We start from the raw sequence: 72,089 nt of genomic DNA, 5'->3' as shown, positions 1-72,089 counted from the left end.
AAGTCAATTAATGAAAAAAAGAAAGAAAGAAAACATATTTGGAACATAAAGATAATTCATGTGACATCCTAAAATTTCTACCCGAAATTTTGTAAGTGTTACATCTAAATAATTATATATATATATATATATATATATTCTTGGTAGAAGTATGTACATTGGGGGAAAGATACGCGGGTTAGACTAATTAACAAAGAGTAACCCATAACCGAGCGGTTATAGAGTAATTCGCAATTAATTAGTCTAAAAATTATCGTTTTGCGAGCAACTTAAAATTTAACAAAACCAACCTCTGAACCACGCTCAGGGTCTCATTCTGAGCGTTTTGATATATATATTGCCTACTTTCGAAAACAGGCCCTGACGGGTGCAGAGAAACACGAGGAACTGGAACCAGAGAGGCGGCATGCAAACCGAGGCAGGATTTCAGCATCCAAAAGGTCAAATTTTTTTTCTCCTTTGTGGCTGAGTATGAAGTCAAATCAAAGGAAAAAGGTGGGCCCTCTTGCTCCACTTAAAAGAGGACATGTGACAATTTCTTTTAGAAAAGAAAATGAAAAAGAAAAGAAAATCTTTTTTTTAAAAAAAACAGCCCAAATCTTCTCTCTCTTCATTCAGAAAATTTCAGAAGCTTTTCCTCTCTTCCACGTTTCTTTTTCTCTTCTTCTTCTCCACCATTGAAGCTCCAAAATTCCTCTCCATTTCTACCCCAAATTGCAAGGAGAAGCCATTTTCAGAGTCTTGGTGCACACCTCTACTTCGTGGGGCTTCAAATTTCAGGTATGGGTGGACTTCTTCTCACATGAAATTTGTGGGTGTTGGGTTTTTGGAAGCTATGATGGGTAGTTCTACTAGGTTATTGCCTTAGAGTAGTTGTTTGTGAAGGAATTTGTTGAAATCATGCTAAACTTGACATGTTTGATGTGAGCAAAATTACCCATGCTGATTTAGGGTTTTATGATGATGCTTTGTGATATATGTATGCTGAAAATGTTGATAGAAAATTGGTAGAGATGATGGGGAGAGTTAACTTAGGGTTAAATGTGAGAATGGTAGTGTTGTGAGTGGAAAAGTGTGGGATTTTGAGGGTTAGAAAAGCCAAATTTGGGGTTAGTGGAAATTGGAGTCTAAAGTGAATTGATTCTAGTTTAGAATGTCAATTAGGACTTGTAGGAAAGCTTGGGCAGAGCAAATGAGAAAAATGAGTGACAAATGTGAAAGAAAAGAGCCATTTCTAGGGTAAATTGGGTGTTAAGAGGTCAAATTTTGAATAGGTGGAGTTTTCACCTTAAAATCAGTTTGAGCAAGTCTAAATCAATGTTATAGACTTGATTGAGATGAGAGTTTACCCCAAAATTACCCAATTCTCATTTTCACCTTTCAAACCTTGAGAATTTACTAAATTGGTGGGTTTTGGATACCTATATTTTGATTTGCCTTGGTCCGAAGTTTGTTTTTGTTTTAAATATGATTTACACATGATTTAGGACTTGTAGGATCCAATTTTAGTAAAATTGGATGTGGGCAAGTTGGATTTCGAAATCTGCCATATTAAGCAGAAAAATGTTGTTAAATTGTGTAGCAGATTTTTACCAAATGTGCAGAAAAATGGTTGTGCACTGCTAGTCACGGGAAGGGTAGTACATCTAGTGTTCCAGGCATTTTCTAGTAGATCCCAACGGTCAAAATGTAGATTTATGTACTAGGAACCTCCAGTAAAATTTTCAAGGCGATCCAATGGTTAACGAATCGGAACGAAGAGAATGTTACTAGGGTATGTGAGTAGGGAAAACTTTGGAATTTGAATGAGTTTTGGGCAGAGTTTTCTACCTCTACTCTGTTTTCTTGGTTTAGGGTAGTTTCATGATAAATGAAATCGAATTGTTTGGATATTGTGGAAGCTTGGAGGGGTTGATGGGGACCCGGTGCTGAGAGGAACGAGGATAAGGGCTACATAGGAGTGCGTGAGCTCAATTTAAAGGTGGGCAACTGGGGATGGTGTGTTTATGTTTGACTTGTGGAAGTGGGAGAGTTGATTTGCACCATCGCCCGATCGCCACCTAGTACCACATATGACGGGTGCCCCATAATCCAATAAGCTTGATGTGAGAAAGCGTGGAAGAGTCAGTCTTCCTACTTTTGTTTGTTGACCACAAAGTGGTACCTGGAGATAAGTCGCGGGGGTCAGGAGACCTTGGGGACGTTAGGTGGGGTAATATTGCCCAAAACCAAGCTTGACTAATCTAGACCCAACCCGGGCATAGTCAGTCAGTGAGAACCTGTGACGTACCTAAACAGGCGAGCTCCTGGCAGTCAACCAATAAAAGAACAAAGTCCACAAAGCAAGGAGGCTTGTGTGGCGGCTGGCCAGCTATGTATCTTGGGTGGTATCTGGAAATTAGCCTCTGGTAATCGATTACCATTCGTGGGTAATCGATTACAGGGGTTAAAAATGGAGACAGGATGTTAAATGGCTTCTGGTAATCGATTATCACTTGTGTGTAATCAATTACACAGGGTGATAGGGCACTGGTAATCGATTACCAGTTGGGTGTAATCGATTACACAATGTTACCTGCTACTGGTAATCGATTACCATTTATGTGTAATCGATTACACATTGTAATTTTTAGTTTCCAATGTGCAAATGTTGTGTAATTCATTTTTGGGCACTGGTAATCGATTACATACTTTGGTAATCGATTACCAGAGAGGAAATCCCTTGAAAAATACATTTTGACTATGCGTAGCCGTTATGGGACGCATTGTATTGTTACCTGTGTAGTTAGATTTCTTGTGAAAGAGTCTACCCTCTTTCTTTCATCTTTTGTAGATCGCGATGGCAGCCCTATTGATCCATGATCGTGTTGTGATGGAGTGCCTAGAGGGTGTTTGGGAGACCCTCGAAGGCAATGAGAGGTGTCGATTCCGTGGTACAATTCGACTCACTGCCACTTCATTAGTGCATCCGGAGGAACCCGCACGCACACTTCAGCAGCCTGTGGAGTGGATACTACCTACACCTACTCCATATCGACTAGTTGAGCCGGTTCAAGTGATAGAGGTGTCATCCTCTAAAGAGGATCTTGAAGAGGACCCAGAGGAGTTACCTCCTGAACCTGCTGTGGATGCCCTTGACTTCTCAGAGGATGATGAGGACCCACTCCCTGATGTTGATTCTCTAGAGGATGTTATGTCAGCATCTGAGGCAGACTCTATAGAGGAGAGCGGTCCTGGAGGGACAGCGAATAGTGATGACTCTTCATCATAGCAGACGACTCCTTAGACTAGGCATACATACTTTTGTGGGTGGGTGTATCTAGTTCAGACTGCTAGGTTTACTCTTTTGATTTTGGGTGGGTAGACCTATTGTATAGAAATTTTGATGGTTGTATATATTGTGGCTGAAGCCACCACAGTTGTTACCTTTGCTCTGGATGTCACTATGTTATTTTGCAAATTCCCATATTTTGGACAATTTTAGATGATAAATATAATTATGTTTAATCTTGTTATTTGAAAAGGAAGTGTTAACAAACTTTATTTGAAAAGAGTTTACCGACCACATCTTATTATTTTTTTACGTGACGACCTAAATGATGGCTGGTATTTTTTTTTTGAAAGAGCAAAATAGTTTAGAGGTTATGAGTGATCAGAAAGAAATGAATCCGAATAGAGTTGTGAACTGGCCATTCAGGACTCTATAGTGATAATTTTCCTTCTGAATTTAATTACCGTGAAATGAATAACAGTGCAAAAAAAAAGAGAGAGAGAAAAAGAAAAAAAAATTCCCATGGTTTCTGCTATTTAATTCATTACTATTAAACCAGTCATTATTTAGGGACGCCATAATTCTCAATCCACAACCTCATGCCAACTCTTGACAATAATACATATGCACTAACCTTGAAATTTTTTTGGGAAGAAAAGACAATTTACAATCCAAAATCTCATGCAACTCTTCTCAATAATAAATATGCATTTTCCAAGAAAATAGATCTAGTACATAAATCCCCAAGTCTCATGCAACTCTCCACAATCCAAAATAAAAACAAAAACATCATTGGAACACAAGGATGATTCATTAAGGCCACAACTTTAACTTTCCCTTCAATGACAAGCACCTCATCAATTAAAGCAAAAAAACAAAAAAAGTCCAAACACTTGAATTAAAGATGTCACAACCTTTTAATGTTATTTTAGACCAAATCTAGATACATTGGAGCTAAACATTGAAGTTGTTAATTGAATGAAGTAGTAACCAAGTATGTGATTCTTCATTTTCTGATTTATTTTCTTTGTTATACATGTGATCATATTCCAAATATTTGCTTAAATGCATGCTTAGGCTTGATCAAACTAGCTTTTAGGAATTGAATTGCGTTGAAAAAAATTGATTCTAGATTTGAATTGGAATTGTGTGAGAACTTAATTTTAGGAATGAAATCAATTTTTTCATTGAAGAGATTCATTGTTCATGTTCTGAAATCTTGGTTAAGTTACCTAAGGAATTAGGAATTTAGCTTAGGAATAAAAGATTAATCACCTAAGGAATTAGGATTAATCAATTGAGCTGAATCTTGGTTGCATTGAACTAGGAAAATGATTAGAAATTGACTTCCATATGTTGAATGCTATGGAATTCAAGTCAGCAATGCATTTTTTCTTTGATTTCCATTTTTGCTCCAATTTTTTTTCAAAATCCACCAATTGGTCTTTTCTCGCTATAGCATACTCGGGTCTTGCTAACAAAATTCTCTTTTGAAAACTGAAAAACATTGTCTCACTCACTAAAAAAAATTGACAACACACTGCAGTGAATGTTTTAGATTACATTTTTTGCTCAATTCATAAATATTACACCAAGTCTTTGTGAATACAATACATAATACTTATTTTTTCTTTACTACTAGATTAGGTACACTTTCCTAGATCATGAGCCAACATGAAGGTGAGTCAGGTGATGTGTCAACCTCATCCGAGTGGGAAATGTGATTGGTTGAGAAGTGAACTTGAAGTTGGTGATATGAGTTAGGAGTCTGAAGTAACCGAAAAACATGTACTGAGAACAAAAGACCACACATAATTGGAGTCGAGTTTCTAAGGGGGGTGTCGAGCCTGCAACGAAGGCTTCAAAGGGTGCTTTTGGGTGCTGTTTGGAATCAGCATCGAGGAAAGGTTTGTAAACAGTCACGATTCAAAAGGAAGGAGAAGCCTTTAGGTTTAGGGTTAACAAGAATCAATTTTCTTGATTATTTACAAATTTTAAATTAATAATAATTAGTGGTTTATATCCTAGCTATTGATTTATTTAAATGACATCTAAAGTTTTAAAACAACTGGTCCATTGTGTGGTTGCATTTAAATGGTTTTAGAAAATTTTAAAATACCAAAAATTGTAATTTAATTATTTAAATAAATACAATGAATTTTAAAAACCACCAAAAAAATTTAAAACTTTTCACATATGCGTCAACACTTTATAGAGCCAACCTAATGGCAAGGACCAAATATAAAATAAAATAAAAAATCCAAGGACGAAAAGACAAGAAGAATCTTACTAGGGACCCAAAAAAAAATTTGAGTATATTTCAAGAACCAATTAGAGACTTAAACCTTTTTAAAAAGTTAAATTAATTTTACAAGGTTATAATTAATCATTATCATGCAATTATGTATTACATAATAGTTTGATATTTAAGGTCACCTTATTTACTTTAGCCCATTTGTTTTGAGGTAAAATTATGTTTCTAACAAAATAAATCCAAAAAAATAAATTCAATTTTATATTAATTTTATGTTGATTATAAGTAGAGTTACAATATAGAATATTAATATAATAATTATGCTCATATTTTTATCTATTTTCCTTCATTGAATTTTCTTCTTATTTCTCTTTATATTTCCAATTATATATCACTCATCATATGTCATTTTCTCTCTTTTCTTTTACTTTTATTCTCTTTCCATCACTCTTTTTTGTCATTCTACATAAACTCCAAAATGAGATGTACCTTCATAACTACTTAAATTAATTATAAGTAAATATATTTGTATTTTATTTTTCCATTGGTTTTGCACACTCAATTTTGCATGATTCTTTGAAGATTGTTTAAGTGCATCCATTATGTGGATACCATTAAGGCATTGTGTGTTTTTAATTTAAATGTTCAGCCACTTATAGCAAAAAAAAAAACTTTTTAATTATGAATTCCCTTGCATTAACCTTTGACCCAAAAACAATAAATGAGTTTGTACTTGAATCCTTGAGCCTAAAAAGGAAAAAAAATGTCTACCTTACTTTAGGGAATAGAAAATCATATCATATGGTTTGAGGCAAATTTGTTCCAAATTTAGGGGAGTTTGTTTTGTAATGCTCAAGGGATTGTTGTAAAACAAAAGCATACACATTTGGGAAAGCTACAATGTTTAAAAAATAGTAGAAAATCAATCAAATTCAAAAACAATTTCAAGTTGTTGTTGCTATTTTAAATTTGTGAATAAAATGTTGGGAAACAGTGTTTGGAATTGTTTGTCTCATGAATTGAAAAGGAAATTAGTTAGTGTTCTCCTAGACCCTTAGGTGCTTTGATTTCAAGGATATAAAAAAACAATTTTCCTTTGTAGCCTAGCCAAATTACAACTTTAATAAAGTCCTTAGTGATCCATGTTGTGTGTGTGCAATTGCAATGAATGAGATGGTATGCAAAGTTCGGATTGTGTAATTCCAATTTGGATTGATTGAATATCATGTGCTGCTGAAACACTTGTGTACTTAAGTAAAATACTAGCCTTGTGAGAAATGAATTGTATTTTTTATCTTTTCATTGCCAATTGCCATTCTTGTTGATCCCTTGAACTCTTGAGTTCATTTCTTTTATGATTCTATATATCAAAATCACCATAACAAGTGTGATATTGAGATCGTGTGAACTTGTTTTGTTTTGGTGAACATGCTTATGTTTTGGGAATTGTAATTGATCCTAGTCCTTAGTCTTGTCGTTAATCTAACTTATTTTAGTTTATTTTACTTTTTCTTGAGGACAAGCAAAGCTTTAAGTTTGAGGGAGTCTGATAACGGTTGTGCATTCCTATATTTGCAATCTATTTCACAACAATTATCTCACTTTTCCTTGAATCGTAGCTAAGTTTGCCATTGTTTAAGTTAGGAAATATATATAATTAGTTAGATATTTTCATACAGTTAAAATTTAGAAAATTTATTAGCTTTTACATGTTTTTACAGTAATTTAGTCATTTTAGTGCACCTGGAAAGAAATTGAGGGTTTGGAAGTGAAAATTGATCACTCAATGAGTTTGCCAAGTAGCTTAACTAGGAAGCCATATTAGAAGAAGACACGTGGTAGCTGGTGGCTAAGCGAGAAGTCTATCTCTCTTAGCAGATTTCTCTTGAAGAAGCCATGTCAATAACATCAAGGCTCGTTGAGTGACGCAGCCTCTTTGGAAGAAGAAAAAAAGTGATCCCATGAAAAATTCACTTAGTGTGCTTTAATGAGGAAACAACAAAACAAAGATACTGCATGGAATTTGGATCCACTCATCATTGGAGACATTCAATATCAATCTAGGGTTGCGTGTGTAGCGGTTCGAGACTCAAGAACTTACTCTCTTTTACTTCCTTCACCAATCTTCCATTTTTTTTAACTTTCCCTTGTATGTTTTGGTAGCTTCTCATGACAATGAGGAGTTAATCTCTTTGAAGTTGAGGGTTTTGTGTACTAGCAAATCTCATGTAACTATGTCTACTATCTATTTAATGATTATTCAATAATAATGTTATTTCTCTGCTTTTAATGTTTGTTCTTGGCTTGATCACCCAAACACTTATTTGTATGTTTCATTGTCATTAGAAAATGCTTTAAAACTGAGATTTGAGAATACTATATAATGAATGTCTCATTTGGGGATAAAGTAATGTTTATTATTCTCTTGGCAATCCTTTCTCTTAAATAATTCATTTAACTTAACTTGCTTAGGAGTTAGGAGTAGAGTTAAGTGATTTAGCCTCTTTTACTTGAGAAATCAAGGTTAGAAGACTTGAGTGGATCGAGATATTGTTATGGTTCTCATTAAATAGAAAAAAATCATTTTTTATTGAGATGTTTGCCAAGTACCACTAAAAACCCTAACTAGTTTGTTTAATTGTTGTTTCCAATTACTGCACATCAACTGTTTGATATATTGTCTTTGTGAAATGTACCTTATTTTTAGTAGTTTAATTTTAGAGCTGAACTTCAATTTATTGCAACCTTATCTCAAAAGAAGAAATTACCATTGCTTAGTTGTTGAGTTTACACAAAAAAGCTTAGTACAAACAAGTCCTTGAGGAGACTGTCTTTCTACTTACTATTGAAAATACTACACTAATTGGTACATTTGTCAATGATGTAATAAGTTTTCTGGCTTCGTTGTCAGGGACTTGTTTCTCGTATTAGGCAACTTATGCTAATTTCATATTCTATGCAATGATTCATTATTCTTCAATTCTTTGCTTTTAAATTCTGTTTTTGTATTACTCTTGAGTACTTTGCTAACATGTTCTTTAGTTGCTTTGTTCCATGTATGTGAGGTAGAGTTTCTTAAGAAGATCTAGTCCCTTTGGATCACGAGATTCGAAGAACTTGTAGAAGAAACAATGCCTTAAGGAAGAAGCAAAAGCAAAAAGAGAATAGGGCTAAGAAAAGAACTCGACAAGCTTCATCTTCTTCACCACACAACCACAACCACAACCTACACCTCCACCACACTTGCCATTACTCTTACCTCTTCCTATCTTTGAGCCTGAAATGGCGGAAGAAGAACATCCTAGAAGGACACTTGGAGACTATATTGCACATGTTGTGCAAAGGCACTTCATATTGGAATGTGTTATTTTGGCTATTAAAGGTTGTAGTGTCAATCTATAATTAGGATTGCTCCCTTCAATTGGTCTTAGCACATCTCTCAATTTCATGTAAAAAAAGTTAATGGACCGGATTGGGTAATGCTCACCACTACTTACTAATATATTCACACAAAAAAACCACTACTTATTAATATTTGAAAGTGTTTAACTATACATTTTCATTCAATATTGTTACTTTTAGGTACACTAATTAGATTAAGTAAAAAAAAATACACTAATTAGAAATATTTATTATCATTGATTTATACATTAATTATCATCCATATATTTTTTGTATAAAATAATTAGAAAGTAAAGCTTTATTCAACTTTTTTTTATGCAAAAGCTTTATTCACCTTTAACTTGATAAAAATATCTTATAAATTTAATTTATTTCAAATTAATGTCAAATAAATACTCTCGTTTTTACTTTACGTATTATAAATCCTATAGTTTATGAAAAGTTGAATTCGAATGGAATTTGAATTTGGTCACTTTTCCCGTTTTCCATCCATGGAATATTTTATATGACATGATATGGACATTTGACGAATAATAATATCTCTACTGATTATGAAACTACTTATACATTCATAAATATATATTAAATAAAAAACACACGAGTTGAAAATCTTTTTAGCATTCCATTGATTTGATCAAATTTATTTTATAGTTTCCTATTTATTGAAGGCATACGTTAACGACTGATCCACATCCAATCGGGTTAGATTTAGAACCGTGGATTGCACAGGTCTCTGTTGTTATTTTAACAATATTAATATTAATTATTTTCATTTTATAAATTTTAAAAACATAATTTTAATTAAAAAAAATTATCTACTTATTCATTTTTAAAATATTTACTTAACATTAATTTTATTATAGAAATTTGCTAAGATAAAAATTGATCATTTTTTTTCTTTTAATATTTTAAATATTAACTTAATATCACAAAAAAAACATAAAAATCAAATTGATTGATGTGAACTACATATCTACAAAACAAAAATAATAATTTTGTAAAAAAAGTTAAATTGCTTAAATTTAAATTCTTAACATTTTATACAAACTGCATTTCCTTAAATGATAATAATAATAAGATTAAATTACTCAATTGATCCCTATAGTTTCATGATTCTTACTTTTTTAATCCATATAGTTTGAGAGTGGTCTTTTATTATTATTATTATTATTATTATTATTATTATTATTATTATTATTATTATTATTATTATTATTATCATTATTAAGCCTCAGATACCAGCCTAAAGACTGTGTATGATTAGTCCATTCAAGATTCAAGTGTGTGTTTCGAATATTTTAAGTTCTAAATAGTGTTATTAAACTAATTGTTCGGATGGATTAGGAACAAAACTTATAACCAGTTCCAATTTTTTATTTTTGGTGTACTAACCAGTTCGAGTTAATTCTTAGAATCATATGCTATTGATTTGATGTTGATGTCATCAAACTAGGTTAAAACACCTCTATGTAATAACTTTTTTCTTTTTCTTAAATCAATATACTCTATGTAATAATAACTTTCTATCGTGCTCTTGGACGGATAGATCCAGAAATCCGTGCGAAATAACTTTACTTAATTTTACTTAATAATGTACATGAGAAATTTTAAGAAAAGGGGATTAGTACCCGTGCCTTCTCCCCTCTAAAGTCCTGTGTGTGACGGATGGATGTTCGTGCTTGCATGAGATTTTCATTCATATGACTCTAAGCTTAATTCTTTTTTCAAGTATTGGATCCGTTTTCTAGTTGGGTTCAAGAATATTCAAACAATAATTTATTTTCTTTTTTTCTTAGTTTCTATTAAAAAAAATATTGGATAGAAACTAAGAAAATAAACAAATTTATTTGAAAGTAAATTAATATTAATTTATGAATAAAACTAAAAAAAATGAATCAAATAACCCTCCAAAATTCTTCTACCGACCTATTGCCAATAAACTTTCCGGCCTCATACGAGAACGGAAAACTAGATAATTTTCTGCATCGGTGGATGAAAAATAGTTAACATAATAATTTTTTGTTGATGATGTTCCCAGAAAAAAGATACTTCCCCTAATTTTTTGCAATATTTTTTTGGTATATATATAGATTATATTTTTAATATTATTTTTTATTTAATAAGATTTAATTTTGTAGATAATAGTATTTAGCATAATGACATTTTTCTTATTTTAAATAATTTTTTTATTTTTTTTCTTTATAGACTTTAAAGTAGAGATAATTGCTTTCTTTTTAACTTATATAAGATAAAAATTTCAAGTGTAATTGTTCAAGTAATATTTTATTTTTATAATTAGTTATTGTTATTTTAAAAGTTAAAAATAGTTTCATTTGCAATAAAATAACTTTATTTTTTAGAAATCAAATAAATTGATTAGTCTTTCATTTATACTGATTTAGATTTAATTGATTTGAAAATTAAAATTTATTTATTAACTTTCGTCAACAAAGAAAATTTATTATAAACTTGATTTGAAAATTCTAGTGTAAATTTAATTATAAATAAGTGTAGGCTTGAATATCTTTTTTATCTTTGCAATTTAGTATTTTTTTTTCATTTTCGTTCTTAAAGCATTTTACATTACATTTTTTTTGCTATTCGAAGCATTTTTTTTACTATTCAAAGCTGTTTAAGAATAAAACAAACACATTTTACAATGATTAAAAAAAATCACAAGAACAAAAATGAAAAAATACTAAATTGTAAGGACGAAAAATATATGTAAATCTATTTTTTATGGTATGAAAAATTCAAAAAGATATATTATATATATATTGTTATTGTAATTAATGTTTTATAATATATAGATTAATAATATTTCGTATAAATTTATATATGTATACATTCCCCCCGGGAGGGGGGCTGGCTCAGTCCCTGGTTGCTAGCTTTTTCCTGTTTTACTCTCTCGTGTATAAAGCAAGCGGTATTAAAGTAGGCAAGGATCAAATTAACATGGCACCTAATAGCGTACAAAATTTAGACCACTACACTGTATGGATTTGTTGATATATATTTGGGGGAAAAAAAGTGTACAAGTCTAGATCATAAAATTCAATTAATAACTCACTAATTCAGGTTGTAACCCATTGACATAGTATTCTATAAAGTCAATCATTGGTCTGAGTTTTATAACATTGTTTCTAACACTCTGTTAATCATTTAAGTTGTTTATTCCTTAATAGATAAGTAATTAATTTGTCTCCTAGGGATAGGGGAAGATACCTTAGTGTGATTGAGTTAAGGCTAACAATACTACAAAGACGATATTTCACGTTGAAAATCTATATTGGTTGTATAACAATATCAATAAAAAAAGACAGTGTGGTGACATATTTTAAATTATAATGAAGTATATTACATCGATTTTTTATTTATTTAAATCAATCATTATATTGATGAAAATTTTATTTGATCTGTTGGGACCAGTGTTGTCAAATGGCGGTCATGGCGATGCCATAGTGGAATGGCGTGGCGGTTTTTTGAAAAAATACCACCGAATAGCGGTGGCGTGACGGGTTGCGAATGATGGCGCCATGGCGGTTATGGCGGCATGGCGGAAATAGCATTTTTTATTTGTTTTTTTTCCGCGGTAGGAGTTGGGCTGACCTGACCCAACCCTACCCGATAAGTTAATCAAAAGCGCAGTCGTCCCCTCACACGTAGGTTGAATCAGAATTCAGAAACACAGCCCTTCTTCAATTAAAAGCGCAACCCCTGCACCCAGCCACGACCCCCCGCACGCAGAACGCAGCCAGCAGCAACGACCCCACGGCGGTGACGAGCACCGGCCACGACCCGTATGAAGGCAGTGAACATCACGGCGTTTACGAAGTGGTGCGTGCTAGCTTTAATTTTTTTTTTAATTTTGTTTTTTCTGTTTGGCCGCAACTTTTATTTTTCCTTTTGCTATTTGACACTCTATTTTTACTTTTGACAGTCCCATTTTTATTTTTTTTCTATTTGACACCACAATTTTTTTTCTGTTTAGTCCTCTTTTAATTGGCTGAACCATGATTCGATGCTGCTACTGCAAGTGCAACGAGGAAAAATAAGACAGACCCAGGCTGGAAATATTGTCATCCACTGGTGGAAGGAGAAACAAACATAATTGTTTGTAATTTCGTGGAAAAATCACAAAGGGAGGAATAACCAGAGCCAAACAAACCTGATTGGGAAGTTGGGTAACATTGCAGCTTGCAAGAAAACTCCATCAAATGTAGTCGAAGAGTTGAAGGAATATATGACTACCAAACAAAAGTGGGACCACTTACAGTACTTCTGGCAGTGGTAATATGGCAAATATAAGAGATTTTGAATTTGGTGAACCAATTGGATGTGATGGAAGTGAAGATGATGAGTTTGCGGACTCTTGTAAAGCTACTGCAAGTGCAAAGACAAAGTGTGGGACTAAAAAGGAACCAATGGACAAATTTTGTAAGAATCCAGAAAATACAATCAATCGGAGAAAAATGGAGATGTTGAGGCAAATGAACATAAGAGAATCAATGGATAAGAATGAAGTATTGAAGGTGCATCAACATATTTCTCGCTTTTGGTACCAAGCGGTTTGTCATTCAACCTCATTAAATTGAAAAGCTTTGAGAATATGGTTGCAGCCATTGGTCAATATGAGCCACATTTTCCCATTCCTAGCTATCATGACATCAGAGTTCCACTCCTGAAGAAGGAAGTTGAATATACTGAAAATTTGATAAAAGGCCACAGGGAGCAATGGGTTAAGAATGGTTGTACTATTATGTCTGATGCATGGACTGATCGGAAACAAAGATGCATCATTAATTTTTTTATTAACTCTCAAGTTGGTACCATGTTTTTGAAGTCTGTTGATGGCTCTGATTTTGTAAAGACGGGTGAAAAGATTTTTGAGTTGCTTGATGCCACTTGGAAGGAAGTTGGAGAAGAGAATGTTGTTCAAGTTGTAACCGATAATGGGAGCAACTATGTTTTAGCGGGTAAGTTGTTGGAGGAGAAAAGGAAACATACTTATTGGACTCCTTGTGCAGCTCATTGTATTGATTTGATGCTTGAAGATATTGGGAAACTTCCCTTGATAAGGAAGACAATTAGAAGGGCAATTAATCTAGTTGGGTTTATCTATGCCTATTCTAGTACCTTAAGTTTGTTGAGAAATTTTACAAACAAGAGGGAATTGGTGAGACATGCTATTACTAGATTTGCCACTTCTTATCTAACCTTAGAAAGGCTCCACAAAGAGAAAGCCAATATTAGAAAGATGTTTACTTCTGATGAATGGACTTTGAACAAGCTATCTAAGGAGCTTAAGGGAAAAGAAGCTGCAAAGGTAGTGCTCATGCCTTTTTTTTTGGAATAGTGTGGTTTACACTCTTAAAGTCATGGCTCCACTTGTGAAAGTGCTTCATCTTGTGGATGGTGAAAGAAAACTAGCCATGGGCTATATTTATGCAGCAATGGACAAGGCAAAAGAAACAATTATCAAGTCTTTCAACAACAATGAAAACAAGTACAAAGATGTGTTTGCAATCATTGATAAAAGATGGAATTGTCAGCTTCATAGACCATTGCATGCAGCTGCCCACTTATTAAATCTAGAGTTCTTTTATGACAACACTGACTTGGAGTTCGATTTTGCGGTCACCAATGGTTTGTTTCAGTGCATTAAGAAGTTTGATTTAGAGGTCACCAACTTGGGACAGACTAGAATGCTGACCTAGCTAGGAGGGCTTAATGGAATTTTAATCACGGAATTCAATCTAGCTTTTATGGGCTAATTTCATATATACTTGCCATGATACTCTGCAAGCTCCAGCTCCATGTCACTTGCTTGTCTTGTACCATCTCCAGCAAAAACTCCAGCACCATATGGAGATCCTCCTCTTGTGGACTCAAAATTGAACATTCTAGCACCAAAGCTATAACCAATAGGAACATAAAGTATACCAACTGTGGGGAACGTTCTGCTATAAGGTGATGTCCTTTGGGCTCAAGAACGTCGGGGTAGCCTATCAACGGGCTATGGTGGCTTTGTTCCACAACATGATGCACCGAGAAATCAAAGTCTACATAGACAACATGATTGCCAAGTCCATAACTGAGGAAGAACACCTCGTCAACTTGCGAGGTTGTTCGAGAGGCTTAGGAGGCATCAATTGAGGTTAAACCCCGCTAAGTGCACCTTCGGGGTCAAGTCAGGAAAGCTGTTGGGTTTCATCGTATGTCAAAAGGAGTGCATGCTGGGGCAGCATGATTAGTCGGGAAAAAGAGAGCGAGTCGTCTACTACTTAAGTAAGAAGTTCATGGCCTGTGAGATGAACTACTCCCTGCTAGAAAGGACATGTTGCGCTTTGGTATGGGCGTCCCACCGACTAAGACAGTACATGCTGAGCCATACCACCTGGCTGGTATCCAAGATGGACTCGATCAAGTACATATTTGAGAAGCCCGCTCTCACGGGCGGATCGCTCGGTGGTAGGTTTTGCTATCCGAGTTCGACATAGTCTACGTAACCCAAAAAGCGATAAAGGGAAGCGCCTTGGCGGACTATTTGGCTCAGCATCCTCTCTATGATTATCAACCCATGCATCCTGAGTTCCCAGATGAGGACATCATGGCCTAATATGAAGAGAAGCTAGAAAAGGACTGGGACAAGTGGATCGTGTGGTTCGATGGAACATCTAACGTTCTGGGCCATGGTGTTGGGGCGGAATCGGTCTCGTCGAAAAATCAATGCATACCTTTCACAGCCAGACTTGGTTTCGACTGCACCAATAACATGGCTGAATACGAAGCATGTGCCCTGGGTGTCCAGGCAGCAATTGACTTCAACGTCAAACTGCTCAAGGTGTACGGAGACTCGACACTGGTGATTCACCAGCTAAGAGGAGAGTGGGAAACTAGGGATCACAAGCTAATACCCTACCAGACCTACATCAAGGAGCTGGCTGAGTTCTTTGATGAGATCTCTTTCCATCACGTTCGTCAAGAGGAAAACCAGATGGTGGATGCACTCGCCACTTTAGCGTCCATGTTCCAGCTGACACCGCACGGAGACCTACCATACATTGAGTTCAGGTGTCGTGGCAGGCCCGCATATTGTTGTTTGGTAGAGGAGGAATGGGACGGTAAACCTTGGTATTTTGACATCAAGCGATACGTTGAAAGCAAAGAGTACCCACCGGAAGCTTCCGACAACGACAAAAGGACGTTAAGGAGGTTGGTGGCCGGTTTCTTTTAAAGTGGGGGTATACTATACAAGAGAAACCATGACATAGTGTTGCTCCGATGCGTGAACACTAAGGAAGCTGGACGCATGCTGGAGGAGGTCCATGAGGGCTCTTTCGGTACGCATGCTAACGGGAAGGCCATGGCTAGGAAGATCCTGAGGGCGGGCTATTATTGGCTCACCATGGAAAGCGATTGTTGCCTCCATGTAAGGAAGTGTCACAAATGCCAGACGTTTGCAAACAATGTCAACGCTCCGCCCTTGCCATTGAATGTATTGGCCGCACCGTGGCCCTTTTCCATGTGGGGGATAGATGTGATCTGAGCCATAGAGCCCAAGGCTGCGAACGGACATCGTTTCATCTTGGTGGCGATTGACTACTTCACCAAATGGGTCGAAGCTGCCTCATACGCTAGTGTCACAAGGAGTGTGGTGGTTAGGTTCATCAAGAGGGAGATAATTTACAGGTATGGTTTGCCAAGGAAGATTATCACAGACAACGACACCAATTTGAATAATAAAATGATGGGGGAAATGTGCGAGGAATTTAAGATCCAACACCACAATTCCACACCCTACAGGCCCAAGATGAACGGAGCAGTGTAGGCAGCCAACAAGAATATCAAGAAGATTATTCAGAAGATGACCGTGTCATACAAGGACTCGCACAAGATGCTCCCTTTCGCACTACATGGTTACCGAACTACGAAGGGCCCTTCGTGGTAAAAAAGGCTTTCTCCAGAGGGGCCCTTTTGCTCACTAACATGGATGACGAGGAGCTACCTTCACTCGTAAATGCCAATGTCGTCAAGCGATACTACACTTGAGACTTGGGGCAATTAGGAGAGTCGTTGCATGTTTAATTTTTTGTTGGTTTCCCCCACGGATTCCTGTCCTCTGTAAATTGTCGTCGCGATCATTTAAAGAGCGCGAGATTGATGATTCGTTGTTTCAACCCTGCTAAAGAATTATGGCGTTTGAAACTGCTCATGCATATGCATGCACATGCATTTTGTACCTTATGAATCGACAGACAGGGACATGATCATTTCGAGAGGTGGTCAATACAGCGTCAAATCCAAGACAGGGATAAACCAAGGTAAGTGGTAGCGTGGCCATATTTTCACTGCATAAATGTCATTTCTTGCTTTCAGATGCTCAGGGACGGGTACGAGCAGGCACTAGGCTGATGGTCATCAGATCATCATCCCGCGACTGGCTTCGCATGTTGAGGAGGCCCTGTTAAGAGACAACCTAGTATCCTTTAAAGCTTCTGTCTTTTTATATGCCTAACTTATCCTATGGACTCCGAGCGAACAAGCACGGACCCATAGGTGAATGCGTGATTTTCTTGTTTGAAAAAAAAAGGATGCACAGGGTTAGCTCGCCTGGGCGAGCACCCCCTGCACGAGAAAGATTAAAAGGAGAGGGAAAGGGTGAGTTTTTCACCCAAAACGTCTTCCTCTCATCCAAAAAACGTATGCTCACTGGATCCCTTGGATTTCCAGCCTTAGGTCACCATTTCTCAACGTTTTTTGATTCCATTTTGCACTTTTATTCATCCCCAACAAGAGATGGCACCGAAGAAGCTCTCCACAAAGAGGTCCAGGAGGAACGCCCATGGGGAAAGCTCCAGCGCCTCCATGGAGTTCGACAGTCACCGGTTCTGGAGTGCCGAGCACCAGCAGCGTTTTGAGGCCATCAAGGGATAGTCATTCCATAGGGAGAGGCGCGTCCAGCTCATAGAGGATGAGTACTCAGACTTCCTGGAGGAGATAGCATGCAGGCATTGGACACCTCTAGTGACTCCAATGGCCAAGTTCGACCCTGAGATAGTCCTAGAGTTCTACGCTAATGCCTGGCCCACGGAGGAGGGAGTTTGAGATATGCGCTCTTGGGTAAGGGGTCAGTGGATTTCCTTCGGCACAGATGCCCTCAGCTAGTTCCTGGGTCACCCACTGATCTTGGAGGAGGACCATCGGTGTGAATTCAGCTAGAGGAGGGACCAGACTTCTGGCTTTGACGAGGAGGTCATCGCCCAGCTATTGTGCATATCGGGGCAAGACTTTGCCCGGACTGCTGCGGGGAGGCGGGTGTGGATTATGTGCACCAGCATGACTACTCTGACACAGATAAGGATGACGCTACTACTCAGCAACATCCTGCCCAACGACCATAATTTTTACCTCCCTCTGCCTAAGTGCCAGATGGTGTACACCATCCTGACAAGGATGACTGTTCACATGGCCCAGATAATTGCTTACGCCATTTATTTATTTGCAGGGACGGCGCCCACTAGGCACCCTTTGGACCCGGAGAGGTCCAATAGGGCCCTGGGATTTTCGGCCTTGATCACGGGCCTTTGCCAGTTCTACGGGGTACTTGTCATCCCCAGCAAGGTAATCCAGCCGCCGATCACTCGACTTTTCATCGAGAAACATTGCACCCCTAGGCAAGCGAAGGGTGACACACAACAGGCTGCGGATGCACCACCACCTCAGCAGCCCGATCCGGTTATCCCACTGAGTGTGGAGCAGTATCTACGACATATGGTTTGCCAGCAGACGGCCAACCACCACGTGCAGGTGCAATTGCATGAGTGCTTCTACCAATTCAGCCTCATCCAGTAGGGGCAGGGCTCCCCTCCTTTTGTATGCCCTACCCCAGAGCAATTCAGGGCTAAGGTCACGTGGCCTGGAGATTGGCCCACTGAGGAGGGAACCGGACCCGCAGGATCCCCGGGTGAAGCGGAGGAAGCCCACATGGATGAGGATATGGCCGACCTGCTTGGTTACCTAGGAGAGGGCGGAGCTACACGGCCAAGGTCGTCGCACTTATGATTCTATGTCGTCTAACATCACTGCTTTCAGTTATTGTTTTTGTTTCCATTACTGCTTTCAGTTATTGTTTTTTTTTCCATTGTGATTTAACACTACTGCTTTCAGTTATTGTGTTTACTCCCACCGTGGTCTGGCATTACGTCTCTCAATTTGTTTTGCATTGTTTTTTTATTACGACTTATCATTGCATTTTCTTTGTTTATTTTGACGTAGGTGGGCCTTGCGTACCCTCGTTCGCACGACTTTTTAGAAAAGAAAAAAAAACATATGTGATCGTAGATATCACCTTTGTCAAAAAGAAAAACAAAATAAAAATAAATTGGTTAACTAAAATGCCAACATGCTTTGGAAAAGAAATAACTTTTGGCTTTTCTTCGATAGAAAAGATTTACTGATCGTGACACAAAGGCTTTGTTAAAAAAAAATGTGTGTACGCACCTAAAGGGTGAATGCTGTGAAAATTTTCCCGAACGCCCAAGATAGACTCGGAAAAATGTATGAATTGATAAATGAGCATATTTTGGAAACACTGGGTTAACTTAAATAGGAAAAATGATGAATCATGATCCCTAGTGTCATGTGACCACAAAAACTTGATGCTTGAGTGTCCACATAGGTGCATGCGTGACCAGTTTTGCATAAAATTTCTGAATCATCATCGTTGCGCGCGTGTCATGGAAATAATGTGGGACATCCCTTTACCCCTGGACTGCTGACCAAACCAACACCCTGACATATATCATGTCCAGTCATTCTACAAGCTCTGAGCCAAAAATACCAACTCACCATAAACATTGACCCAGGGTGAGAATGTCCATCTTTGCCCTCAGAAGAAAAGAAAAAGAAAAGAAAAGAAAAAAAAGAAGTTCCTGATCAAAGATCGGAAGAAGAGGAAAAGAAGAAAATTCCCAATCAAAGATTGGAAGAAAGCAAAAAAAAGAAGAAAGAAAAATTCTCGATCAAAGATCAGAAGAAAACAAAAGAAATATACAGAAAAGTCTTTGGACTAGACAATATCTGAACAATACAAATTGTCACAAGCATACAAGAAAAGAAAGGAAACCACAGCTTGAAGTGGTCCTTTCCCTTTGATCGCCAACCAAAATCCTGTGCACTAACGACTTTCTCGCCCCGCACTAAACAAAAACAGAAAAGGGAAAAGGCCTAAACACTCAGAGTCGAATTTCCCACCAAAACAACATTCCCGAAAAAGTCCTATTGATCCATGATCACGTGTGTAATATTTAATTTGATAGGAAATGATTTGCATAATCAAGTCATGACGTATCTATGGTTCGGAATTAGGATAAAACACTTACCTGTGTGAGATTTATACACTTTGAGTGATTTTTCTTGTTTTTTGTTGGACCCAGTGTTTCCTCTAAATGGTCACTTAGAAGAAAATTTTATCAGCATACCCTCCTTCCCCCCGGTAGACACACTTATTTTTCTCCAAAAACTATATGTTGCTCTGATAAATTGGAGGTTTTGTTTCTTTGCTAAAGCATGTTCGCATTTTAGCGAAAGAACTCCGAGACTATTTTAGTCTCACACAAAGTCGAGAACTACGTTGGTCTGAGTTCCTCATCATAAATTGAGGATATGTAGGAGACGCCCTATACGGTAACCCGTACACACTCATTTGCTATCCGTAAGACTCAAAGCTCGATAGCATGCAGTGACAAACGTCGTCATCTCCACCTTCCCTGGAGATGTCAGCGTCTTCCGGCCGAGACTGTGAAAAAGTATCATTTTGCTATACGTAAGACTCAAAGCCCGATAGCATGCAGTGACTAACGTCGTCATCTGCATCTTCCTTGAAGATGTCAGCGTCTTTCGGCCGAGACTGCGGAAAAGTCTCATTTGCTATCCGTAAGACTGAAAGCCTGATAGCATGCAATGACTAACGTCGTCATCTGCACCTTCCTCAGAGATGTCAGCGTCTTCCGGCCGAGACTGCGAAAAAGTCTCATTTGCTATCCGTAAGACTCAAAGTCCGATAGCATGCAGTGACTACCGTCGTCATCTGCACCTTCCCCGAAGATGTCAGTGTCTTTCAGCCGAGACTGCGAAAAAGTCTCATTTACTATCCATAAGACTCCAAGCCCGATAGCATGCAGTGACTAACGTCGTCATCTGCACCTTCCCCGAAGATGTCAGCGACTTCCGGCCGAGACTGCGAAAAAGTCTAATTTGCTATCCGTAAGATTCAAAGCTCGATAGAATGCAGTGACTAACATCATCATCTGCACCTTTCCCGAAGATGTCAGCATCTTCCGGTCGAAACTGCGAAAAAGTCTCATTTGCTATTCGTAAGACTCAAAGCCCGATAGCATGCAGTGACTAACGTCGTCATCTGCACCTTCCCCGGAGATTTCAGTGTCTTCCAGCCGAGACTGCGAAATAGTCTCATTTGCTATCCGTAAGACTCAAAGCCCGGTAGCATGCAGTGACTAACGTCGTCATCTGCACCTTCCCGGAGATGTCAGCGTCTTCCGGCCGAGACTGCGAAAAAGTCTCATTTGTTATTCGTAAGACTCACAGCCTGATAGCATTCTGTGACTAACATCGTCATCTGCACCTTTTCCGGAGATGTCAGCGTCTTCCGGTTGAGAATGCGAAAAAGTCTCAGTTTGCCATCCGTCAGACTCAAGGGTCCGGTAGCACGTGGATATACCTCATGGTTATCCGCACCTTTATCATCGAGAGACAAACAAGTCCGATGACATCAGAATGATGATGGTCGGCCATTTCTAATAATTTCAAAGATTTTTGCAGGTTTTCCCAAATTTTTTCCTTTACCATCCAGAGACGTCAAAGTCCGATGACGCGTTTCGCTGGTTGGGCTATTGATTGCTCGAGTGAGGATCCGCTCGAACGAAATTAGTGTCTTATCTTTATAAGTAAAGAGGGGCAACTATCATACCCTAATTTCATCCGGGAACCATTGTTTGTCGCCATGCGACCTTCGTTTGACCACCTCAAAATGTTTAACACCCATTGTTGTAGAATCCGTAAACTTCTGAGATGTTTCGGGAAGAAACCAGTCAAAAATACGTAAACGGGAGTGTATTTAGCAAAGTGGAGTGTGTGTAAATAAACTGTTACACTATAATTTCATTTGAGGACCATTGTTGATTGCTTCGGAAGGCTTAACACTCATCGCGGTGGAATCCGTAAAGTTTCGTGAGATTTTGGAAAGAAAACAGTCAAAAACATAAAAATAGGGGGTGAACTTATCAAGATAGGGTGTAAATAGAAATTCGAATCTAGGCCCTTCCGGAATATTTTGGAAGTTGGGTTGCTTAAAGAGGAAGCAACTGGGTGGCAAGCTCCTCCACGTTTTGTTGAAAAATGGTTTTTGGGGCTTCCGTGGCTTCCGTAAAATTTCTGAAAATCTTGGGTAAGCATATTTCACTTAATATTGGTGAAAGGGAAGAGAAAAAAAGATGAAAATCAAATCCAAAAAACTTCCGTAAGGCTTCCGTAACTTTTCCGTAGAGTACGAAAAGGGGGTGAACTTAGTAATTGGGTTGCGCTTAGAAATTTTTCTCAAGAAGCCTCTGGGCAGCAAGCACCTCCCTTTTTCCCTATAAATAGGGGAGGGGGGCTGTTTCAAAAATATTCATGAACCCTAGGCTATGCATTTAAGCTATTTTGGTAAAAAAAACACATTTCCGTGAAGAAGAATCGAGTCAAAGTGCTTCCGTAACGCTTCCGAGACGTTTCCGTGAGTAAATCTGTGAAGATTTTCCTACGTTCTTTATCGTTCTTCGTCTGTTCTTCGTTCTTCAACCAGTAAGTGTTCGAATCCGAGACTTTCAATTCATTTTTTGTTTTGTTTGCATTCATCTTCATCTCGTTCACTTTCGATTTTCTTTTCTTCCATTTTTAACGTGCTTTAACCGTTTATTTAAGTCGTTATCTCGCCTAATAAATGATAAAATGAATGTCAACCGATCATTTGTGTTGTAATGTCGTTTAATCATTGTTAAAGCAAAATCTAACCGATCGTTCACGCTATAACCTCGGTTAAACAAAAAGAAAAAGCAAAATAATAATAAAATAATCAAAATATCTTGAAAAAATAATAATAAAATAATCAAAATATCTTTGAATAAAATAATCAAAAAAATCAATTGGATGTTTTTCTTTGGAAGTTTCCTTGAATGAATTGACTAATAACCAAAGTGAAACTAAGGTTAAAATCAACTCACACATCAAGCTTTCTCCGTAAAAGTCACTTAAAACCGTTTTAAGGTCCAACGCCTTAAACGGTCCTCTTTGCTTTTATCGGTTAACATGGACCGTTCAGAAGCATAAAATCAACCCATAACTTTACCGCTTGTGCAAGAACTACATAGATCTGATTTCATCATCGCAATTGAGGATGCGTAGGAGCAATAGCCCCGTTTTTGTTGACCACCCCAAGAGATCGTTAATGATCCAACACCTTAACGTTTCTCTCCTTTCAAAAACAAGAGATTGTTAATGGTCTAATGTCTTAACGTTTCTAAAATAAGAGATCATTAATGGTCCAACACCTTAACGTTTCTGTCCTTTCAAAAGAATCAAAAGATCGTTTAATGGTCCAATGCCTTAAACGATTTTTTGTGCAGTTAAAATCGATCTTGCGGAAAAAGATCAAAACAACTTAACCAACGTTTAGTTCTAAAATAAATTCAAATTGAGCTTCAAAAAAAAATTCAAATTGAGCTTCAAACATAACTGAATTGACTTTCAGCTTGAAATTGGTTAATGAGCTTGAATTGAATTGACTTTCAGCTCTAAACCAAATTGGTTCATGAGCTTGATTTGAATTGACTTTCAGCTTGAAAAAAAATAAATTCAAATTGAGCTTCAAACATAACTGATTCTTATCCAGTCAAATTGAGATAAACAAGTTCAACATGATATGACTCATTTCTCAGTGGTGCAAACTGCAACGGGAGTATATAGTCAATTGTACCAAAATATAATTGACATATAGTAAAAAAGATAAAAGTTAGGAACAAATTATTTTCAATACATTTTCTTTTAGTGGTTGACATTCATTGGAAATCACAAAATTTGTTGGGTCCCACATCATATGTAATAATTTTCTCTCTCTTGAATTTGTAGTTTTCAATAAATTCCAACTAATTACAGATGGTGTGTTAGAAGGAGTATGCTAAAAACTATTTCATAGCCCTCCTTTGGTAATAAATTAACTATCATTTTCCTTAATTAATTATTAAACCAAATTATTCTTCAAATAACAGATAAGACTGACACTGTAAAAGAAAACTACCTGGAAAAAAACTCAGTACAGATATACATTTCTGTACCCAGAATGGTTTATATAGAAAATCATTTGCACATACCATATAAGGCATTCAATTGAGATTCACTTAATCTTGAAACCATTTTAATGCAGTCAAAATACAGGTCAGAAAGTCCACAGAGGCGCGCTTGGCTCACTATATCAGACTCTAGTTCGCCAAACCAAACCTTTTCCTATAAATTGAGCCTAACATCTCCTCTATGTTGCACATCAATATTCATAATTCATATCATATAAGATAGCAAAGCCTATAACCCATGGAGTCAAACAACATGCCAGACTTGAACGGTGTCGCTAAGAAGACTAAAGGTCGACAAAAGATCGAAATGAAGAAGATGAGAAACGAGTATTTTCAAGAAAGCCAGTGAGCTTGCAACCCTTTGTGGCGTGCATGTCGCTGTGATTATGTTCTCATCCGGTAATCGAGTATTTTCGTTTGGAAGTCCCAGTGTTGATTCTGTTGTCCAACGCTATAAGACACAGGGCCCACCTCCCCTCCTTACCTTGGACCTCAACAAGGTGCACTCCACTGTGGACGAAGTTGATCTCCACACACACCTCCACTGCTTGTCCAACCAAATTGCTATTGAGAAGAAGCGCACAAAGGATTTAAATCATTTAGCGAAGGCTGCAGAGGATCAATTCTGGTGGGCTAGGCCTATTGAAAGCATGACCGATTCCCAACTTGACAAGTATAAGAAGATGTTAGAGGAGTTTAAGAGACAACTCAAAGAAAAACGTGGGAACCTCAACTGATGATGCCCTATTTAAAGTTTTAGTCAATGTTTTTTAATTTAATATGTTTTAGAATAAGCACTAGCTTAATCAAATTAATGTTTGGGGTGTGGTTAGGATTGATTATCCAGGACTTATGTTTTCGTTATGTTGAATAGTCTTCATCATGTGTCGGTAAACTATGTTTCCTTTATGTTGTTTCTTTGCATTGTTAGTGGAGTTTGTAATTGTGATGTAGTTTCTACATGATGTAGTGTTTGAATGAAAGGGCATCTTAAATACATAAAAATCCAATTCTATTAGAAATTCCAACCTTTTGAACTTTGGTTGGGGATTTTCATTTTCTCATCTTCAACTAAGGTAGGTCGAGTTTGGAGGTAGGCTTAAAATAGAACAGCACAAATAGTTAAATCTCCATTCCATTTCGTAGGGTGTCAAAGAATTATTTAATGTATTTTAAATAGATAAGTAAAATATTTAATGTATTTTAAGTAATTAAAATATATTTTTAATTATACTTTTAGTCTCCTAAATTTCAATTATGCCAATTGGATCCCCTACGTATCACAAATGTGTGATTTTAGTCCCTTAGATTTCAATTGTGACAATTGAGTGCCTTAGGTGTCTCTATTGTGCGATTTTAGTACCTTAAAATTTATAATTGCACTATTAGAACTATCATTTTTCAGGGAAAAAATCACATTATTGTGATACCTTGGGGACTAAAATCCCACAATTACAATACTTAAATGAAATTTATACAATTGTGTACATGAGGACCCAATTGACACAATTGATATATAGGGGACTAAAGTCACACATTTGTGATAGGTGAGGGATCCAACTAGCTCAATTGAAACTTTAGGTATTTCAATTCTCAATTGTGATACCTTAAGGACCAAAAGTATCATTAAGCCAAAATGGAATTCATAAAATGCATGCAATCAATATTTTAAATTTTTTTATATTTTGTGTTTAGTCCCAACCATTTGGTTGGCTCTGTTAAGTGTTCATATGTCCATTAAATTTTTAAACAACAATTTGTGGTGGGTTTTAAAATCATCAATATTCATTTAGAATTTCAAATTAAAATTTGTAGCAGCTTAAAAACCGTCAAATCAATTAAAGAAAAAAAGGAAGAAAGAAAACATATTTGGAACATAAAGACAATTCACAATCCACAACCTCATGCCAACTCTTGACAATAATACATATGCACTAACCTTGAACAAATTTTTGGAAGAAAAGACAATTTACAATCCAAAATCTCATGCACCTCTTCTCAATAATACATATGCATTTTCCAAGAAAATAGATCTAGTACATAAATCCCCAACTCTCATGCAACTCTTCACAATCCAAAATAAAAACAAAAACATCATTGGAACACAAGGATGATTCATTAAGGCCACAACTTTAACTTTCCCTTCAATGACAAGCACCTCATCAATTAAAGCAAAAAAAAAAAAAAAAAGTCCTAACACTTGAATTAAAGATGTCACAACCTTGACCATTTTTTCATAACTACCCAATGCTACCCAAAACTCAAAGGTAATTGAAGATGACCCTTTTATTATCCTTCCACAATGTTGTGTGCGGGTGAGGTGATAATTGTTTCTCACACTTTGTTTTTGTGAGCAATTAGCCTAACTTTTTTAGGATTTTTGTTAATATATTGTTGCTATTGTGAATAAACTATTATAAAAAATCATTTCAGAAATTTAAAAAGAGAGCTTTTATTGTTTTGTTTTAAATTTTGATGTTACAAAGATATTTTTTAGTTTAAAGGATTGATAAGTTGCAGACTTAAGCTGACCATAGCTAGATGACCCTTCACCACAGCAAAAGAGGACCAGTTATCAAGTGAATGAATGTGAAGACTTGCCACAATGAATATGAATGTTGAAGACTAAGATATTGAGCAAGCACTCGCCACAATGAGTACAACTCTCACCATAGCGAAAGTTGGTCATAGAGCAAGAAGATTCAAGTGAAGTATCATTTGCAAAAGATGAAGCCTCGTTGTAGCAAGAAGTGTCCTCACTACAATGAAAGTCTAATGTGACAAAAAAAATATATAGATTTGGCTCTAACTAAAATAACTTGTAACATCATATTTGGCACCTTTTGTCATTTTTTCGATTCAGACTTATAGATTAACATTTTTTCCTCTCTCTCTCTCTCTCTCTCTATTGTAACTTTTGATTTTAATGTTATTTTAGACCAAATCAAGATCCATTGGAGCTAAACATTGAAGTTGTTAATTGAATGAAGTAGTAACCAAGTATGTGATTCTTCATTTTCTGATTTATTTTCTTTGTTATACATGTGATCATATTCCAAATATTTGCTTAAATGCATGCTTAGGCTTGATCAAACTAGCTTTTAGGAATTGAATTGTGTTGAAAAAAATTTATTCTAGATTTGAATTGGAATTGTGTGAGAGCTTAATTTTAGGAATGAAACCAATTTTTGCATTGAAGAGATTCGTTGTTCATGTTCTGAGTTCTTGGTTAAGTTACCTAAGGAATTAGGAATTTAGCTTAGGAATAAAAGATTAATCACCTAAGGAATTAGGATTAATCAATTGAGCTGAATCTTGGTTGCATTGAACTAGGAAAATGATTAGAAATTGACTTCCATATGTTGAATGCTATGGAATTAGAGTCAGCAATGCCTTTTTTCTTTGATTTCCATTTTTGCTCCAAATTTTTTTCAAAATCCACCAATTGTTCTTTTCTCGCTATAGCAAACTCGGGTCTTGCTACAACAAAATTCTCTTTTGAAAACTGGAAAACATTGTCTCATTCACTAAAACAAATTGACAACACACTGCAGTGAATGTTTTAGATTACATTTTTTGCTCAATTCCTAAATATTACACCAAGTCTTTGTGAATACAATACATAATACTTATTGTTTCTTTACAACTAGATTAGGTACACTTTCCTAAATCATGAGCCAACATGAAGGTGAGTCAGGTGATGTGTCAACCTCAACCGAGTGGGAAATGTGATTGGTTGCGAAGTGAACTTGAAGTTGGTGATATGAGTTAGGGGTCTCAAGAAACCCAAAAACATGTACTGAGAACAAAAGACCACACATATTAGGAGTCGAGTTTCTAGGGGGAGTGTCAAGCCTGCAACGAAAGCTTCAAAGGGTGCTTTTGGGTGCTGTTTGGAATCAGCATTGAGGAAAGGTTTGTAAGCAGTCACGATTCAAAAGGAAGGAGAAGCCTTTAGGTTTAGGGTTAACAAGAATCAATTTTCTTGATTATTTACAAATTTTAAATTAATAATAATTAGTGGTTTATATCCTAGCTATTGATTTATTTAAATGACATCTAAAGTTTTAAAACAACTGGTCCATGGTGTGGTTGCATTTAAATGGTTTTAGAAAATTTTAAAATACCAAAAATTGTAATTTAATTATTTAAATAAATACAACCAATTTTAAAAACCACCAAAAAATTTTAAAAATTTTCACATATGCGTCAACACTTAATAGAGCCAACCTAATGGCAAGGACCAAATATAAAATAAAAAAATCCAAGGATGAAAAGACAAGAAAAATCTTACTAGGGACCCAAAAAAAAATTTGAGTATATTTCAAGAACCAATTAGAGACTTAAACCTTTTTAAAAAGTTAAATTAATTTTACAAGGTTATACTTAATCATTATCATGCAATTATCTATTACATAATAGTTTGATATTTAAGGTCACCTTATTTTCTTTAGCCCATTTGTTTTGAGATAAAATTATGTTTCTAACAAAATAAATCCAAAAAAATAAATTCAATTTTATAATAATTTTATGTTGATTATAAGTAGAGTTACAATATAGAATATTAATATAATAATTATGCTCATATTTTTATCTATTTTCTTTCATTGAATTTTCTTCTTATTTCTCTTTATATTTCCAATTATATATCACTCATCATGTCATTTTCTCTCTTTTCTTTTACTTTTTTTTTTTCTTTCCATCACTCTTTTTTGTCATTCTACATAAACTCCAAAATGAGATGTACCTTCATAACTACTTAAATTAATTGTAAGTAAAATATATTTGTATTTTATTTTTCCATTGGTTTTGCACACTCGATTTTGCATGATTCTTTGAAGATTGTTTAAGTGCATCCATTATGTGGATATGATTAAGGCATTGTGTGTTTATAATTTAAATCTGCAGCCACTTATAGCAAAAAAAAAACTTTTTAATTATGAATTCCCTTGCATTAACCTTTGACCCAAAAACAATAAATGAGTTTGTACTTGAATCCTTGAGCCTAAAAAGGAAAAAAATGTCTACCCTACTTTAGGGAATAGAAAATAATATCATATGGTTTGAGGCAAATTTGTTCCAAATTTAGGGGAGTTTGTTTTGTAATGCTCAAGGGATTGTTGTAAAACAAAAGCATACACATTTGGGAAAGCTACAATGTTTAAAAAAGTAGAAAATCAATCAAATTCAAAAACAATTTCAAGTTGTTGTTGCTATTTTAAATTTGTGAATAAAATGTTGGGAAACAGTGTTTGGAATTGTTTGTCTCATGAATTGAAAAGGAAATTAGTTAGTGTTCTCCTAGACCCTTAGGTGCTTTGATTTCTAGGATATAAAAAAACAATTTTCCTTTGTAGCCTAGCCAAATTACAACTTTAATAAAGTCCTTAGTGATCCATGTCGTGTGTGTGCAATTGCTTTGAATGAGATGGTATGCAAAGTTGGGATTGTGTAATTCCAATTGGGATTGATTGAATATCAGGTGCAGCTGAAACACTTCTGTACTTAAGTAAAATACTAGCCTTGTGAGAAATGAATTGTATTTTTTATCTTTTCATTGCCAATTGCCATTCTTGTTGATCCCTTGAACTCTTGAGTTCATTTCTTTTATGATTCTATATATCAAAATCACCATAACAAGTGTGATTTTGAGATCGTGTGAACTTGTTTTGTTTTGGTGAACATGCTTATGTTTTGGGAATTGTAATTGATCCTAGTCCTTAGTCTTGTCGTTAATCTAACTTATTTTAGTTTATTTTACTTTTTCTTGAGCACAAGCAAAGCTTTAAGTTTGAGGGAGTTTGATAACGGTTGTGCATTCCTATATTTGCAATATATTTCACAACAATTATCTCACTTTTCCTTGAATCGTAGCTAAGTTTGCCCTTGTTTAAGTTAGGGAATATATATAATTAGTTAGATATTTTCATACAGTTAAAATTTAGAAAATTTATTAGCTTTTACATGTTTTTACAGTAATTTAGTCATTTTAGTGCACCTGGAAAGAAATTGACGGTTTTGAAGTAAAAATTGATCACTCAATGAGTTTGCCAAGTAGCTTAACTAGGAAGCCATATTAGAAGAAGACACGTGGTAGCTGGTGGCTAAGCGAGAAGTCTATCTCTCTTAGCAGATTTCTCTTGAAGAAGCCATGTCAACAACATCAAGGCTCGTTGAGTGACGCAGCCTCTTTGGAAGAAGAAAAAAAGTGATCCCATGAAAAATTCACTTAGTGTGCTTTAATGAGGAAACAACAAAACAAAGATACTGCATGGAATTTGGATCCACTCATCATTGGAGACAATCAATATCAATCTAGGGTTGCATGTGTAGCGGTTAGAGACTCAAGAACTTACTCTCTTTTACTTCCTTCACCAATCTTCCATTTTTTTTAACTTTCCCTTGTATGTTTTGGTAGCTTCTCATGACAATGAGGAGTTAATCTCTTTGAAGTTGAGGATTTTGTGTACTAGCAAATCTCATGTAACTATGTCTACTATCTATTTAATGATTATTCAATAATAATGTTATTTCTCTGCTTTTAATGTTTGTTCTTGGCTTGATCACCCAAACACTTATTTGTATGTTTCATTGTCATTAGAAAATGCTTTAAAACTGAGATTTGAGAATACTATATAATGAATGTCTCATTTGGGGATAAAGTAATGTTTATTATTCTCTTGGCAATCCTTTCTCTTAAATAATTCATTTAACTTAACTTGCTTAGGAGTTAGGAGTAGAGTTAAGTGATTTAGCCTCTTTTACTTGAGAAATCAAGGTTAGAAGACTTGTGTGGATCGAGATATTGTTATTGCCAGCTACCACTAAAAACCCTAACTAGTTTGTTTAATTGTTGTTTCCAATTACTGCACATCAACTGTTTGATATATTGTCTTTGTGAAATGTACCTTATTTTTAGTAGTTTAATTTTAGAGCTGAACTTCAATTTATTGCAACCTTATCTCAAAAGAAGAAATTACCATTGCTTAGTTGTTGAGTTTACACAAAAAATCTTAGTACAAATAAGTCCTTGAGGAGACCGTCTTTCTACTTACTATTGAAAATACTACACTAATTGGTACATTTGTCAATGATGTAATAAGTTTTCTGGCTTCGTTGTCGGGGACTTGTTTCTCGTATTAGGCAACTTATGCTAATTTCATATTCTATGCAATGATTCATTATTCTTCAATTCTTTGCTTTTAAATTCTGTTTTTGTATTACTCTTGAGTTCTTTGCTAACATGTTCTTTAGTTGCTTTGTTCCATGTATATGAGGTAGAGTTTCTTAAGAAGATCTAGTCCCTTTGGACCAAGAGATTCGAAGAACTTGTAGAAGAAGCAATGCCTTAAGAAAGAAGCAAAAGCAAAAAGAGAATAGGGCTAAGAAAAGAACTCGACAAGCTTCATCTTCTTCACCACACAACCAAAACCACAACCTACACATCCACCACACTTGCCATTACTCTTACCTCTTCCTATCTTTGAGGAGCCTGAAATGGCGGAAGAAGAACATCCTAGAAGGACACTTGGAGACTATATTGCACATGCAGTGCAAAGGCACTTCATATTGGAATGTGTTATTTTGGCTATTAAAGGTTGTAGTTTCAATCTATAATTAGGATTGCTCCCTTCAATTGGTCTTAGCACATCTCTCAATTTCATGTAAAAAAAGCTAATGGACCGGATTGGGTAATGCTCACCACTACTTACTAATATATTCACACAAAAAAACCACTAATTATTAATATTTGAAAATGTTTAACTATACATTTTCATTCAATATTGTTACTTTTAGGTACACTAATTAGATTCAGTAAAAAAAAATACACTAGTTACAAATATTTATTATCATTGATCTATACATTAATTATCATCCATATATTTTTTGTATAAAATAATTAGAAAGTAAATCTTTATTCAACTTTTTTTATGCAAAAGCTTTCTTCACCTTTAACTTAATAAAAATATCTTATAAATTTAATTTATTTCAAATTAATGTCAAATAAATACTGTTGTTTTTACTTTACGTATTATAAATCCTATAGTTTATGAAAAGTTGAATTCGAATGGAATTTGAATTTGGTCACTTTTCCCGTTTTCCATCCATGGAATATTTTATATGACATGATATGGACATTTGATGAATAATAATATCGCTACTAATTATGAAGATATTTCACGTTATTTCACGTTGAAAATCTATATTGGTTGTATAACAATATCAATAAAAAAAGACGGTGTGGTGACATATTTTAAATTATAATGAAGTATATTGATGAAAATTTTATTTGATCTGTTGGGACCAGTGTTGTCAAATGCCAGTCATGGCGGTGCCATAGCGGAAAGGCGTGGCGGTTTTTTGAAAAAATGCCACCGAATAGCGATGGTGTGACGGGTTGCGAATGACGGCGCCATGGCGGTCATGGCGGTTATGGCAGCATGGCGCAAATAGCATTTTTTTTTTGTTTTTTTTTCTGCTATAGGAGTTGGGCAGACCCGACCCAACCCTACCCGGTAAGTTAATCAAAAGCGTTGTCGTCCCCTCCCACGCAAGTTGAATTAGAATTCAGAACGCAGCCCTCCTCCAACTAAAAGTGCAACCCCTGCACCCAGCCGCGACCCCCCGTACGCAGAACGCAGCCAGCAGCAACGACCCCACGGCGGTGACGAGCACCGTCTTTTTCCTTTTGCTATTTGACACTCTTTTTACTTTTGACAGTCCCATTTTTATTTTTTTTTCTATTTGACACCACAATTTTTTTTGTTTAGTCCTCTTTTAATTGGCTGAACCATCATCCGATGCTGCTACTGCAAGTGCAACGAGGAAAAATAAGACAGACCCAGGCTGGAAATATTGTCATCCACTGGTGGAAGGAGAAACAAACATAATTGTTTGTAATTTCTGTGGAAAAATCACAAAGGGAGGAATAACCATAGCCAAACAACACCTGATTGGGAAGTCGGGTAACATTCCAGCTTGCAAGAAAACTCCACCAAATGTAGTCGAAGAGTTGAAGGAATATATGACTACCAAACAAAAGTGGGACCACTATACAATACTTCTGGCAGGGATAATATGGCAAATATAAGAGATTTTGAATTTGGTGAACCAATTGGATGTGATGGAAGTGAAGATTATGAGTTTACGGACTCTTGTAATGCTACTGCAAGAGCAAAGACAAAGTGTGGGACTAAAAAAGGACCAATGGAAAAAATTTGTAAGAATCCAGAAAATGCAATCAATCAGAGAAAAATGGAGAGGCAAATGAACATAAGAGAGTCAATGGATAAGAATGAAGTATTGAAGGTGCATCAACATATTTCTCGCTTTTGGTACCAAGCGGTTTGTCATTCAACCTCATTAAATTGAACAGCTTTGAGAATATGGTTGCAGCCATTGGTCAATATGAGCGACATTTGCCTATTCCTAGCTATCATGACATCAGAGTTCCACTCCTGAAGAAGGAAGTTGAATATACTGAAAATTTGATAAAAGGCCACAGGGAGCAATGGGTCAGGTATGGTTGTACTATTATGTCTGATGCATGGACTGATCGGAAACAAAGATGCATCATTAATTTTTTTATAAACTCTCAAGTTGGTACCATGTTTTGGAAGTCTGTTGATGGCTCTGATTTTGTAAAGACGGGTGAAAAGATTTTTGAGTTGCTTGATGCCACTCTGGAGGAAGTTGGAGAAGAGAATGTTGTTCAAGTTGTAACCGATAATGGGAGCAACTATGTTTTAGCGGGTAAGTTGTTGGAGGAGAAAAGGAAACATATTTATTGGACTCCTTGTGCAGCTCATTGTATTGATTTGATGCTTGAAGATATTGGGAAGATTCCCTTGATAAGGAAGACAATTAGAAGGGCAATTAATCTAGTTGGGTTTATCTATGCCTATTCTAGTACCTTAAGTTTGTTGAGAAATTTTACAAACAAGAGGGAATTGGTGAGACATGCTATTACTAGATTTGCCACTTCTTATCTAACCTTAGAAAGGCTCCACAAAGCGAAAGCCAATATTAGAAAGATGTTTACTTCTGATGAATGGACCTTGAACAAGCTATCTAAGGAGTTTAAGGGAAAAGAAGCTGCAAAGGTAGTGCTCATGCCTTTTTTTTGGAATAGTGTGGTTTACACTCTTAAAGTCATGGCTCCACTTGTGAAAGTGCTTCATCTTGTTGATGGTGAAACGAAACTAGCCATGGGATATATTTATGCAGCAATGGACAAGGCAAAAGAAACAATTATCAAGTCTTTCAACAACAATGAAAGCAAGTACAATGATGTGTTTGCAATCATTGATAAAAGATGGAATTGTCAGCTTCATAGACCATTGCATGCAGCTGCCCACTTCTCAAATCTAGAGTTCTTTTATGACAACACTGACTTGGAGTTTGATTTTGAGGTCACCAATGGTTTGTTTGAGTGCATTAAGAAGTTTGATTTAGAGGTCACCAACTTGGGACAGACTAGAATGCTGACCTAGCTAGGAGGGCTTAATGGAATTTTAATCACAAAATTCAATCTAGCTTTTATGGGCTAATTTCATATATACTTGCCATGATACTCTGCAAGCTCCAGCTCCATTTCACTTGCTTGTCTTGTACCATCTCCAGCAAAAACTCCAGCACCATATGGAGATCCTCCTCTTGTGGACTCCAAATTGAACATTCTAGCACCAAAGCTATAACCAATAGGAACATAAAGCATACCAAAACTATAACCAATAGGAACATAAAGCATACCATGGTGGACAAACTATGTGATTGTTGTCCAACTACAACAGTTGTCATTCAAACAATGTTAATTGGTTGAAGCTTATGTCAGAGATTCATGACACTTACTATTTTTTTCCCGCATTCTATGCACCAAAAGAAGCAAGCTTGTCAGCATAAGCATTGCCTTCACGGTAGATATGTAAAATTCTAAAACTAAACTTTTTAGTTGGATCTATACAATTCACCTAGCGGTTGTAAAGAGTCCAGGGGGCTGAAAAAGGATGATTATATAATGCACAATATTGAGAATATTGTTGTATGATTGTGTTAATCCTAATTGTATTGAGAATATTGCTACATGATTGTGTTGATCTTAATTGATTATATTTGTATTAATTCTGATTGTATGTATTAATTCTTATTGTATTTTAATTTTATTTTGTATCTTGATCTCTTGATTATTGGGATCACTTATTTTTAGGATAGATAGTTGTATCAGATATGTCTGGAAAAGCTATAAGAGAAATCTTAGTTAGGTGGTTGGATGACCTTGTATATATATCTATCGATTGTTTCTAATAGAGGTAGAACAACAAGGAGGAGGTGAAGCAAAAGCTAAGGAGAATGAAACCCGAGACGTCGCTGAAGATCAAGGACGAGGTGAAAAAGCAATTCCACGTCGATTTCTTGGCGGTGGCTCGATACCCCGAGTGAGTGGCCAACATTGTGTCGATCCCTTAGAAAGATGGGATGGTATGAATGTGTGTGGACAATCGGGACCTGAATCGAGCCAGTCCCAAAGATAATTTTCCTCTGCCACACATCGATGTCCTCATAGACAACACAGCCAATTTCGCTTTGTTTTCCATCATGGAGGGTTTCTCAGGCTACAATCAAATAAAGATGGCACCAGAAGATATGGAAAAAACCACGTTTGTTACCCTGTGGGGAACGTTCTGCTATAAGGTGGTGTCTTTTGGGCTCAAGAACGCCAGGGCAGCCTATCAACAGGCTATGGTGGCTTTGTTCCACAACATGATACACTGAGAAATCAAAGTTTACGTAGACGACATGATTGCCAAGTCCATAACTGAGGAAGAACACCTCATCAACTTGCGAAGGTTGTTCGAGAGGCTTAGGAGGCATCAATTGAGGTTAAACCTCGCTAAGTACACCTTCGGGGTCAAGTCGGGAAAGCTGTTGGGTTTCATCGTATGTCAGAAGGGGTGCATGTGGGGCAACATGATTAGTCGGGAAAAAGAGAGCGAGTCGTCTACTACTTGAGTAAGAAGTTCATGGCCTGTGAGATGAACTACTCCCTGCTGGAAAGGACATGTTGAGCTTTGGTATGGGCGTCCCACCGACTAAGATAGTACATGCTGAGCCATACCACCTGGCTGGTATCCAAGATGGACCCGATCAAGTACATATTTGAGAAGCCCGCTCTCACGGGGCGGATCGCTCGGTGGCAGGTTTTGCTATCCGAGTTCGACATAGTCTACGTAACCCAAAAAGCGATAAAGGGAAGCGCCTCGGCGGACTATTTAGCTCAGCATCCTCTCAATGATTATCAACCCATGCATCTTGAGTTCCCAAATGAGGACATCATGGCCTTATTTGAAGAGAAGCTAGAAAAGGACAGGGACAAGTGGATCGTGTGGTTCGATGGAGCATCTAACGTTCTGGGCCATGGTGTTGGGGCGGAATTGGTCTCGTCGGACAATCAATGCATACCTTTCACAGCCAGACTTGGTTTCGACTGCACCAATAACATGGCTGAATACGAAGCATGTGCCCTGGGTGTCCAGGCAGTAATTGACTTCAACGTCAAACTGCTCAAGGTGTACGGAGACTCGACACTGGTGATTCACCAGCTAAGAGGAGAGTGGGAAACTAGGGATCACAAGCTAATACCCTACAGACCTACATCAAGGAGCTGGCTGAGTTCTTTGATGAGATCTCTTTCCATCACGTTCCTCGAGAGGAAAACCAGATGGTGGATGCACTCGCCACTTTAGCGTCCATGTTCCAGCTGACACCGCACGGAGACCTACCATACATTGAGTTTAGGTGTCATGGCAGGCCCGCATATTGTTGTTTGGTAGAGGAGGAGTGGGACGGTAAACCTTGGTATTTTGACATCAAGCGATACGTTGAAAGCAAAGAGTACCCACCGGAAGCTTCCGACAATGATAAGAGGACGTTAAGGAGGTTGGTGGGGCCGGTTTCTTTTAAAGCGGGGGCATAATATACAAGAGAAACCATGACATGGTGTTGCTCCGATGCATGAACACTAAGGAAGCTGGACGCATGCTGGAGGAGGTCCATGAGGGCTCTTTCAGTACGCACGCTAACGGGAACACGATGGCTAGGAAGATCCTGAGGGCGGGCTATTATTGGCTCACCATGGAAAGCGAATGTTGCCTCCATGTAAGGAAGTGTCACCAATGCCAGACGTTTGCAAACAATGTCAACGCTCCGCCCTTGCCATTGAATGTATTGGCCGCACCGTGGCCCTTTTCCATGTGGGGGATAGATGTGATCTGAGCCATAGAGCCCAAGGCTGCGAACGGACATCATTTCATCTTGGTGGCGATCGATTACTTAACCAAGTGGGTCGAAGCTGCCTCATACGCTAGTGTCACAAGGAGTGTGGTGGTTAGGTTCATCAAGAAGGAGATAATCTGCAGGTATGGTTTGCCAAGGAAGATTATCACAGACAACGACACCAATTTGAATAATAAAATGATGCGGGAAATGTGCGAGGAATTTAAGATCCAACACCACAATTCCACACCCTACAGCCCCAAGATGAACGGAGCAGTGTAGGCAGCCAACAAGAATATCAAGAAGATTATTCAGAAGATGACCGTGTCATACAAGGACTGGCACAAGATGCTCCCTTTCGCGCTACATGGTTATCGAACTACGAAGGGCCCTTTGTGGTAAAAAAGGCTTTCTCTGGAGGGGCCCTTGTGCTCACTAACATGGATGACGAGGAACTACCTTCACCCGTAAATGCCAATGTCATCAAGCGATACTACACTTGAGACTTGGGGCAATTAGGAGAGTCGTTGCATGTTCAATTTTTTGTTGGTTTCCCCCAGGGATACCTGTCCTCTGTAAATTGTCATCGCGATCATTTAAAGAGCGCGAGATTGATGATTCGTTGTTTCAACCCTGGTTTTGTGCCTTTAAGGATGCATATTCTTTTTAAATGATCCGAGCCTTTTCGCTCGACCTATAGGGATGCTCTAAGTGCTTATTTAAAACTGAACCCAATGGGTTTTTGCTAAAGAATTATTGCATTTGAAACTGCCCATGCATACGCATGCACATGCATTTTGTACCTTATGAATCGACAGACAGGGACTTGATCATTTCGAGAGGTGGTCAATACAGCGTCAAATCCTAGACAGGGATGAACCAAGGTAAGTGGTAGCGTGGCCATATTTTCACTGCATAAATGCCATTTCCGGCTTTCAGATGCTCAGGGACGGGTACGAGCAGGCACTAGGCTGATGGTCAGTAGATCATCATCCTGTGACTGGCTTCGCATGTTGAGGAGGCCCTGTTAAGAGACAACCTAGTATCCTTTAAAGCTTCTGTCTTTTTATATGCCTAACTTATCCTATGGACTCCGAGCAAACGAGCACGGACCCATTGGTGAACGCATGATTTTCTTGTTTGAAAAAAAAAGGATGCACAGGGTTAGCTTGCCTGGGCGAGGTTAGCTCGCCTGGGCGAGCACCCCCTGCACGAGAAAGGTTAAAAGGAGAGGGAAAGGGTAAGTTTTTCACCCAAAACTTCTTCCTCTCATCCAAAAAACGTATGCTCACTGGATCCCTTGGATTTCCAGCCTTAAGTCACCATTTCTCAACGTTTTTTGATTCCATTTTGCGTTGTTATTCATCCCCAACAAGAGATGGCTCCGAAGAAGCTCTCCACAAAGAGGTACAGGAGGGACGCCCATGGGGAAAGCTCCAGCGCCTCTACGGAGTTCAACAGTCACCGGAGATAGCACGTAGAGGATGAGTACTCAGACTTCTAGGAGGAGATAACACGTAGGCATTTGACACCTCTAGTGACTCCCATGGCCAAGTTCGACCCTGAGATAGTCCTAGAGTTCTGCGCTAATGACTAGCCCATAGAGGAGGGAGTTCGAGATATGCGCTCGTGGGTAAGGGGTCAGTGGATTCCCTTTGGCACAGATGCCCTCAGCCAGTTCCTAGGCCACCCACTGATCTTGGAGGAGAACCAACGGTGCGAATTCAGCCAGAGGAGGGACCAGGCCTCCGGCTTTGACGAGGAGGCGATCGCCCAGCTGTTGTGCAAGACTTTGCCCAGACCGCTGCGGGGAGGCGGGTGTGGATTATGCGCACCAGCATGACTACTCTGACTCAGATATGGATGACGCTGCTACTCAGCAACATCCTGCCCAGCGACCATAATTTTGACCTCCCTCTGCCTAAGTGCCAGATGGTGTACACCATCTTGACACGGATGACTGTTCGCGTGGCCCAGATAATTGCTAACGCCATTTATTTGTTTGCAGGGGCGGCGCCCACTAGGCACCCTTTGGACCCGGAGAGGTCCAACAGGGCCCTGGGATTTTCGGCCTTGATCACTAGGCACCCTTTCAGTTATTGTTTTTGTTTCCATTATGATCTAACACTACTGCTTTCAGTTATTGTGTTTGCTCCCACCGTGGTCCGGCATTACGTCTCTCAATTTGTTTTGTCATTGTTTTTTTTATTGCGACTTATCATTGCATTTTCTTCGTTTATTTTGACGTAGGTGGGCCATGCGTACCCTCGTTCGCACGACTTTTCAGAAAAGAAAAAAAAACATATGTGATCATAGATATCAACTTTGTCAAAAAGAAAAATAAAATAAAAATAAATTAGTTAACTAAAAAGCCAACATGCTTTGGAAAAGAAATAACTTCTGGCTTTTCTTTGAAAGAAAAGATTTATTGATCGTGACATAAAGGCTTTGTTAAAAAAAATGTGTGTACGCACCTAAAGGGTGAATGCTGTGAAAATTTTCCCGAACGCCCAAGATAGACTCGGAAAAATGTATGAATTGATACAAGAGCATATTTTGGAAATATTGGGTTGACTTAAATAGGAAAAATGATGAATCCTGAGCCCTAGTGTCGCGTGACCACAAAAACTTGATGCTTGAGTGTCCACATAGGTGCATGCGTGACCAGTTTTGCATAAAATTTCTGAATCATCATCGTTGCGCACGTGTCATGGAAATAATGTGGGACATCCCTTTACCCCTAGACTGCTGACCAAACCAACACCCTGACATATATCATGTCCAGTCGTTCTACAAGCTCTGAGCCAAAAATACCAACTCACCATAAACATTGACCCAGGGTGAGAATGTCCATCTTTGCCCTCGGAAGAAAAGAAAAAAAAAAGAAGTTCCTGATCAAAGATCGGAAGAAGAGGAAAACTTAAAAATTAAAAATTATTTCAAATATTTTACTACTCCAATAAGGACCTGCGCGGCTAAGATAGCACTCAACAGTTTACAGTGGTCGACTTCTCTATGAACTTATGGCTTACTCCTTACAAGGATCTCACTCAAAAACTTAAACTTACTTGAGTCATCTCCAACAAGCATTTAGGTTAATCCAATGAGTCCTAAAATAACCTTTTGGTTCGACTAATAGTTAAGAGCATTTCATCTTAATCTTAGGTTTCCTCTCATTTCTAAACAACTTCTGCCCAAGAAGGATTTGTAGTTATCTTTCACCTAGACGTAGCATACTCTAAGGGTCATCTTCATCTAACTAAAATGCATAACAAAACTCTTAGCTCGGAACATGATGCCCAAGGGTCTATAACCACCTTATAATGCACATCATAATTCAACTTAACTGGAAACATACTAAACATTAATCATCAAAACCACAACAAGAGCTAACTCAGGGTAAGAGATCCTATCACGCATTCCACGAACACACATGGACATCAATCATATTATGACATGACCAGGTACACATAGAGGTCACAATAGGTACTAAGGTATTTCTTAAAGCATCCACAAACGTTTTCCATATTAAGGTAAAAAGAACTAATATTTATCTTGCTAATCATACAACTATCATCAATAATCTTTTAGGTTACCTACCTTACGCAAGAACACTCACTCTTGAATCCTTCTATGCTTAACAATTAATGTCTTACTAACTACCTTACTTTCTTCTTAAGGTTCCACATTAAACCTCTTAACTATACTTCATAAGTTTTCCAACTACACTATGTTCTCCAACAACTCTACACTAGATATTTCCCACGAACTACGGTTACAAGTTTCTATGGGTACTACACTTATAAGATTCTCAATCTTGCACTTAGGTGGTAACTAAGCATATCCTCAAGGAACACAGGTACACGTCTTACTAAGTTTGACTTTCGTCTATAGGTAACAATGATCATGTCTACTCAAGTATTTCCTCTCAAAACATCTTAACGTGATTGTCAAAGGTGAAGTCTCTCTTTATTCGAATTAGAAGTAACAACAAGAAAGATTATCAAGCAGTTTAACTAGACATGATTGGAAGATGAGCAGCCAATAATAAGAAGAACACTCGATTGATTAGGAGACAATAATTTTAAATCAAGAAGGATCACTCATCTAGAATCAACAGTAGATACTCCAAATGAATTCTAGAAACGAAAACATAATCACAGTGTACGCACATATGGAGACATCAACTATCACTTGATTGTGATAGAAATATCAATAATCCAATTGTTTGATGTAGGCTCATAACACAAACATTGAATTATACTCAAGCTTGCAAGTGAAATCGAATTACTTGACTTAAGTACGCAACACAAAGAATAGTTTACATTAGAATCAGAAGGTATGGTCAAAAGAGTATTCTATATGAAATATATCTCGATACGAGTCCTCGAACTATAGAGTATCAACATTGCTAAGAACAAGAAATCATGAACAACCATACTATCTATGCAATTAAGGCAAAACACCATACTACTAACATACCCAGAATTATAAGGTTCTTATAATAAGTATACATCGTACATATAAGAAGTAAGAATTTAATAGTTAATAAGGATGTATTAAAGAATCACAAACTTCAACTACTACATTCATGACTACACACAAAGTAAAGTGAGTTAAGTAGTCATGCGTTTACACATCAAGAAAGACATACTCATCCAAGACATATATATGGTTCAAAAGGTTTTCACAACACTAATCCACACATCAAGATAGAAATAAGTTTATTAACAACATAAACGCAAGAAGATAAGGGCTCATTAAAGGATTATCCATCAGTATCAAGGCTTCTTGCATCACCTAACGGCTTGCCATAATGTCGAACTGCACTTCACAAATTATAGACATGGCCAGTCTCATAACTCATGACTCAACAGTGGATTTATGGTATAGCAAACATTAAGGATGCAAGGCACATACAACTATATTTTTTTTTCAATCTCATTCGATCATGCAAAGGAAAATAAATTAATAATTCAAGCATGTTCATCAAAACTAGTCATAAGTAACCATACAGAGTGCACACCAGAATATGGTAAGCACATAACACACTGGCCGAAAGGTTCGACCTGCTCTGATACCACTAAATGTGACACCCTCTACCCCACACATATATGTACTAATAATAAAAGAAATAATTAAAAAAAATAAAACTTAATTCAAGTTTTTAAAACATATTTAAATACAAGCCTTTCAAGAGGGTAGCAGGCTCACATTCACCTTTCTAACATCATCATAAAACTTTTCTAAATAAATAATAAATTCACTTCGGCTCAAACAAGACCGTCTATAAAACCCTATACCCCAATACCACATCCTATCAGAGCATTGTGTCCCGACGTCCTTCAGCACATGGTTCCTTAAAGCAATTCACCTAGTCATCTGCTCCCTCGAACACAAAGTTCAAGATCATCACAGGATCCAAACACAAGCAACACATGGGGAGTGAGTTATCACATTCCTAACTAATAGAGAAACAAGACAACTAGATATACATATCATATAAACCAAATAAAACTTAGTTACACGTAATTCACGTAATTCCACCACTTTGTCATTCAAAGTTCACTTTTCAATCATCAATCACATTACACAAGAATCACACGCTCTGATCAAGACATAATAACACATCAATTTCATAATAAACAATTAGCACGCGCATGAAACAGTTATGCTAAGACTCAAGCCTATATGCAATGTGATACCATGTCAGTGAAAAACCACCCTGGGGCGCTTAGGAGTACATAACAAGACACACCAAACAATGGGTTTGTCAGGTCACTCTCACTAAGTAAGATCATAGGGAGACCAGTCAGGGTCACGATGTTTTGCGAGAATGCTCCAACCATATGGGATCAGCATAGGCTTAAAGGAGCACTCAAACTCGGTGACCCCCAAGGCCTACACTCCGAAGAGTCCGTCAGGACCTCTCCCTCCTAATTCAGGTCCAACCCCTAAAATCATTTTAGCACACAGACACTGCTCGTGAATTATACAATACCCATGACCTCACACTCGTGTGTTAAACACGTACAACATATTGTGCTACAATTTAACACTGGTTCCTAAATAGGAAACTTACACTTTCTCTTTAACACTGCGCATTTACACTTTTCTCAAGATAACACTGGTCGGGTTATTGTACAATTCACAGCTTAAAACACAAATAATGTCACATCAAGAGTTAATCACATACTTATTCACAACCAAAACTCATTCACAATTTCACATCTCATAATGTCATAATCCACCATCACATGTTTTCACGTATCTCACAATTCAACACATGTTCTACTTTACACTTTTACTCAATCTCAATAACAATATTATAATCTCAAGGAAACCTATTATTCCATAATTCATCACATATTTCATTTATAAACACTGCTCATGAATTATACAATACCACGACCTCACACTCATGTTTCAAACATGTTTAACACAATTGCACTACAATTTAACACTGGTTCCTAACTAGGAACCTACACTTTCTCTTTAACACTGCGCATAAACACTGGTCGGGTTATTGTATAATTCATAGCTCACGATATAATTAATGTAACATCAAGTGTTAACACATCCACTTATTCACAATCGAATATCATGTCCACACTTTAACATCTCATAACATCACATCAACCATCTCATAACACTCCCAATGATATTCATAAGGTACAATATACACATGTTCATGAAATTTAACCATAATATTCTCAAACTCCAACACTTAATAATTTTTGGAATCATACTATAACACTCTACAATATTATTTACATAAATTATTAATATAAATAACTACCTCTATATCTATAAACTAGCATACATCATATTGAATCACAAATTTCAAAGTAAGCTTTCAATGCACAAATTCTAAATAATTATATGAACACTTTGGTCAGTTTCAATTATGATATTAATTTTTTAAAATTATCTATAAAAACCTAAACAGCAAGAAAAAGAGAAAATACAAAATCAATATCTCTCTCTAAATTTCTCCTTACTTTATTTCATCAATTCATATTAATTAGAAAAAGTACTCGATTTATAGGGTTCAGGCTCAACACAATAGCATATCAATTTCACAAAGATTGGTCTGTCAAACATATATAATTCACTGTAGTAATTATAAGGATAAAATAAAAATTGCAAAAACACCCCAAAACCCATTCCAATTGATATCTCTAAGGATCCCTACACATGTTCTCACTAATTCCCAATTGTGAATAACTCATCCCTTACCTCTGAGCGGACTCACATGTCTTCAGCCAGCGATAGTAACATCTCTAGCGGTTCCCTGAGATTCCTTCAGTTATTCCCCCTGACTGCTCCGATAGAATTCCCAAACGTTAGAGAGACGGAGAAGAGATTGAAACCTCCACTTGTACTGTCTTCATGCGATTCCTTTTTCTCCCACCACAAATATTATCTCGAAAATCCCAACGGTGGAAGTTTACGCAATTGAATTTCAAACAACATATCCAAATTTCATGAAACTCCAACGGTTAACGAAACCGGGATTGTCGTTTTATCGAGACAGTTTTGGGTTTCTGCGGGAAATTAAAATGCTACAATGCGAAGGGTTTTCCTTTAATCTCAGATATGGTTTTGAAATTCCCAACGGTGAGAATGTTCGAATTTGGGTTTCAAACGTGGTACTCAAATTTCACGACGATCCAGCGGTGAACAAGTCCGAGATCGTCATTTTTCTGAGATAGGTTTGGTGGGCTGCGGAAAAAAGAAAGGATTTTGAGAGGAGGAGGGGAAAAACGAAAATGAGGTCAAAAAGAGGCACCTGACTTAACATAACTACTATACCTAGGGTATTCAGCTTATTATTTGCTATATATTTATTTATTTATTTATTTTATAAAAACAAACTCTATTTTATTTTCTATCAAACAAATAAATGAAATACCCTTTTTATTTTCTCTCAAATCATTCTAATTAATAATTATATCTCCTTATTTATTTATTTATAAAATCTCATCATTTTTCTAAAACTCTATTTATTTATAAATAACAATCATTTTTAATCTAGATTACAAAAATTGGGATGTTACACCATCCAGAGACGTCCAAGTCCGATGACGCGTTTCGCTGGTTGGGCTATTGATTGCTCGAGTGAGGATCCGCTCGAACGAAATTAGTGTCTTATCTTTACTTCCCTTTTATCTCCGATAAAAGATAAGTAAAAAGGGGCAACTATCATACCCAAATTTTGTCCGGAATCCATTGTTTGTCGGCATGCGACCTTCGTTTGACCACCTCAAAATGTTTAACACCCATCGTTGTAGAATCCATAAAGTTCTGAGATGTTTCGGGAAGAAATCAGTCAAAAACACGAAAACGGGAGTGTATTTTGCAAAGTGGAGTGTGTGTAAATAAACTGTTACACTATAATTTCATCCGAGGACCATTGTTGATTGTTTCGAAAGGCTTAACACTCATCGCGGTGGAATCCAAAATGTTTCGTGAGATTTTGAAAAGAAAACAGCCAAAAACATAAAAATAGGGGGTGAACTTATCAAGATAGGGTGTAAATAGAAATTTGAATCTAGGCCCTTTCGAAATATTTTGGAAGTTGGGTTGCTTAAGGAAGAAGCAAATGGACGGCAAACTCCTCCACGTTTTGTTGAAAAATGGTTTTTGGGGCTTCCTTGGCTTCCGTAATACTTTCGTAAAATTTCTGAAAATCTTGGGTAAGCATATTTCCCTTAATATTGGTGAAAGAGAAGAGAAAAAAAGATGAAAATCAAATCTTAAAAACTTCCGTAAGGCTTCCATAACTTTTCCGTAAAGTACAAAAGGGGGTGAACTTAGTAATAGGGGTGTGCTTAGAAATTTTCCTCAAGAAGCCTCTAGGCGGCAAGCACCTCCCTTTTTCCCCATAAATAGGGGAGGGGGGCTGTTTAAAAAATATTCATGACCCCTAGGCTATGCATTTAAGCTATTTTGGGTAAAAAAAACATGTTTCCGTGAAGAAGAATCAAGTCGAAGTGCTTCTGTAACGCTTCCGAGATGTTTCCGTGAGTAAATCTGTGAAGATTTTCCTGCGTTCTTCACCGTTCTTCGTCCGTTCTTCGTTCTTCAACCGGTAAGTGTTCGAATCCGAGACTTTCAATTCATTTCTTGTTGTTTGCTTTCATCTTCATCTCGTTCACTTTCGATTTTCTTTTCTTCCGTTTTTAACATACTTTAACCGTTATCTCACCTAATAAATGATAAAATGAATTTCAACTGATCATTTGTGTTGTAATGTAGTTTACTCACTGTTAAAGTAAAATCTAACTGATCATTCACGTTGTAACCTCGGTTAAACAAAAAAAATAATAAAATAATCAAAATATCTTGAAAAAATAATAATAAAATAATCAAAATATCTTTGAATAAAATAATCAAAAAAATCAATCGGATGTTTTTTTTTTGGAAGTTTCCTTGAATGAATTGACTAATAACCAAAGTGAAACTAAGGTTAAAATCAACTCACACATCAAGCTTTGTCCGTAAAAGTCACTTAAAATCATTTTAAGGTCCAACGCCTTAAACGGTCCTCTTTGCTTTTATCGGTTAACATGAATCGTTCAAAAACATAAAATCAACCCATAACTTTACCGCTTTTGCAAGAACTACGTAGATCTGATTTCCTCATCGCAATTGAGGATACGTAGGAGCAAAAACCCCGCTTTTGTCGATCACCCCAAGAGATCATTAATGATCCAACGCCTTAACATTTCTCTCCTTTCAAAAACAAGAGATCGTTAATGGTCCAACGTCTTAACGTTTCTAAAATAAGAGATTGTTAATGGTCCAACACCTTAATGTTTCTATCCTTTCAAAAGATCGTTTAATGGTCCAATGCCTTAAACGATTTTTTGTGTGGTTAAAATCGATCTTGCGGAAAAAGATCAAAACAAATTAACCAATGTTTAGTTCTAAAATAACTACGTAGGTCTGATTTCCTCATCGCAATTGAGAATACGTAGGAGCGAGGGAAACACCCTTGTCGACCACAAAAAGATAAAAAATACAAAAAGCATAAAAACACAAAAAGACATAAAAAAGGGAAAATAAAACATTTTGAAGTCATATTTGCACACTTGATTAAAGGTTGCCGTCCATTGTGATAGACGCGTGGGGTGCTAATACCTTCCTCGTGCGTAAAAACAAATGTGACTCTTCATGTTTAAATTTGAAAATCAAAACGTTTAGAAACACTGGTAATCGATTACAAGTATTGTGTAATCGATTACACAAGTTAAAAATGATTTGAAAATGTTTTATCACTAGTTGTGACTGTTGAAGTTTGAGTTCTAACATTTTAAAACATTGGTAATCGATTACATGCTCATGGTAATGAATTACAACTTTGTAAATCAGTTTTGAAAACAATGTTGGCTACTGGTAATTGATTACTACCTTATGGTAATCGATTACCAGAGAGTAAAAACTCTTTGGTAAAAGATTTTGTGAAAAATTCTTGTGCTACTCAATGTTTTGAAAAACTTTTTTAGTACTTATCTTGATTGAGTCTTCTCTTGATTCTTGAATCTTGAGTCTTGAATCTTGATCTTGATTGTTCTTGAATCTTGATTCTTAAATCTTTGGAATTTGTTTAACTGTTGATTCTTTGGCATCATCAAAATAATCTTGGAAGTCATTGCTTTCACATTAATTATATATAATATCAAATATATATATATATATATATATATATATATATTATATTAACAAATTCATATAATTAACTTCTAATTAATTCCATTTTTATGAAATAAATTAATGATCTAAACCAAATTGGTTCATGAGCTTGAATTGAATTGACTTTCAGCTTGAAAAAAAATAAATTCAAATTGAGCTTCAAACATAATTGATTCTTATCCAGTCAAATTGAGATAAACAAGTTCAACATGACATGACTCATTTCTCAGTGGTGCAAACTGCAATGGGAGTATAAAGTCAATTGTACCAAAATATAATTGACATATAGTAAAAAAGATAAAAGTTAGGAACAAATTATTTTCAATACATTTTCTTTTATTGGTTGACATTCATTGGAAATGACAAAATTTGTTGGGTCCCACATCATATGTAATGATTTTCTCTCTCTTGAATTTGTAGTTTTCAATAAATTCCAACTAATTACAGATGGGGTGTTAGAAGGAGTATGCTAAAAACTATTTCATAGCCCTCCTTTGGTAATAAATTAACTATCATTTTCCTTAATTAATTATTAAACCAAATTATTCTTCAAATAACAGATAAGACTGACGCTGTAAAAGAAAACTACTTGGAAAAAAACTCAGTACAGATATACATTTCTGTACCCAGAATGGTTTATATAGAAAATCATTTGCACATACCATATAAGGCATTCAATTGAGATTCACTTAATCTAGAAACCATTTTAATGCGGTCAAAATACAGGTCAGAAAGTCCACAGAGGCGCGCTTGGCTCACCATATCATACTCTAGTTCGCCAAACCAAACCTTTTCCTATAAATTGAGCCTAACATCTCCTCTATGTTGCACCTCAATATTCATATTTCATATCATATAAGATAGCAAAGCCTATAACCCATGGAGTCAAACAACATGCCAGACTTGAACGGTGTCGCTAAGAAGACTAAAGGTCGACAAAAGATCGAAATGAAGAAGATGAGAAATGAGAGTAACCTTCGGGTGACATTCTCAAAGCGTCGCACTGGGGTTTTCAAGAAAGCCAGTGAGCTTGCAACCCTTTGTGGCGTGGATGTCGTTGTGATTATGTTCTCACCCGGTAATCGAGTATTTTCGTTTGGCAGTCCCAGTGTTGATTCTGTTGTCCAACGCTATAAGACACAGGGCCCACCTCCCCTCCTTACCTTGGACCTCAACAAGGTGCACTCCACTGTGGACGAAGTTGAGCTCCACACACACCTCCACTGCTTGTCAAACCAAATTGCTATTGAGAAGAAGCGCACAAAGGATTTAAATCATTTAGCAAAGGCTGCAGAGGATCAGTTCTGGTGGGCTAGGCCTATTGAAAGCATGACCGATTCCCAACTTGACAAGTATAAGAAGATGTTAGAGGATTTTAAGAGACAACTCAAAGAAAAGCGTGGGAACCTCAACTGATGATGCCCTATTTAAAGTTTTAGTCAATGTTTTTTAATTTAATATGTTTTAGAATAAGCACTAGCTTAATCAAATTAATGTTTGGGGTGTGGTTAGGATTGATTATCTAGGACTTATGTTTTCATTATGTTGAATAGTCTTCATCATGTGTTGGTAAACTATGTTTCCTTTATGTTGTTTCTTTGCTTTGTTAGTGGAGTTTGTAATTTTGATGTAGTTTCTACATGATGTAGTGTTTGAATGAAAGGGCATCTTAAATACATAAAAATCCAATTCTATTAGAAATTCCAACCTTTTGAACTTTGGTTGGGGATTTTCATTTTCTCATCTTCAACTAAGGTAGGTCGAGTTTGGAGGTAGGCTTAAAATAGAACAGCACAAATAATTAAATCTCCATTCCATTTCGTAGGGGGTCAAAGAATTATTTAATGTATTTTAAATTGATAAGTAAAATATTTAATGTATTTTAAGTAATTAAAATACATTTTTAATTATACTTTTAGTCTCCTAAATTTCAATTATGCCAATTGGATCCCTTACGTATCACAAATGTGTGATTTTAGTCCCTTTGTTTTCAATTGTGACAATTGAGTGCCTTAGGTGTCTCTATTGTGCGATTTTAGTACCTTAAAATTTATAATTGCACTATTAGAACTATCATTTTTCATGGAAAAAATCACATTATTGTGATACCTTGGGGACTAAAATCACACAATTACAATACTTAAATGAAATTTATACAATTGTGTACATGAGGACCCAATTGACGTAATTGATATATAGGGGACTAAAGTCACACATTTGTGATAGCTGAGGGATCCAACTAGCTCAATTGAAACTTTAGGTATTTCAATTCTCAATTGTGATACCTTAAGGACCAAAAGTATCATTAAGCCAAAATGGAATTCATAAAATGCATGCAATCAATATTTTAAATTTTATATTTTGTGTTTAGTCCCGACCATTTGGTTGGCTCTGTTAAGTCTTCATATGTCCATGAAATTTTTAAACAACAATTTGTGGTGGGTTTTAAAATCATCAATATTCATTTAGAATTTCAATTTAAAATTTCTAGCAGCTTAAAAACCGTGAAATCAATTAAAGAAAAAAAGAAAGAAAGAAAACATATTTGGAACATAAAGACAATTCACAATTCACAACCTCATGCCAACTCTTGACAATAATACATATGCACTAACCTTGAAAATTTTTTTTGAAGAAAAGACAATTTACAATCCAAAATCTCATGCAACTCTTCTCAATAATACATAGGCAATTTTGAAGAAAATAGATCTAGTACATAAATCCCCAACTCTCATGCAACTCTTCACAATCCAAAATAAAAACAAAAACATCATTGGAACACAAGGATGATTCATTAAGGCCACAACTTTAACTTTCCCTTCAATGACAAGCACCTCATCAATTAAAGCAAAAAAACAAAAAAAGTCCTAACACTTGAATTAAAGATGTCACAACCTTGACCATTTTTTCATAACTACCCCAATGCTACCCAAAACACAAAGGTAATTGAAGATGACCCTTTTATTATCCTTCCACAATGTTGTGTGCGGGTGAGGTGATAATTGTTTCTCACACTTTGTTTTTGTGAGCAATTAGCCTAACTTTTTAAGGATTTTTGTTAATATATTGTTGCTATTGTGAATAAACTATTATAAAAAATCATTTCAGAAAATAAAAAGAGAGTTTTTATTGTTTTGTTTTAAATTTTGATGTTACAAAGATATTTTTAGTTTAAATGATTGATAAGTTGCAGACTTAAGCTGACCATAGCTAGATGACCCTTCACCACAGCAAAAGAGGACCAGTTATCAAGTGAATGAATGTGAAGACTTGCCACAACGAATATGAATGTTGAAGACTAAGATATTGAGCAAGCACACGCCACAACGAGTACAACTCTCACCATAGCGAAAGTTGGTCATAGAGCAAGAAGATTCAAGTGAAGTATCTTTTGCAAAAGATGAAGCCTCGTTGTAGCAAGAAGTGTCCTCACTACAATGGAAGTCTGATGTGACAGAAAAAATATATAGATTTGGCTCTAACTAAAATAACTTGTAACATCATAATTGGCACCTTTTGTCATTTTTTCAATTCAGACTTATAGATTAACATTTTTTCCTCTCTCTCTCTCTCTCTCTCTCTCTATTGTAACTTTTGATTTTAATGTTATTTTAGACCAAATCAAGATCCATTGGAGCTAAACATTGAAGTTGTTAATTGAATGAAGTAGTAACCAAGTATGTGATTCTTCATTTTCTGATTTATTTTCTTTGTTATACATGTGATCATATTCCAAATATTTGCTTAAATGCATGCTTAGGCTTGATCAAACTAGCTTTTAGGAATTGAATTGTGTTGAAAAAAATTGATTCTAGATTTGAATTGGAATTGTGTGAGAGCTTAATTTTAGGAATGAAATCAATTTTTGCATTGAAGAGATTCTTTGTTCATGTTCTCAGTTCTTGGTTAAGTTACCTAAGGAATTAGGAATTTAGCTTAGGAATAAAAGATTAATCACCTAAGGAATTAGGATTAATCAATTGAGCTGAATCTTGGTTGCATTGAACTAGGAAAATGATTAGAAATTGACTTCCATATGTTGAATGCTATGGAATTCGAGTCAGCAATGCCTTTTTTCTTTGATTTCCATTTTTGCTCCAAATTTTTTTCAAAATCCACCAATTGTTCTTTTCTCGCTATAGCAAACTCGAGTCTTGCTACAACAAAATTCTCTTTTGAAAACTGAAAAACATTGTCTCACTCACTAAAACAAATTGACAACACATTGCAGTGAATGTTTTAGATTACATTTTTTGCTCAATTCATAAATATTACACCAAGTCTTTGTGAATACAATACATAATACTTATTGTTTCTTTACTACTAGATTAGGTACACTTTCCTAGATCATGAGCCAACATGAAGGTGAGTCACGTGATGTGTCAACCTCATCCGAGTGGGAAATGTGATTGGTTGAGAAGTGAACTTGAAGTTGGTGATATGAGTTAGGGGTCTCAAGAAACCCAAAAACATGTACTGAGAACAAAAGACCACACATATTAGGAGTCGAGTTTCTAAGGGGAGTGTCGAGCCTGCAACGAAAGCTTCAAAGGGTGCTTTTGGGTGCTGTTTGGAATCAACATCAAGGAAAGGTTTGTAAACAGTCGCGATTCAAAAGGAAGGAGAAGCCTTTAGGTTTAGAGTTAACAAGAATCAATTTTGTTGATTATTTACAAATTTTAAATTAATAATAATTAGTGGTTTATATCCTAGCTATTGATTTATTTAAATGACATCTAAAGTTTTAAAACAACTGGTCCATGGTGTGGTTGCATTTAAATGGTTTAAGAAAATTTTAAAATACCAAAAATTGTAATTTAATTATTTAAATAAATACAACCAATTTTAAAAACCACCAAAAAAATTTAAAAATTTTCACATATGCGTCAACACTTAATAGAGCCAACCTAATGGCAAGGACCAAATATAAAATAAAAAAATCCAAGGATGAAAAGCCAAGAAAAATCTTACTAGGGACCCAAAAAAAATTTGAGTATATTTCGAGAACCAATTAGAGACTTAAACCTTTTTAAAAAGTTAAATTAATTTTACAAGGTTATAATTAATCATTATCATGCAATTATGTATTACATAATAGTTTGATATTTAAGGTCACCTTATTTCCTTTAGCCCATTTGTTTTGAGATAAAATTATGTTTCTAACAAAATAAATTCAATTTTATAATAATTTTATGTTGATTATAAGTAGAGTTACAATATAAAATATTAATATAATAATTATGCTCATATTTTTATCTATTTTCTTTCACTGAATTTTCTTGTTATTTCTCTTTATATTTCCAATTATATATCACTCATCATATGTCATTTTCTCTCTTTTCTTTTACTTTTTTTTTCTTTCCATCACTCTTTTTTGTCATTCTACATAAAGTCCAAAATGAGATGTACCTTCATAACTACTTAAATTAATTGTAAGAAAAATATATTTGTATTTTATTTTTCCATTGGTTTTGCACACTCGATTTTGCATGATTCTTTGAAGATTGTTTAAGTGCATCCATTATGTGGATATGATTAAGGCATTCTGTGTTTATAATTTAAATGTTCAGCCACTTATAGCAAAAAAATAAACTTTTTAATTATGAATTCCCTTGCATTAACCTTTGACCCAAAAACAATAAATGAGTTTGTACTTGAATCCTTGAGCCTAAAAAGGAAAAAAATGTCTACCTTACTTTAGGGAATAGAAAATCATATCATATGGTTTGAGGCAAATTTGTTCCAAATTTAGGGGAGTTTGTTTTGTAATACTCAAGCGATTGTTGTAAACCAAAAGCATACACATTTGGGAAAGCTAAAATGTTTAAAAAAAGTAGAAAATCAATCAAATTCAAAAACAATTTCAAGTTGTTGTTGCTATTTTAAATTTGTGAATAAAATGTTGGGAAACAGTGTTTGGAATTTTTTGTCTCATGAATTGAAAAGGAAATTAGTTAGTGTTCTCCTAGACCCTTAGGTGCTTTGATTTCTAGGATATAAAAAAACAATTTTCCTTTGTAGCCTAGCCAAATTACAACTTTAATAAAGTCCTTAGTGATCCATGTTGTGTGTGTGCAATTGCCTTGAATGAGATGGTATGCAAAGTTGGGATTGTGTAATTCCAATTGGTATTGATTGAATATCATGTGCACCTGAAACACTTGTGTACTTAAGTAAAATACTAGCCTTGTGAGAAATGAATTGTATTTTTTATCTTTTCATTGTCAATTGCCATTCTTGTTGATCCCTTGAACTCTTGAGTTCATTTCTTTTATGATTATATATATCAAAATCACCATAACAAGTGTGATTTTGAGATCGTGTGAACATGTTTTGTTTTGGTGAACATGCTTATATTTTGGGAATTGTAATTGATCCTAGTCCTTAGTTTTGTCATTAATCTAACTTATTTTAGTTTATTTTACTTTTTCTTGAGCACAAGCAAAGCTTTAAGTTTGAGGGAGTTTGATAACGGTTGTGCATTCCTATATTTGCAATCTATTTCACAACAATTATCTCACTTTTCCTTGAATCGTAGCTAAGTTTGCCCTTGTTTAAGTTAGGGAATATATATAATTAGTTAGATATTTCCATACAGTTAAAGTTTAGAAAATTTATTAGCTTTTACATGTTTTTACAGTAATTTAGTCATTTTAGTGCACCTGGAAAGAAATTGTGGGTTTGGAAGTGAAAATTGATCACTCAATGAGTTTGCCAAGTAGCTCAACTAGGAAGCCATATTAGAAGAAGACACATGGTAGCTGGTGGCTAAGCGAGAAGTCTATCTCTCTTAGCAGATTTCTCTTGAAGAAGCCATGCCAACAACATCAAGGCTCGTTGAGTGACGCAGCCTCTTTGGAAGAAGAAAAAAAGTGATCCCATGAAAAATTCACTTAGTGTGCTTTAATGAGGAAACAACAAAACAAAGATACTGCATGGAATTTGGATCCACTCATCATTGGAGACATTCAATATCAATCTAGGATTGCATGTGTAGCGGTTAGAGACTCAAGAACTTACTCTCTTTTACTTCCTTCACCAATCTTCCATTTTTTTTAACTTTCCCTTGTATGTTTTGGTAGCTTCTCATGACAATGAGGAGTTAATCTCTTTGAAGTTGAGGATTTTGTGTACTAGCAAATCTCATGTATCTATGTCTACTATTTATTTAATGATTATTCAATAATAATGTTATTTCTCTGCTTTTAATGTTTTTTCTTGGCTTGATCACCCAAACACTTATTTGTATGTTTCATTGTCATTAGAAAATGCTTTAAAACTGAGATTTGAGAATACTATATAATGAATGTCTCATTTGGGGATAAAGTAATGTTTATTATTCTCTTGGCAATCCTTTCTCTTAAATAATTCATTTAACTTAACTTGCTTAGGAGTTAGGAGTAGAGTTAAGTGACTTAGCCTCTTTTACTTGAGAAATCAAGGTTAGAAGACTTGTGTGGATTGAGATATTGTTATGGTTCTCATTAAATAGATAAAAATCATTTTTTATTGAGATGTTTGCCAAGTACCACTAAAAACCCTAACTAGTTTGTTTAATTGTTTTTTCCAATTACTGCACATCAACTGTTTGATATATTGTCTTTGTGAAATATACCTTATTTTTAGTAGTTTAATTTTAGAGCTGAACTTCAATTTATTGCAACCTTATCTCAAAAGAAGAAATTACCATTGCTTAGTTGTTGAGTTTACACAAAAAAGCTTAGTATAAACAAGTCCTTGAGGAGACCGTCTTTCTACTTACTATTGAAAATACTACACTAATTGGTACATTTGTCAATGATGTAATAAGTTTTTTGGCTTCGTTGTCGGGGACTTGTTTCTCGTATTAGGCAACATATGCTAATTTCATATTCTATGCAATGATTCATTATTCTTCAATTCTTTGCTTTTAAATTCTGTTTTTTTGTATTACTCTTGAGTACTTTGCTAACATGTTATTTAGTTGCTTTGTTCCATGTATGTGAGGTAGAGTTTCTTAAGAAGATCTAGTCCCTTTGGATCAAGAGATTCGAAGAACTTGTAGAAGAAGCAATGCCTTAAGGAAGAAGCAAAAGCATAAAGAGAATAGGGCTAAGAAAAGAACTCGACAAGCTTCATCTTCTTCACCACACAACCACAACCACAACCTACACCTCCACCACACTTGCCATTACTCTTACCTCTTCCTATCTTTGAGGAGCCTGAAATGGCGGAAGAAGAACATCCTAGAAGGACACTTGGAGACTATATTGCACATGTTGTGCAAAGGCACTTCATATTGGAATGTGTTATTTTGGCTATTAAAGGTTGTAGTGTCAATCTATAATTAGGATTGCTCCCTTCAATTGGTCTTAGCACATCTCTCAATTTCATGTAAAAAAAGCTAATGGACCGGATTGGGTAATGCTCACCACTACTTACTAATATATTCACACAAAAAAACAACTAATTATTAATATTTGAAAATGTTTAACTATACATTTTCATTCAATATTGTTACTTTTAGGTACACTAATTAGATTCAGTAAAAAAAAAATACACTAATTAGAAATATTTATTAGCATTGATTTATACATTAATTATCATCCATATATTTTTTGTATAAAATAATTAGAAAGTAAAGCTTTATTCTACTTTTTTTATGCAAAAGCTTTATTCACCTTTAACTTAATAAAAATATCTTATAAATTTAATTTATTTCAAATTAATGTCAAATAAATACTGTCGTTTTTACTTTACGTATTATAAATCCTATAGTTTATGAAAAGTTGAATTCGAATGAAATTTGAATTTGGTCACTTTTCCCATTTTCCATCCATTGAATATTTTATATGACATGATATGGACATTTGATGAATAATAATATCTCTACTGATTATGAAACTACTTATACATTCATAAATATATATTAAATAAAAAACACACGAGTTGAAAATATTTTAGCATTCCATTGATTTGATCAAGTTTATTTTATAGTTTCCTATTTATTAAAGGCATACGTTAACGAGTAACGACTGATCCACATCCAATCGGGTTAGATTTAGAACCGTGGATTGCACGGGTCTCTGTTGTTATTTTAACAATATTAATATTAATTATTTTCATTTTATAAATTTTGAAAACATAATTTTTATTAAAAAAATTATCTACTTATTCATTTTTAAAATATTTACTTAACATTAATTTTATTATAGAAATTTGCTAAGATAAAAATTGATCATTTTTGTTTCTTTTAATATTTTAAATATTTACTTAATATCACAAAAAAAACATAAAAATCAAATTGATTGATGTGAACTACATATCTACAAAACAAAAATAATAGTTTTGTAAAAAAAAGTTAAATTGCTTAAATTTAAATTCTTAACATTTTATACAAACTGCATTTCCTTAAATGATAATAATAATAAGGTTAAATTACTCATTTGATCCCTATAGTTTCATGATTCTTACTTTTTTAATCCATATAGTTTGAGAGTGATCTTTTATTATTATTATTATTATTAAGCCTCAGATACTAGCCTAAAGACTGTGTATGATTGATTAGTCCATTCAAGATTCAAGTGTGTGTTTCGAATGTTTTAAGTTCTAACTAGTGTTATTAAACTAATTGGTCGGATGGATTAGGAACAAAACTTATAACCAGTTCCAGTTTTTTATTTTTGGTGTACTAACCAGTTCGAGTTAATTCTTAGAATCATATGTTATTGATTTGATGTTGATGTCATCAAACTAGGTTAAAACACCTCTATGTAATAACTTTTTTCTTTTTCTTAAATCAATATAGTCTATGTAATAACAACTTTCTATCGTGCTCTTGGACGGATAGATCAAGAAATCCATGAGAAATAACTTTACTTAACTTTACTTGATTTTACTTAATAATGTACATGAGAAATTTTAAGAAAAGGGGATTTGTACCTGTGCCTTCTCCCCTCTAAAGTCCTGTGTGTGACGGATGGATGTTTGTGCTTGCATGAGATTTCCATTCATATGACTCTAAGCTTAATTCTTTTTTGAAGTATGGGATCCGTTTTCTAGTTGGGTTCAAGAATATTCAAATAATAATTTATTTTCTTTTTTTCTTAGTTTCTATTTAAAAAATATTGGTTAGAAACTAAGAAAATAAACAAATTTATTTGTAAATAAATTAATATTAATTTATGAATAAAACTAAAAAATATGAATCAAATAACCCTCCAAAATTCTTCTGCCGATCTATTGCCTATAAACTTTCCGGCCTCATACAAGAACGGAAAACTGGATAATTTTCTGCATCGGTGGATGAAAAATAGTGAACATAATATTTTTTTATTGATGATGTTCCCAGAAAAAAGATACTTCCCCTAATTTTTTGCAATATTATTTTGGTATATATATAGATTATATTTTTAATATTATTTTTTATTTAATAAGATTTAATTTTGTAGATAACAGTATTTAACATAATGACATTTTTCTTATTTTAAATAAATTTTTTATTTTTTTTCTTTATAGACTTCAAAGTAGAGATAATTGCATTCTTTTTAACTTATATAAGATAAAAATTTCAAGTGTAATTATTCAAGTAATATTTTATTTTTATAATTAGTTATTGTTATTTTAAAAGTTAAAAATAGTTTCATTTGCAATAAAATAACTTTATTTTTTAGAAATCAAATAACTTTATTAGTCTTTCATTTATACTGATTTAGATTTAATTGATTTGAAAATTAAAATTTATTTATTAACTTTCATCAACAAAGAAAACTTATTATAAACTTGATTTGAAAATTCTAGTGAAAATTTAATTATAAATAAGTTTAGGCTTGAATATCTTTTTTATCTTTGCAATTTAGTATTTTTTTTCTCTTAAAGCATTTTACGTAACATTTTTTTTACTATTCGAAGCATTTCTTCCCCTCGGGTGGGGGACTGGCTCAGTCCCTGGTTGCTAGCTTTTTCCTGTTTTACTCTCTCGTGTACAAAGCAAGTGGTATTAAAGTAGGCAAGGATCAAATTAACATAGCACCTAATAGCGTACAAAATTTAGACCACTACACTGTATGGATTTGGTTATATATATTTGGGGGAAAAAAAGTGTACAAGTCTAGATCATAAAATTCAATTAATAACTCACTAATTCAGGTTGTAACCCATTGACATAGTATTCTATAAAGTCAATCATCGGTCTGAGTTTTATAACATTGTTTCTAACACTCTGTTAATCATTTTAGTTGTTTATTCCCTAATAGATAAGTAATTAATTTGTCTCCTAGGGATAGGGGAAGATACCTTAGTGTGATTGAGTTAAGGCTAACAATACTACAAAGACGATATTTCACATTGAAAATCTATATTGCTTGTATAACAATATCAATAAAAAAAGACACTGTGGTGACATATTTTAAATTATAATGAAGTATATTACATCGATTTTTTATTTATTTAAATCAATCATTATATTGATGAAAATTTTATTTGATCTGTTGGGACCAGTGTTGTCAAATGCCAGTCATGGCGGTGCCATAGCAGAAAGGCGTGGCGGTTTTTTGAAAAAACGCCACCGAATAGCGGTGGCGTGACGGGTTGCGAATGACGGCGCCATGGCGGTCATGGCGGTTATGGCAGCATGGCGCAAATAGCATTTTTTTGTTTTTTTTTTCCGCTGTAGGAGTTGGGCTGACCCGACCCAACCCTACCCGGTAAGTTAATCAAAAGCGTAGTCGTCCCCTCCCACGCAGGTTGAATCAGAATTCAGAACGCAGCCCTCCTCCAACTAAAAGTGCAACCCCTGCACCCAGCTGCGACCACCCGCATGCAAAACGTAGCCAGCAGCAATGACCCCATGGCGGTGACGAGCACCGTCTTTTTCCTTTTGCTATTTGACACTCTCGTTTTACTTTTGACAGTCCCATTTTTATTTTTTTTTCTGTTTGACACCACAATTTTTTTTCTGTTTAATCCTCTTTTAATTGGCTGAACCATCATCCGATGCTGCTACTGCAAGTGCAACGAGGAAAAATATGATAGACCCAGGCTGGAAATATTGTCATCCACTGGTGGAAGGAGAAACAAACATAATTGTTTGTAATTTCTGTGGAAAAATCACAAAGGGAGGAATAACCAGAGCCAAACAACACCTGATTAGGAAGTCGGGTAACATTGCAGCTTGCAAGAAAACTCCACCAAAGATAGTCGAAGAGTTGAAGGAATATATGACTACCAAAAAAAGTGGGACCACTTACAGTACTTCTGGCAGTGGTAATATGACAAATATAAGATATTTTGAATTTGGTGAACCAATTGGATGTGATGGAAGTGGAGATGATGAGTTTGCGGACTCTTGTAATGCTACTGCAAGTGCAAAGACAAAGTGTGGGACTAAAAAAGGACCAATGGACAAATTTTGTAAGAATCCAGATAATACAATCAATCGGGGAAAAATGGAGATGTTGAGGCAAATGAACATAAGAGATTCAATGGATAAGAATGAAGTATTGAAGGTGCATCAACATATTTCTCGCTTTTGGTACCAAGCGGTTTGTCATTCAACCTCATTAAATTGAAAAGCTTTGAGAATATGGTTGCAGCCATTGGTCAATATGAGCCACATTTGCCCATTCCTAGCTATCATGACATCAAAGTTCCACTCCTGAAGAAGGAAGTTGAATATACTGAAAATTTGATAAAAGGCCACAGGGAGCAATGGGTCAAGTATGGTTGTACTATTATGTCCGATGCATGGACTGATCGGAAACAAAAATACAACATTAATTTTTTTATTAACTCTCAAGTTGGTACCATGTTTTTGAAGTCTGTTGATGGCTCTGATTTTGTAAAGACGGGTGAAAATATTTTTGAGTTGCTTGATGCCACTGTGGAGGAAGTTGGAGAAGAGAATGTTGTTCAAGTAGTAACCGATAATGGGAGCAACTATGTTTTAGCGGGTAAGTTGTTGGAGGAGAAAAGGAAACATATTTATTGGACTCCTTGTGCAGCTCATTGTATTGATTTGATGCTTGAAGATATTGGGAAGCTTCCCTTGATAAGGAAGACAATTAGAAGGGCAATTAATCTAGTTGGGTTTATCTATGCCTATTCTAGTACCTTAAGTTTGTTGAGAAATTTTACAAACAAGAAGGAATTGGTGAGACATGCTATTACTAGATTTGCCACTTCTTATCTAACCTTAGAAAGACTCCACAAAGAGAAAGCCAATATTAGAAAGATGTTTACTTCTGATGAATGGACCTTGAACAAGCTATCTAAGGAGCTTAAGGGAAAAGAAGCTGCAAAGGTAGTGCTCATGCCTTTTTTTTGGAATAGTGTGGTTTACACTCTTAAAGTCATGGCTCCACTTGTGAAAGTGCTTCATCTTGTGGATGGTGAAAGGAAACTAGCCATGGGCTATATTTATGCAGCAATGGACAAGGCAAAAGAAACAATTATCAAGTCTTTCAACAACAATGAAAGCAAGTACAAAGATGTGTTTGCAATCATTGATAAAAGATGGAATTGTCAGCTTCATAGACCATTGCATGCAGCTGCCCACTTCTTAAATCTAGAGTTCTTTTATGACAACACTGACTTGGAGTTTGATTTTGAGGTCACCAATGGTTTGTTTGAGTGCATTAAGAAGTTTGATTTAGAGATCACCAACTTGGGACAGACTAGAATGCTGACCTAGCTAGGAGGGCTTAATGGAATTTTAATCACAAAATTCAATATAGCTTTTATGGGCTAATTTCATATATACTTGCCATGATACTCTGCAAGCTCCAGCTCCATTTCACTTGCTTGTCTTGTACCATCTCCAGCAAAAACTCCAGCACCATATGGAGATCCTCCTCTTGTGGACTCCAAATTAAACATTCTAGCACCAAAGCTATAACCAATAGGAACATAAAGCATACCAAAACTATAACCAATAGGAACATAAAGCATACCATGGTGGACAAACTATGTGATTGCTGTCCAACTACAACAGTTGTCAATCAAACAATGTTAATTGGTTCAAGCTTATGTCAGAGATTCATGACACTTACTATTTTTTTTTCCCATATTCTATGCACCAAAAGAAGCAAGCTTGTCAGCATAAGCATTGCCTTCACGGTAGATATGTAAAATTCTAAAACTAAACTTTTTAGTTGGATCTATACAATTCACCTAGCGGTTGTAAAGAGTCCAGGGGGCTGAAAAAGGATGATTATATAATGCACAATATTGAGAAAATTGTTGTATGATTGTGCTAATCCTAATTGTATTGAGAATATTGCTACATGATTGTGTTGATCTTAATTGATTCTATTTGTATTAATTCTTATTGTATTTTAATTTTATTTTGTATCTTGATCTCTTGATTATTGGGATCACTTATTTTTAGGATAGATAGTTGTATCAGATATGTCTGGAAAAGCTATAAGAGAAATCTTAGTTAGGTGGTTGGATGACCTTGTATATATATCTATCGATTGTTTCTAATAGAGGTAGAACAACAAGGAGGAGGTGAAGCAAAAGCTAAGGAGAATGAAACCCGAGACGTCGCTGAAGATCAAGGACGAGGTGAAAAAGCAGTTCGACGTCGATTTCTTGGCGGTGGCTCGATACCCCGAGTGAGTGGCCAACATTGTGTCGATCCCTTAGAAAGATGGTAAGGTACGAATGTGTATGGACTATCGGGACCTGAATCGAGCCAGTCCCAAAGATAATTTTCCTCTGCCACACATCGATGTCCTCGTAGACAACACAACCAATTTCGCTTTGTTTTCCTTCATGGAGGGTTTATCAGGCTACAATCAAATAAAGATGGCGCCAGAAGATATGGAAAAAACCACGTTTGTTACCCTGTGGGGAACGTTCTGCTATAAGGTGATGTCCTTTGGGCTCAAGAACGCCGGGGCAGCCTATCAATGGGCTATGGTGGCTTTGTTCCACAACATGATGCACCGAGAAATCAAAGTCTATGTAGACGACATGATTGCCAAGTCCATAACTGAGGAAGAACACCTCGTCAAGTTGCGGAGGTTGTTCGAGAGGCTTAGGAGGCATCAATTGAGGTTAAACCCCGCTAAGTGCACCTTCGGGGTCAAGTCGGGAAAGCTGTTGGGTTTCATCGTAAGTCAAAAGGGGTGCATGTTGGGGCAGCATGATTGGTCGGGAAAAAGAGAGCGAGTCGTCTACTACTTAAGTAAGAAGTTCATGGCCTGTGAGATGAACTACTCCCTGCTGGAAAGGACATGTTGCGCTTTGGTATGGGCGTCCCACCGACTAAGACAGTACATGTTGAGCCATACCACCTGGCTGGTATCCAAGATGGACCTGATCAAGTACATATTTGAGAAGCCCGCTCTCACGAGGCGGACCGCTCGGTGGCAGGTTTTGCCATCCGAGTTCAACATAGTCTACGTAACCCAAAAAGCGATAAAGGGAAGCGCCTTGGCAGACTATTTGGCTCAACATCCTCTCAATGATTATCAACCCATGCATCCTGAGTTCCCAGATGAGGACATCATGGCCTTATTTGAAGAGAAGCTAGAAAAGGACAGGGACAAGTGGATCATGTTGTTCGATGGAGCATCCAACATTCTGGGCCATGGTGTTGGGGTGGAATTGGTCTCTCCAGACAATCAATGCATACCATTCACAGCCAGACTTGGTTTCGACTGCACCATTAACATGGTTGAATACGAAGCATGTGCCCTGGGTGTCCAGGCAGCAGTTGACTTCAACGTCAAACTGCTCAAGGTGTACAGAGACTCGGCACTGGTGATACACCAGCTAAGAGGAGAGTGGGAAACTAGGGATCACAAGCTAATACCCTACCAGACCTACATCAAGGAGTTGGCTGAGTTCTTTGATGAGATCTCTTTCCATCACATTCCCCGAGAGGAAAACCAAATGGTCAATGCACTCGCCACTTTAGCGTCCATGTTCCAGCTGACACCGCACGGAGACCTACCATGCATTGAGTTCAGGTGTTGTGGCAGGCCCGCATATTGTTGTTTGGTAGAGGAGGAGTGGGACGGTAAACCTTGGTATTTTGACATCAAGCGATACGTTGAAAGCAAAGAGTACCCACCGGAAGCTTCCGACAACGACAAGAGGATGTTAAGGAGGTTGGCAGCCGGTTTCTTTTAAAGCGGGGGCATACTATACAAGAGAAACCATGACATGGTGTTGCTTCGATGCGTGAACACTAAGGAAGCTGGACGCATGCTGGAGGAGGTCCATGAGGGCTCTTTTGGTACCCACGCTAACGGGCACGCCATGGCTAGGAAGATCCTGAGGGCGGGCTATTATTGGCTCACCATGGAAAGCGACTGTTGCCTCCATGTAAGGAAGTGTCACAAATGCCAGACGTTTGCAAACAATGTCAACGCTCCGCCCTTGCCATTGAATGTATTGGCCGCACCGTGGCCCTTTTCCATGTGGGGGATAGATGTGATCTGAGCCATAGAGCCCAAGGCTGCAAACGGACATCGTTTCATCTTGGTGGCGATCGATTACTTCACCAAGTGGGTCGAAGCTGCCTGATACGCTAGTGTCACAAGGAGTGTGGTGGTTAGGTTCATCAAGAGGGAGATAATCTACCAGTATGGTTTGCCAAGGAAGATTGTCACAGACAACGACACCAATTTGAATGATAAAATGATGGGGGAAATGTGCGAGGAATTTAAGATCCAACACCACAATTCCACACCCTACAGGCCCAAGATGAATGGAGCAGTGGAGGTAGCCAACAAGAATATCAAGAAGATTATTCAAAAGATGACCGTGTCATACAAGGACTGGCACAAGATGCTCTCTTTCGCGCTACATGGTTACCGAACTATGAAGGGCCCTTTGTGGTAAAAAAGGCTTTCTCCAGAGGGGCCCTTGTGCTCACTAACATGGATGACGAGGAACTACCTTCACCCATAAATGCCAATGTCGTCAAGCGATACTACACTTGAGACTTGGGGCAATTAGGAGAGTCGTTTCATGTTTAATTTTTTTTGGTTTCCCCCAGGGATTCCTATCCTCTGTAAATTGTCATCGCGATCATTTAAAGAGCGCGAGATTGATGATTCGTTGTTTCAACCCTGGTTTTGTGCCTTTAAGGATGCATATTCTTTTTAAATGATCCAAGCCTTTTCGCTCGACCTATAGGGATGCTCTAACTGCTTACTTAAAACTGAACCCAATGGGTTTTTGCTAAAGAATTATTGCATTTGAAATTGCCCATGCATACGCATGCACATGCATTTTGTACCTTATGAATCGACAAACAGGGACATGATCATTTCAAGAGGTGGTCAATACAGCGTCAAATCCTAGACATGGATAAACCAAGGTAAGTGGTAGCGTGGCCATATTTTCACTACATAAATGCCATTTCCTGCTTTCAGATGCTCGGGGACGGGTACGAGCAAGTACTAGGCTGGTGGTCAGTAGATCATCATCCTGCGACTGGCTCCGCATGTTGAGGAGGCCCTATTAAGAGACAACCTAGTATCCTTTAAAGCTTCTATCTTTTTATATGCCTAACTTATCATATGGACTTCGAGCAAACGAGCACGGACCCAGAGGTGAACGCGTGATTTTTTTGTTTGAAAAAAAAGGGATGCACAGGGTTAGCTTGCCTGGGCAAGGTTAGCTCGCTTGGGCGAGCACCCCCTGCATGAGAAAGGTTAAAAGGAGAGGGAAGGGGTGAGTTTTTCTCCCATAACTTCTTCCTCTCATCCAAAAAACGTAAGCTCACTGGATCCCTTGGATTTCCAGCCTTAGGTCACCATTTCTCAACGTTTTTTTATTCCATTTTGCGCTATTATTCATCCCCAACAAGAGATGGCTCCGAAGAAGCTCTCCACAAAGAGGTCTAGGAGTGATGCCCATGGGGAAAGCTCTAGCGCCTCTATGGAGTTCGACAGTCACCGGTTTCGGAGTGCCGAGCACCAGCAGCGTTTTGAGGCCATCAAGGGATAATCATTCCATAGGGAGAGGCGCGTCCAGCTCATAGAGGATGAGTACTCAGACTTCCAAGAGGAGATAGCACGCAGGCATTGGACACCTCTAGTGACTCCTATGGCCAAGTTGGACCCTGAGATAGTCCTAGAGTTCTATGCTAATGCCTGGCCCACGGAGGAGGGAGTTCGAGATATGCGCTTGTGGGTAAGGGGTCAGTGGATTCCCTTTGGCACAGATGCCTTCAGCCAGTTCCTGGGCCACCCACTGATCTTGGAGGAGGACCATCGGTGCGAATTCAGCCAGAGGAGGGACCAGGCCTCTGGCTTTGACAAGGAGGCCATCGCCCAGCTATTGTGCATACCGTGGCAAGACTTTGCCCGGACCGCTGCGGGGAGGCGGGTGTGGATTATGCGCACCAGCATGACTACTCTGACTCATATATGGATGACGCTGCTACTCAGCAACATCCTCCCCAGCGACCATAATTTTGACCTCCCTCTGCCTAAGTGTCAGATGGTGTACACCATCCTGACACGGATGACTATTCACGTGGCCCGAATAATTGTTGATGCCATTTATTTGTTTGCAGGGACGGCGCCCACTAGGCACCCTTTGGACCCGGAGAGGTCCAACAGGGCCCTGGGATTTTTGGCCTTGATCACGGGCCTCTGCCAGTTCTGCGGGGTACTTGTTATCCCCAGCAAGGTAATCCTGCCGCCGATCACTCGAGTTTTCATCAAGAAACATTGCACCCCTAGGCAAGCGAAGGGTGACACACAATAGGCTGTGGATGCACCACCACCTCAGCAGCCCGATCCGGTTATACCACTGAGTGTGGAGCAGTATCTATGGCATATGGTTCGCCAGTTGATGGCCAACCACCGCGTGCAAGTGCAATTGCATGAGTGCTTCTACCGTTTCAGCCTCAGCCAGTAGGGGCAGGGCTCCCCTCCTTTTGTATGGCCTACCCCAGAGCAATTCAGGGCTAAGGTCGCGTGGCCTAGAGATTGGCCCACTAAGGAGGGAACCGGACCCGTAGGATCCCCAGGCGAAGCGGAGGAAGCCCACATGGATGAGGATATGACCGACCTGCTCGGTTACCTGGGAGAGGGCGGAGCTACACGACCAAGGTCGTCGCACTTGTGATTCCATGTCGTCTAACATCATTGCTTTCTGTTATTGTTTTTATTTCCCTTATTGCTTTCAGTTATTGTTTTTGTTTCCATTGTGATTTAACACTACTACTTTCAATTATTGTGTTTGCTCCCACCGTGGTCCGGCATTACGTCTCTCAATTTGTTTTGTCATTGTTTTTTTTTTGTTGCGACTTATCATTGCATTTTCTTCGTTTATTTTGACATAGGTGGGCCTTGCGTACCCTCGTTCGCACGACTTTTCAGAAAAGAAAAAAAACATATGTGATCGTAGATATCAACTTTGTCAAAAAGAAAAACAAAATAAAAATAAATTGGTTAACTAAAAAGCCAACATGCTTTGGAAAAGAAATAACTTCTGGCTTTTCTTTGAAAGAAAAGATTTACTGATCGTGACACAAAGGCTTTGTTAAAAAAAATGTGTGTACGCACCTAAAGGGTGAATGCTGTGCAAATTTTCCCGAACGCCCAAGATAGACTCGGACAAATGTATGAATTGATAAAGGGGCATATTTTGGAAACACTAGGTTGACTTAAATAGGAAAAATGATGAATCCTGAGCCCTAGTGTCGCGTGACCACAAAAACTTGATGCTTGAGTGTCCACATAGGTGCATGTGTGACCAGTTTTGCATAATATTTCTGAATCATCATCGTTGCTCGCGTGTCATGGAAATAATGTGGGACATCCCTTTACCCCTAGACTGCTGATCAAACCAACACCCTGACATATATCATGTTCAGCCGTTCTACAAGCTCTGAGCTAAAAATACCAACTCACCATAAACATTGACCCAGGGTGAGAATGTCCATCTTTGCCCTCGGAAGAAAAGAAAAAAAAAGAGAAAAAAAAAGAGAAAAAAAAAGAAGTTCCTGATCAAAGATCGGAAGAAGAGGAAAAGAAGAAAATTCCCAATCAAAGATCGGAAGAAAACAAAAGAAATATACAGAAAAGTCTTTGGACTAGACAATATCTGAACAACATAGAATTGTCACAAGCAAACAAGAAAAGAAAGGAAACCACGGCTTGAAGTGGTCCTCTCCCTTTGATCGCCAACCAAAATCCTGTGCACTAACGACTTTATCGCCCCGCACTAAATAAAAACAGAAAAGGAAAAGGCCCAAACAACTCAGAGCCAAATTTCCCACCAAAACAACATTCCCAAAAAGTCCTATTGATCCATGATCACGCGTGTAATATTTAATTTGATAGGAAATGATTTGCAAAATCAAGTCATGACATATCTATGGTTCGGAATTAGGATAAAACACTTACCTGTGTGAGATTTATACACTTTGAGTGATTTTTCTTCTTTTTTGTTGGACCCAATGTTTCCTCTAAATGGTCGTTTAGAAGAAAATTTTATCAGCATACCCTCCATCCCCCCGGTAGACACGCTTGTTTTTCTCCAAAAACTATATGTTGCTCTGATCAATTGGAGGTTTTGTTTCTTTGCTAAAGCATGTTTGCATTTTAGCCTAAGAACTCCGAGACTATTTTAGTCTCACACAAAGTCAACAACTACGTTGGTCAGAGTTCCTCATCATAAATTGAGGATATGTAGGAGCAAAAGCCTCGCTTTTGTCGACCACCCCACTTTTTGCTATTGTGACCTGTGAGTCCATTGGCACGCGGAGACGCCCTATACGGTAACCCATACACACCCATTTGCTATCCGTAAGACTCAAAGCCCGATAGCATGCAGTGACTAACATCTTCATCTGCACCTTCCCTGGAGATGTCAGCATCTTTCGGCCGAGACTGCGAAAAAGTATCATTTTGCAATTCGTAAGACTCAAAGCCCGATAGCATGCAGTGACTAACATCGTCATCTGCACCTTCCTCGAAGATGTCAGCATCTTCCGGCCGAGACTGCGGAAAAGTCTCATTTGCTATCCGTAAGACTGAAAGCCTGATAGCATGCAATGACTAACATCGTCATCTGCACCTTCTCTAGAGATGTCAGCGTCTTCCGGCCGAGACTGCGAAAAAATCTCATTTGCTATCCGTAAGACTCAAAGTCCGATAGCATGCAGTGACTAACGTCGTCATCTACACCTTCCCCGGAGATGTCAGCGTCTTCCGGCCGAGACTGCAAAAAAGTCTCATTTGCTATCCATAAGACTCAAAGCTCGATAGAATGCAGTGACTAACATCATCATCTGCACCTTTCCCGAAGATGTCAGCATCTTCCGACCGAGACTGCGAAAAAATCTCATTTTCTATTCGTAAGACTCAAAGCCCGATAACATGCAGTGACTAACGTCGTCATCTGCACCTTCCCCGGAGATTTCAGTGTCTTCCGGCCGAGATTGTGAAATAGTCTCATTTGCTATCCGTAAGACTCAAAGCCCGGTAGCATGCAGTGACTAACGTCGTCATCTGCACCTTCCCGGAGATGTCAGCGTCTTCCGGCCGAGACTACGAAAAAGTATCATTTGTTATTCATAGGACTCAAAGCCTGATAGCATTTTGTGACTAACGTCCTCATCTGCACCTTTTCCGGAGATGTCAGCGTCTTCCGGTCGAGACTACAAAAAAGTCTCATTTTGCTATCCGTCAGACTCAAGGGTCCGGTAGCACGTGGATATACCTCATGGTTATCCGCACCTTTATCATCGAGAGACAAACAAGTCTGATGACATCAGAATGATGATGGTCGGCCATTTCTAATCATTTTGAAGATTTTTGCAGGTTTTCTCAAATTTTTTCCTTTGCCACCCAGAGACGTCCAAGTCCGACAACGCGTTTCGTTGGTTGGGCTATTGATTGCTCGAGTGAGGATCCGCTCGAACGAAATTAGGGTCTTATCTTTACTTCCCTTTTATCTCCGATAAAAGATAAGTAAAAAGGGGCAACTGTCATACCCTAATTTCATTCGGGAACCATTGTTTGTCGGCATGCGACCTTCGTTTGACCACCTCAAAATGTTTAACACCCATTGTTGTAGAATCTGTAAAGTTCTGAGATGTTTCGGGAAGAAACCAATCAAAAACACATAAACGGGAGTGTATTTAGCAAAGTGGAGTGTCTGTAAATAAACTGTTACACTATAATTTCATCCGAGGACCATTGTTGATTGCTTCGGAAGGCTTAACACTCATCGCGGTGGAATCTGTAATGTTTCATGAGATTTTGGAAAGAAAACAGCCAAAAACATAAAAATAGGGGGTGAACTTATCAAGATAGGGTGTAAATAGAAATTTGAATCTAGACCCATCCAGAATATTTTGGAAGTTGGGTTGCTTAAGGAGGAAGCAACTGGGCGGCAAGCTCCTCCACGTTTTGTTGAAAAATGGTTTTTGGGGCTTCCTTGGCTTCCGTAAAATTTCTGAAAATCTTGGGTAAGCATATTTCACTTAATATTGGTGAAAGGGAAGAGAAAAAAATATGAAAATCAAATCCGAAAAACTTCCGTAAGGCTTCCGTAACTTTTCTGTAGAGTACGAAAAGGGGGTAAACTTAGTAATTGGGGTGCGCTTAGAAATTTTCCTCAAGAAGCCTCTGGGCGGCAAGCACCTCCCATTTTCCCTATAAATAGGGGAGGGGGGCTGTTTCAAAAATATTCATGACCCCTAGGCTATGCATTTCACCTATTTTGGGTAAAAAAAACACGTTTCCGTGAAGAAGAATTGAGTCGAAGTGCTTCCGTAACGCTTCTGAGACACTTCCGTGAGTAAATCTGTGAAGATTTTCCTGCGTTCTTCATCGTTCTTCGTCCGTTCTTCGTTCTTCAACCGGTAAGTGTTTGAATCCGAGACTTTCAATTCATTTCTTGTTTTGTTTGCTTTCATCTTCATCTCGTTCACTTTCGATTTTCTTTTCTTCCGTTTTTAACGTGCTTTAACCGTTTATTTAAGCCGTTATCTCGCCTAATAAATGATAAAATGAATTTCAATCGATCATTTGTGTTGTAATGTCGTTTAATCACTATTAAAGCAAAATATAACTAATCGTTCACGCTGTAACCTCGGTTAAACAAAAAAAAGCAAAATAATAATAAAATAATCAAAATATCTTGAAAAAATAATAATAAAATAATCAAAATATCTTTGAATAAAATAATCAAAAAAATCAATCGGATGTTTTTCTTTGGAAGTTTCCTTGAATGAATTGACTAATAACCAAAGTGAAACTAAGGTTAAAATCAACTCACACATCAAGCTTTGTCCGTAAAAGTCACTTAAAACCGTTTTAAGGTCCAACGCCTTAAACGGTTCTCTTTGCTTTTATTGGTTAACATGGACCGTTCAAAAACGTAAAATCAACCCATAACTTTACCGCTTGTGCAAGAACTACGTAGATCTGATTTCCTCATCGCAATTTAGGATGCGTAGGAGCAATAGCCCCGCTTTTGTCGACCACCCCAAGAGATCGTTAATGATCAAACACCTTAACGTTTCTCTCCTTTCAAAAACAAGAGATTGTTAATGGTATAATGTCTTAACATTTCTAAATTAAGAGATCGTTAATGGTCCAACACCTTAACGTTTTTGTCCTTTCAAAAGATCATTTAATAGTCCAATGCCTTAAACGATTTTTTGTGCGGTTAAAATCGATCTTGCGGAAAAAGATCAAAACAACTTAACCAACGTTTAGTTCTAAAATAAATTCAAATTGAGCTTCAAAAAAAATAAATTCAAATTGAGCTTCAAACATAACTGAATTGACTTTCAGCTTGAAATTGGTTCATGAGCTTGAAT

The 72,089-nt window shown here is 36.7% G+C and overlaps 8 protein-coding genes across 8 annotated transcripts; 7 read left to right on the top strand and 1 right to left on the bottom strand.

Moving 5' to 3' along the window:
* Positions 1–13,536: 13,536 nt before the first annotated feature.
* LOC114371368 lies at positions 13,537–14,283 on the top strand. The gene has a single exon (XM_028328831.1). It carries the CDS (start codon positions 13,537–13,539, stop codon positions 14,281–14,283), a length of 747 nt encoding a protein of 248 aa, XP_028184632.1.
* Positions 14,284–14,703: 420 nt separating this feature from the next.
* LOC114371367 (NAD(P)H dehydrogenase (quinone) FQR1-like) lies at positions 14,704–15,621 on the bottom strand. Its single transcript, XM_028328830.1, has 3 exons — positions 15,610–15,621; positions 15,303–15,514; positions 14,704–14,842 (listed from the first exon to the last, which is right to left on the bottom strand). Exons 1-3 carry the CDS (start codon positions 15,619–15,621, stop codon positions 14,704–14,706), a joined length of 363 nt encoding a protein of 120 aa, XP_028184631.1.
* A 9,099-nt stretch (positions 15,622–24,720) lies between these two features.
* LOC114371365 (agamous-like MADS-box protein AGL62) lies at positions 24,721–25,071 on the top strand. The gene has a single exon (XM_028328829.1). It carries the CDS (start codon positions 24,721–24,723, stop codon positions 25,069–25,071), a length of 351 nt encoding a protein of 116 aa, XP_028184630.1.
* An 8,649-nt stretch (positions 25,072–33,720) lies between these two features.
* On the top strand, positions 33,721–34,827 carry LOC114371364. Its single transcript, XM_028328828.1, has one exon. It carries the CDS (start codon positions 33,721–33,723, stop codon positions 34,825–34,827), a length of 1,107 nt encoding a protein of 368 aa, XP_028184629.1.
* A 1,641-nt stretch (positions 34,828–36,468) lies between these two features.
* On the top strand, positions 36,469–37,077 carry LOC114371363. Its single transcript, XM_028328827.1, has one exon. The coding sequence runs from the start codon at positions 36,469–36,471 to the stop codon at positions 37,075–37,077; it is 609 nt and encodes a 202-aa protein (XP_028184628.1).
* Positions 37,078–49,163: 12,086 nt separating this feature from the next.
* Positions 49,164–49,855, top strand: LOC114370462 (agamous-like MADS-box protein AGL62). The gene has a single exon (XM_028327821.1). The coding sequence runs from the start codon at positions 49,184–49,186 to the stop codon at positions 49,718–49,720; it is 537 nt and encodes a 178-aa protein (XP_028183622.1). The 5' UTR covers positions 49,164–49,183; the 3' UTR covers positions 49,721–49,855.
* Positions 49,856–60,866: 11,011 nt separating this feature from the next.
* LOC114371362 lies at positions 60,867–61,973 on the top strand. Its single transcript, XM_028328826.1, has one exon. It carries the CDS (start codon positions 60,867–60,869, stop codon positions 61,971–61,973), a length of 1,107 nt encoding a protein of 368 aa, XP_028184627.1.
* Positions 61,974–63,796: 1,823 nt separating this feature from the next.
* On the top strand, positions 63,797–64,423 carry LOC114371361. Its single transcript, XM_028328825.1, has one exon. The coding sequence runs from the start codon at positions 63,797–63,799 to the stop codon at positions 64,421–64,423; it is 627 nt and encodes a 208-aa protein (XP_028184626.1).
* Positions 64,424–72,089: the final 7,666 nt, after the last annotated feature.

This window comes from Glycine soja, chromosome 10 (assembly GCF_004193775.1).
Source record: "Glycine soja cultivar W05 chromosome 10, ASM419377v2, whole genome shotgun sequence".
Lineage (NCBI taxonomy): Eukaryota > Viridiplantae > Streptophyta > Magnoliopsida > Fabales > Fabaceae > Glycine > Glycine soja.
The sequence above is the reverse complement of the archived record's forward strand: the minus strand, read 5'-3'. Positions and strand labels throughout refer to the sequence as shown.

What these genes read in the sequence shown, in the direction of transcription:
- LOC114371367 (XM_028328830.1), bottom strand. An exon ending in GGTATGGCTCAGCATGTACT is followed by an intron (nt 14,843 to 15,302) that starts GTCTTAGTCGGT and finishes TATTGGTTATAG; the next exon opens with CTTTGGTGCTAGAATGTTCA.
- LOC114371362 (XM_028328826.1), top strand. Translation starts at nt 60,867, where the DNA reads ATGGTTGCAGCCATTGGTCAATATGAGCCACATTTGCCCATTCCTAGC.
- LOC114371364 (XM_028328828.1), top strand. Translation starts at nt 33,721, where the DNA reads ATGGTTGCAGCCATTGGTCAATATGAGCGACATTTGCCTATTCCTAGC.
- LOC114371363 (XM_028328827.1), top strand. Translation starts at nt 36,469, where the DNA reads ATGGACCCGATCAAGTACATATTTGAGAAGCCCGCTCTCACGGGGCGG.
- LOC114371361 (XM_028328825.1), top strand. Translation starts at nt 63,797, where the DNA reads ATGGCCTTATTTGAAGAGAAGCTAGAAAAGGACAGGGACAAGTGGATC.
- LOC114371368 (XM_028328831.1), top strand. Translation starts at nt 13,537, where the DNA reads ATGGTTGCAGCCATTGGTCAATATGAGCCACATTTTCCCATTCCTAGC.
- LOC114370462 (XM_028327821.1), top strand. Translation starts at nt 49,184, where the DNA reads ATGGAGTCAAACAACATGCCAGACTTGAACGGTGTCGCTAAGAAGACT.
- LOC114371365 (XM_028328829.1), top strand. Translation starts at nt 24,721, where the DNA reads ATGTTCTCATCCGGTAATCGAGTATTTTCGTTTGGAAGTCCCAGTGTT.